The following is a 72,089-nucleotide window of genomic DNA, read 5'->3' as shown; positions in this document are numbered from 1 at the left end:
CTTTTACAGGAAAAAATAAAGGAGTCATTCTACCACAAAATATGTCGACCAATTACCAAATAAAGAATGAAGAGAGCACCATAAATTAGGCAATGACCACTCATCAACCTGTGATATAACCACTTCTAACTATTATTTTTCTGTTTTATCACTTTATCTATGTCTCAAGGTTTTTTATTTATATCTCAGCAAAATTTTATATTGCATCCCCGTCATGTTTTGTTCTTATGGTTATTTGAGTTGCCTATGTCCCTTGTGTGTATTGTGTTTCTAACCATCCTATCTAACTCATCAACACATAAACTATCTCTTACAAGATAGGGTCACAACAGTATAGGTCATGCACTACAATGCAAAGCCATGTGGTTTAAACAATGGGTTACCTTGGAAGAGCGAATATTAGTATCTCCTAGTCTTAAAGAGTTGATTATTCTTTATGTATTGATGGATCTGTCTCTTGCCCCAAATTTGTACCTCCCTTCCTTTTTTGTTAATAATTTGTGTGGCACACTCAATGATTTGGGGTCTTCGAGCCCTAAGAGATGGCTAGCAACTTTTGCTCAAGATCACCTGGCACATTGTTACAAAACGTTATTTGATTCCCTCATAAGGATACTCCATTCTCATGTCTAGAGGGATTTGGGATAGTGGAATGGGAAGGAAGAGGATGATAGAGGGATGGAGGATGAGAGAGGATGAGGGCAAGAGTAGGAGAGGGTGACAGTATGATGAAGTTGGGATAAGGAGGGTGATGAGGTTGGATGGGGGGTGAGGTATAGGAAAATGGTGTGTGTGACTAAGTGGGGAAGAAGGGTGGTGAAGTGAAGAGGGATGGGGAAGTAGTGAAGGAGAGGAGGAGAATAAAGATAGTGAGAATGGTGGTAGAGTGGAGTATATGTGTCCCCCCCTTAAAGGCTCAAGGATATCCTTTTATAGGCATTTGGCTAAATTATATTATTTGTGAAAACCAATTAATCAAGTGTAATATTAATTGATTAGATCCCCAAATTAGATTATGCACACAGTGATATAAGGCAGTGCACATAGTCTCCCTTTATAATGCATTTTGTTGTCTTGTGTGCATAAGTTTTCATAGTCAAACATCCTAGAGAAAATAATTTTAATGGAACATGTGAGGTTTTACAATATGTAATGGGTAGTTTTACAAGGGTTTGAGTAGAGGATGTTCATATGTTCCATCCTCCAAAAGGAGAGGAGGCTTGCTTTGGAGAGAGATTCATGGAGAAAAAGGCTTTGAATAATAATTGAGAAGAGTCTCAAATCTCCACTATTATATATGCAGCCTTTGTTATTTGTGTATGAATCCCTTAGTACACAAATGTATTGTTACCTTTTCTTCCTTTGGTGGCCTAAGGCTTTTTCTATGCATGCACCATTTATGAAGCTCCAAATATTAAAAAGGAGTATTGTACTTAATTAATAAAAGGCTAGGAAAAGTGAGATGCATGAAATGAGAAAAATATAAGGGAGAAGAAAAAAAAAATCGGATGTATGCACCACATGGGAGAGTTATTGGAGTATTTTCTTAAATTACTCAAAGACATCTGTGTCCAAGCTTGGCTCCACCTACTCCTTTCATTTTCAAAGATCTTGGCTTCAAGTGACTGGCATTTTTGAATTTTTGATAGAAGATATTCTCACGTTCCCTTGTCCTCATGTTGACTTTCTTGTATGCTTGGCATCATTTCCTTAAATGTGAGGAGACTCTTATGCACCACTCCAAGGTTTTTTTAATATCATGTGGCTCACCTTTGAATCCATCCAGCCCCAATGCTAGAATTATTGTAGATAAATATTCCCAAAGAGGATTACTTCTAGAAGAGAATTTCCTAAGAAAAAAGTGGATCTCTCTTATTTGGTAGAAATGTGCAAGCCTTTATAAACATTGTTCCTTATATAAGGCTTAAACTATGCACCCAAAAGCTTTGTATACCTTGTGTGATTCTAAGAGGAGATTCACATAAAAAACTAAAAGGTTGCGAAATGCACCCATCACTTGGTGCGATGCTCAGTTTGCTTGAGTCCTAGGTACTCCGGTTGCTCATGGATCCTCTCATTGGTCTCTCTCTAATCTAACTAATATTACTTCTATGGGGGTGGGAGCAAATAGAATTTTGTGTTCTTATAGCAAGTGTACAGTCACCTACTTTGCCTTTTTCTTTTGGATCCTTTTATTTTCCTTTTGATTGGCTTTTAGGTCAACGTAACATCTTCAAGAATGTGTGGTGGTGTTCATGAGAAGCTATGCGAGGTGCTTTTTCTATGAGTTGGATAGCCAATTGAATATTTTCAAGACTTGCTAGGCCATGATGATAGTGATCATGGTAATGGCGCTATTCTTAAGTTGAGAGTGGGGAAGTTTATTTGCCTTGAGGGAAAGGTACATTGCTTCACATGCAAGGCAAGTTATTTTCTTCATTTGACATTAGAGAGATGTTTTGTTTTATGCCATCAAGCACTTATGTGAGTTCACACACTCTCTTCCATGAGTCAAGGAGCATGGTCAAGGGATACTCAAAGATGCACTCAGGGTATGTGGGTGTGCATCACCCAAGGTGATTAAGTTGGTTTATAACTTGAGTTCAAGGAGTTTTCATAGCAAAATTTCACCTTCGTTGAGTTGGAGATGCTAGTGGCATTATGACCCTCAATTGGTTAGGATGGCTATTCCTAGCATCTTATGTTGATGTGGCCCAATTTAGGCTTGATATGGACTTAGGCATAAGGGTGAATTCAAACCAAGACAAGAGGACAATGTTAAGCGCACTTTGATAGGCTTCACACTTTGACATATTGCTCGGCTTGAGGTATTGGAACCTTGTACTCTTTGGAGAAGAGTGACACTGTAATATTGTCTCAAGGAGATACCTCTAATACATGGTCAACTTGATGGTGTTGATGAAGGTGATGAATTCAAGAATGCTCCCAAGATGGTAATGGTAATGTGCTCAACCTTGATCTCATCACAACCTCCTCTCCATATATTCCTCCCATTACATGCACTACCATAACCTCAAGATGTGACCAAATGTAGCATGATACCAAAATGGGGGTCCTCATCACTACAAGGCTCAAGGAAGGTCCAATGTATGATTCAAGATGCGAGAGCTCTCTCAATGTGGGTGGAACAACTAGATGTCCAAGCAATTACTATAGCAACTATGATGTGGTCCCCTCCAAACACAATATTAGTAAGTTTGGGAATCTCCCAATTCCCATTTTTTGAATACTAAAAAGGTGGCACACAGATAACATGCCCATAAGTTTCTCAAAACCATATGATATGACCTATCGTTGGAAAGCGCTTGAAAAATGGAATCTATTGAGCTATAGAGCGCTCGATTTGGAGTTATAGTGTTCAAGTTATGACAAATCCAAAGATTTGACCACATGTCCCAAACTTATGGGAAATTCCCATATTCCCCAATATGGTGTTTCCATGTCTAGTTGTCTTGATTGCACCTGCCATGGCCGTAAGCCACCCCTTTCAACATTGAACTAGCTTCCAGCTAATGACTCGGTGATTTTTAACATAAAGGAGTAAACAACCAAGTCATTAGTGTCTCAATCCACCCAAGTGTTTAAAATAGAATCCAAAGTACTAGATTAGGTCTAGACAACCACAGCCAATGTGATGACAGTGTCCCAAACTAGCTTATTGATGTCCCGAAAGGATCCCATGTGGGTATACAATTGTATAATTGACCTCAAGAGATAAAATACGACTCACTTAGATAATTGTAGATAACGTGTTGAAATGGAAGTGCATATAAATTCCCTTTATGAGTTCAACTCACAACTCCTCAAACAATGTTCATTCGATACCCATAAAAAGCTAGTTAGCACCCACTGAGGTATCGTTTTTTCCTATTGTATTTTCTTAGTTGAGACCTTAAAATTTTAGAGAATTTTATGTTTTATACTTACTTTGGTTTTAATTTTTATTACCAAATCAAATCCTTCATAACAATAGTAGTCATGGCAATCACCTCCTTTATCTAGTCACACATTGTTTGTTAACTAGTTGGAATACAACTTAGCTCAAAACCATGCTTATGTCATAAAATCAAGGATTCAGAAAATTTACTTTAAATTCTCAAAAAATTGCAACAATCAACATTTTCGTGCTCAAACAAAACAAATCTCTCATATAATAGCCCACTAGCATTATCGATGACTAGCTAGTCATAGTCACACTACTTCCCATGATTTCTTCCAACCAAGATATTGAAATTTGAGAATTTTTTTGTGATTTTTTTATCATGAAAAATGATTATTCAAACACAATGATTTAGAACTCATGCATGACAAAGCTTCCAATACATAGCCTTTAAACACTATTCTTGACTTGCTAGTCATTGACAAGTCAATTCCCATGAATCGCTTTTCCCCCAATTATCAAAATTTCAAAAATCCATCAACTTATCAAAAAAATATAAGTGAAATTATATCATACCATAAGTAATTAATAATCCAATCACATTTTCTCAATTATACCCTCTTATCGATGATGATACATGCCCTTCATGCACGCATCTCACAACTCCACTTAAAATCATGATTTTCATTGTACAACCAGCCCTTGAATGTTGAAATTGGACCCATTTTTTATGCAAAAAATATTAGTGAACAAGATTTAAACATCCAAACACATGTAGGCCCTTTAGGCTATCCACACTTTACCACAACTAACTATTTGCCACCCAATGCTATGACATGGTTGTGATTTTTCATGAAGAGCAAGATGAAAATCATACAATAATAAAAAAAGACCTTTCAATTGGTGCTATAGTGCAAAATTGTTACCTAACCGACAAGTCATGAAAAAAAAAATTGTGATTTTTTTAATTTTTTAATGATTCAAACAATAATAATAATTTCTAAACTAGTCAATTTCATCCACGAATCTACTCTTTCCAAGGAAAATAAAGCACACTTTTACAAATCGATTTTCTTCCTATCCATCTTCCTAAGCTAAGATGTGTGAGGTTTTTGCATCAAGCTAGTCATTGCAAGAAAGTCCATCTCACTCACACTCCACATATTCCACCCACAATCTATGGTTGAAGACTTGACCAAAGACATTCTATCATGTTCTAGCAATGGAACCCAAATGTAGGCCATTTTGCCTAAGTGCCTGACCTAGATGGAAATATGCATTCAATTGTGTGATGTCTTTAGTCGAGATTCTCACAACCTCTCATATTGCGACAACTCCTTTCATGATTTTCACTCCCTATGAATCTCATAGAGGCTACTTTTCTTACAAGTTCCAAAGAGCATAGATAGCTATCAAGTAGCACATAGAACAAGAAAAATCTCATTGGTTCTTGTAGTCTAGGATGTTGATGAGTCTCCCATGCTCTCCACCAATCCCACCATGCTTGCTATCGTCGGGCTTCTCGGATCTCAAATCCATGAGTTCCGTGAAAAAAAAGGTTGTTGTGCCCGAACCTCCAATCCATGTAGCTACACACACACACACACTCTCTCTCTCTCTCTCTCTCTCTCTCTCTCTCTCTCTCTCTCTCTCTCTCTCTCTGAGGACCCACCTTTTCTATGCGAGAGGCAACAGACACTAGACTAACTCGCGGATACACAACACTAGGTTGTTTAGAGAGGATGTGCTCACAGGTGCAATTCCAAGAACCCCGCACCAAGTTATGGCTCTTCGATACATTGGTCACATCCACACTAACTTATGGAGTACAGATATGGGGGCCCAGTCTTGACCACTGTAGCAAATCAAGGCGCAGTTATGACGGATGGAGGTCGATGGAGAAACCCCTATTGTTCATGATATCCAGGATGATCAGATGCAAGGCCTCAGTGCCACATGAGATCATTAGAGCCGAGCTAGCAGCTACACCAATTGTGGTAGAAGCTCTCACCCGATCGATCGCATACATACATAGCCTATGGGACTTACCCAGACACAGATATGAACGGTTGGCCCTTGAGTCCTCCAGGCAACTTGCCAGAGAGGGCGATACTTCATGTTGATATGCACAGATGTTGGCCCGGTTTGAATTGCATGGCTTTAGCATGGACAAGTTACCCCCCTTCCAGTACTCCCTTGATCCACCATCTCTTGATCTGAGCAGGTTAGAGATTCACAAGATCATCAGGATGGATCTTACCCAGTTGGATATCAGGCGGACATTATTGATGCCAGGGTAGGAGCTAGGGACAAAGATGGCTTTCTACCACGAGCCTTTCCTTCACACTATTGACGATGGATTTATTGTTTGCTTGAGATACATGCACACCCACCTTTCCCATGGGATCAGATGTACTATTGGCCAGTTGCGCACCTCCTCACATTAGCTAGAGATTGAGATTGGGCAGATATAGATCCATCCCACCAGAGGAGCTCATATGCTAGATATGCCAATTAGAGCCAAAGATAGAGGAGCATTATATATGTCGATGCCCAGCGTATTATGAGGTCCATGGTCGTTTCCACTGTCTCTTTAGAGACGGATTTGGACCACTATCCAAAGTCATGGATTTTATTGATCAACGATGCCTTGGCCTCTTTCTTCTTGAGATATGATGGCTTCGTGACATGCGCCTCAGGAGTACAGCTACTCCAAGACACTGAGGCCCTTCGCAAAGGCAACTCACAATCTTCTTTGCAAAGGAGACTCAAAAGACTTCAATACAATTACAGCCACAATCCACACAAGAGCCTCTCCCACCGCCACAGTCCACACACAGACAAGGAGTATTGATTGATTGAGCCATTCAACTTAGCCAGTCCCGACGTCCTAGGCCTCGACACAGACACCGACAACACCTTCATAGGTGCATACAAGGGATTATTGCTTGGGCTAGAGCTAGGCCCTCCATACCCACATGAGATTGTACCATTTGGAGCTCATTGTTACTAGATAGAGCTCTATGTTTACACATAGCCATAGTTAGTTTCCTTTCTTATTTTGCTTTGTGCTACATATTTTGCCTAGACAATTGTACCATCATACACATGATTGTAACTCATGGTCTCATAGGTCAATTTGGCCTTTTGTAGACGTTAATATATCATTTCATTTCATCATCATCATCATCATCTCTCTCTCTCTCTCTCTCTCTCTCTCTCTCTCTCTCTCTCTCTCTCTCTCTCTCTCTCTCTCTCTCTCTCTCTCTCTCTCTCTCTCTCTCTCTCTCTCTCTCTCTCTCTCTCTCTCTCTCTCTCTCTCTCTCTCTCTCTCTCTCTCTCTCTCTCTCTTCTTCTCCCTATCAACCATTCTCAGGTCTTGTTCCCATTACAATAGTCTCTACCTATCTATTTGACAAACTAGAATCAAGCACAAATGCGAAGATGGGATGGACTTATCTTGCATCTAAGATGAGGATCACAAAGAAGAGAGTAAGCTATTGCACTCACACATAGAACCTCTCTCCCAAGCTTGCATCCTACACACAAATACAAGAAATTCTTAGGAACAAAGCAACAAAGAGTGTGACAAGAGCCCAAAGAAGAAGAGTCTTTTTCCTTTTGCATACTTTGGAATGCCTTCCACTAAGGTCTTTCCCACTTAAATATGGGGTCCTTTTTTATTTACATCTACCAAGTCAAGAAATATAACAAAATTCAAAAAATATATTAATCTAAAAATTCAACTTACAATGCAAATGGGATCAAACACATGTGCAATTTCTTTCATAATATCTAATGAGGGAATTCAAATCAATCCAAAGAAAATAGTGACAATAAAAGCTTTTCATGAACCCAAAAATCTTAATCAAGTGTATCAATTTTAAGATATAATGGTTTTTCAAATTAGTATTTATCTAGATTGCCATATGTAACAATTCCATTAAGAAAGGTACTAAAGAGGAACAAACTGAATGGACTTCCACATTGTCAAAAAGCATTTGAGAACTTAAAAAGTGTAGTCTTTAAGGAAATTTCACTAAACTATTCTACTTTTGGAGAATCTTGCCTCTTGTGAAAAAACATCCCAATATATCATAGGTTTATCATGCTATACGTATACCCCTTAAGGCTGCTTGATGCTCTTCATATTCTTCCTCCAATTTTTCTCAATAGTGTCCTCTTCCATGGCTATTCGTACCCATACTTTGAGAGTTATGTAAGAGCATGTGTCCAAATCAAAGGATGATCCGATTTCTAGCTTGCATTCTCATCAAAGATTACATCTCTCGATACCAAAGACTCCTTTGTTGTGGAATCATAAAGCTTGTAAGCTTTACTTGCATCACTACATCCAACAAACACACATTTTGTAGTCTTTTTTCACGTTTCTTCCTTTTTTAATCAAGAATATGAGCAAAAGCTAAGCATCCAAATACTTTGCAATGAGATACTTGAGGCTTGAATCCATAGAAGGCTTCATATGGTGTAATACCTCTTAGTAATTCAGTAGATAAGCATTTCATTAAGTAGTAAGCAATACTGATTGCTTTATCCCAAAAATTGGCAAGTTGTTTGTCTTTGAGCACGCACATAGCTACCTCAAATAGGGTCCTATTCTCTTCCTCTCTACAACACCATTTTAACTACACTTAGAATTAGGAAGCGAGAGGCAAGCAGGATGCAAAATTAGATAGTGAGAATGGGCAAAGACCTGTAAAAAATTTTGGTGCTAAGCAAAGAAGCACAAGTAAGAGGAAAAAATCCACATGACACAATAACCAAAGGTAGCACAGGAGCTAAGTATAACAAAAAATAGTAGGGATTCTGGGAGCACATAACATTGAAAATTTTATAAAGTCGAGTGGTTAAATTTTTTTAAAGACTTTTAAATTATTTTTCGAGCATGTTAAAATTGTAAAATTCTTTCGTGTGTAGTTAAAGTGTGCGAGGGGAGTGAGTCACCAAAAATTAAAGATGGTCATATGGGTAACTAGAGACTCGTGAAACATGTATGAGTGAATTTGGAGCCACAGTCACTGCTCATAAGTCATGCCCTACCCACTAACAATGCATTTATTAATTGTTAGACTTGGGGCAGTTGAAAGTCCAAAAGTCATTATTTTAAATCATATAATCTTCTTAATGTGTGGAAGGTTGTTTTTATTGATTTTTCTCACCAATAGGTATCTATACCTTAAAGCTAAATCTAGGGATATGAAGTAATTAGATTTTCATGATCTATTTACTAATCGATACATCATATTGAGTTATTTTATTTGGTGGACAATAGTGAACACAAAATTCAACTGTGGTTCAACTACCCAAGGATGTTGAGACAATTCTAGTATATTTTACTTTTATTAAGTATATATTATGAGATTTTTATGAATGGTTTAACAAACTTCCTTAAATTGAGTTGTAGCACATGAGTTTTATGAAATATTTACTTTTTTAAATATATTTGTGTATAATTTTTTAAACTTGGTCTATTTAATGTTATCTTAATATGATTTTTTTTCCAAGAATTTACTTTTATTGGAATCAAATTCATATAGTAATGGCATGGTAGACTTGCATTGTTGGTAGCCAAGTGACATGGCAAGGCTAACCAAGCAGACTGTGCATTATATTTTGGATGGAACATTATGTGCATGCTAATGAAGGATAGGGAACTAGTTTACATGAGGGGAATATGATGTGGCCATTTTGTGTATTGCCTCTCATGAGAGGGTAGCCATTTTCTATTTTACTAGTTGGATTTGTTGATAGGGCACATTTGGTCATAGTCAAGAATGCAATGTCAAGGAGGGTAATGTGCAAGAGTACGAAGTAGATTGGTCAACTCTAAGGATACATTATATGCTTAGTCCTATGCTTATTCTCCTTGCAATACTATCCCTTTTGCAAAATAAAACATCATGGAGACTGCTAGATTGAAGATAGAGGTTCCAAACTGGAAAAATGTTGCTACAAAATATTGTTACATAATGAAAGGCCTTCTAGGCTTAAATACATACAAACATGTGCTTATGAATGTTGTTGTGCAATGGAATGTCAAGGGAGCTTCTTCTCAAATGAAAGAAGATAAGATTTTATTTATACTCCTAGATTTCTATGTTAACATCTTACTATCATGTTTGAATTTTAGGATGATACCACACAAAAGTACCACATGTTGGCTTCCAAAAAGCTACTTTAGTCAAGGGCAACAAATCATTGTGCACTTCTAAGGTATAGAGATATATTCCCTCAATACTTTAACACAAAATACTAGAATGCCAAATTGAATAGATGGGATGTGTTGAATGGTGTTTTGATTTGGTGAGTTTGCGTATGATATTCACATTGATTCTTCATAAATGGCATTGAAGCATTTCTCTACGAGAGAATAAATAAATAAACCGTGATTATTTGCATATTTGATACTAGAAGCAACTCAACTCATGATGCATTTGCAACTATTTGTAGACTTTCTTATTGGTAGGAGACAATCTACATTCATATACAAAACATTCTAAAGACTTTCAAAATGGCAAGTTGAAGTTGAGAAACTAAGGCTATTTCAAGCAAAGAAATTTTGCATGGCTTACCAAAATCAAGTAGATAGATCTTTGAATGATCTAAAAGAGCAACAATGACTTCCGTGAATTTGATTTCTGGAATTGCCAAAGAGATGCAAAAATGACTAGCCAAAGCTAAATACAAACCATGGCTATTCATTAAAATCCTTCTTTAAAGCTCGCATTTAGCAAAGCAAAGCCATATAATTTATGGAACAGGAATGGCAAACGTCCAATTCATTGAGAACAATCATCAACTATAGTGTCTCGAATTTGTCATGTTTCATGATGCTTGTTGCCCTATGCCATCACTCTCAATTAATGATCAATGCACAAAAAACATGCTACAAAAGGTTTCCCTTTTGTATCTTCACCTAAGTATGGAATCTTAATTTTCTATGCAAGAGCTTAAAACAACAATGTCTACATCGAGCAAAGAAAACTCTCGAAGTTGGAACCAACTTAGTTGAATAATTTCTTGCTTACTACAATAAGCCAAAAGACCCAATGATTACACATACTTTGAAAGAAAATCTTTCAAAAGAACGAGGGTTACTCCATGCCCAAACAAGGAGTTTCCTGGTTGACAGTTGCATCATGTATACCATTCACCAAAGGTACTTATTTTACATAGTATAATTTGAAATTGCCAATGCTTATATTGAAATTAGATTATGCTAACATACAAATCAAACCATGCTCATCATGAAACTATGTTGTCAAGTTTACTGCAAATTCGATATTTAAATATAAAGCATGACACGAACCTTTCTTTTTCATTGCCACATTTATCACTTTTCTTGAACACTCATTCTAGGTCTTGGTCACTTTCCTTCATTGGTAAAATTCACCTTGAAGAAATCCTCTCAAGCCACCTCCTTCTCAAAGACCTTCCTCCAAACTAGAACTGCTTTTCAATTGTTTTCTACAACTACATTTATCTCACCTTAAGATTGCGGTAGTGTGTCAAGTGAAATGACTAGGCAATATCAAAGCTATGGCAACTAGGTTTATGCAAATGCTCAATGGACACATGTTCAATATCATGTAACAAGTCCATTCGAGTGAAGAGTCATGACAAAGACACAAGCTTTGTGAGCTTATTGCAAAGAGTCACATGATGCAAAATTTGGGCTTACGTGTCTAGGTAAGAATTAAAACCTTTTTACTTTACAAAAAGTTTAGTTATAAAAATGACAAATACATGCAATTTAATTCAAAAATCCTTTCAAAACTGAGTCAAACCCTTTTTGCATCTAATGCTGAAAGTGTTTTTTGTGAACACTAGGCCAGATGGGAGAAGAAAGTACAGTTGCTATTTTGTGTTCCGCAATTGTACTTGTTAGTATGACAGTAGTATGGGGAGTTGGAAGGGCTGATTTTGATCCTGAAAATAACTTTTACAACATGCACCTAAATCAAGCTATTTGACCTCTTCCAAGGAAAATGAAGACATGTATATAACAAGTATGGCCTCTTCCAAGGAAAATGAAGACGTGTATAGCATGAGAAGGATGTAAGACCTGTAAAACATGAGAAGGATAACATCTCCAGTCGTTTGGATGTGGGATAATGGATTGAATGCCCCCAGTACTTATCGTACTAAATGTAAGACTTTTTTCTTTCTCCAGTGCTTGCTTGTGCAAGCATTTACATGCAACTAGCTCAGACACTACAAAGAGGACAAGTCGAGTACTATCCATGTACAGAAGCAGGTGGATGACGCACCACCATCGTCAGCTAAGGACAAGCACATGGGCATGAATCATGATTTGCCTTTTAGGAGTTGGGAGAGTTGTACAGAGAAAATTATCCGCAGGGTTTGAACTATGCAAATGGAAACTGAAAAATTTCCCCTCAACAATTGTATTTTATTTGGTCAGAGCCACAGAGACAACAGAATATACACAACTGCAGCAACAGGCTTTCCAGATTTAGTTCTGCAAAAGGTAGTGATACAAAACTCTCTCTCCTTTCCATTGAATTGGTCTGGGTTTCGTTGTGCATGGGTCTACTGGGTTGCAGGGGCTGTTGGGGATGCTGGTTTACTTGGCTCCATCCAGCTTGTGGGAGCCACAGGTTTACTTTGCTTGAATGGCAGCCAGCTCGAAGAACCTTGTCCTTGTCCTTCAACAAACTTCTTAAAGTTTTCTTCAAGTACTTGCAGCCTCCGTGAGAGTTCCTGAACACACAAGCATATCAAACAAATGTCCACACACAAATACATAGAGCGTCCCATGCAAACGCCTTCAAAATATCAAATAACAATGCTAACCAAAGGGTAGAAAAAACACTGGTCTTACACTTCCAACTAATATACATCAACATACTTCTATTGAGAACTTGCAGCCAGCTGACCAATACACATACATTTGATAAAAAGCTCGTCAATTATTATTTGACCTAAGGGTGATCATTATGGAAGTTGGACATGAAATTGTTGTGGGCTAGAAAAAACTAGTTCACAATCGTGAAGAATGTGTTCGTTGGACACTAACAAACCAATACGAGGTCCTGCCTTTAACCAGTCCTCTTCTAGAAATAGTTAAGTCAAGTCTTAATAAGCAAGAAAACCACCTCAACCTCTTGCTTGCGGGCCTCTTCTTTTCTTGCTTCTGACCTAGCACTTCTTTGTACTTCAAAGATCACAGCACCAACCCCCACCTGTTACCACAACTCAAGCAAGTTCAAAAGCAGGAATTTCAAACTGAGCTAGGCTACTTTCCCTCCTAACACACTGATGTGCATCTTCCACATTACAAAAAGGAAAAAGAAGAAGAGCAAACATTTCACAGATGTGTTTAAAACAATAGTTTCAGGCAAAAATAGGTTCTCCCTCCCAGACCCCCCAAACCCCTCTCTTTCAGCCCCTTCTGTAACAAAATACGTGTTGAAAACATTAGTTCATATAGTTAATACATGATATTGGATTGATGAAATGCAAACTTGAACAAGGATTGAAAGTACTGAAAGTAGATCCCATGATGTCCAAGAACATATTGGACAAAACGATGGACCTAGTTTGGTATTCATCGCAAAGGCTGGCCACCAAAGTCATTAACAGATCCTTTATATGTTCTATATTATGGATAAATAGGCTTCAACGGGACCAAATACTCACTAAGTGAATGTCTCACCAGTACATGCACTGTATGCAGTAATTTTTTTGAGATATCAATGTGAAGGCCTTCCTGCAATTGCGATAGTCCAGCACCAAAGTCTGAATAGCTCTCTTACATAGCTTGATGGTGTGAGTAGATAGCTCTCTTAAACAGAGTCTTGAGGCCTCTATGTCTCTAGGACTGGGGCTGAGGCATGGTGTGAGTCACAAAGTCTGGAATTGATGGAGAGGCTCGAGATGACTGCACTGTCCTGCCTGATAAAGGTAGCAACACCTGCAGAAGGACGATGCTCTATGGAGGGAGTGAATTGTGAAACCTGGTCCTCCAGGCAGGGGGGATGACGAAGAAGACACAGGGTGAAGATGGACAGTAGTGAAAGGAGCGAAACCTGATCCTACAAAGCTTTAGGTGATGACAAAGATGCTTCCAGGTGCAGCAGATCAGAAAACAGAAATCTGCAGCAGCTCCAGATGAGCTGGGAAGCACCCTCTGATGTTGGGTGGCAGCCAGCAGGATGGTCAGCTACAAAAATCCAGATCTCAGCTGGTGTTGGAGACCTAGAGCTTGGGCAGCTGCATAAGTATGTCAATAAGAGGCTGCAGAGTGGACAGCAGCCCTTTGTGGATAAGGTGACAGCTGAAAACAGGATATGAATGACTGCAGCAACCAGGCAACAGCCTGTAGGTATTCAGCTGATGAAAAACACCACAGATCAGGTGATGAAGACTACAGCAGCTGATGATGAGAACCTCCAGACACAAAACACAGATAGGCAGGAGGTCAACAAAGGCAGGCACCTGTTGCAAAAGTCAATCTGAGAGGGTGACAACTCCAGGATGCTCCAAATGGGTAGCAGCAGCCCTGTTGCATAGTTGCACAAAACAGCCTTTTGAGGCTCCAAAGCAAAACAGAAATGTTTCTTGTTGCACAAAACACATTTTTGGGACAGGGATTTACCTGTTTTGGCTGGGTGCATTATCATTTCCTAGAATTCACCTCTCCTTCTTCATATTGAGACTACCTACTACCTCTCCACTCTGTGTTTCTGTGAGAGTGTGCAACAGAATAGGAACACAAACACGGAGAAAAGGAGAAGAGAGCCAGCATGAATGAAAGAGAAATCTGAAAAGAATGCTGAATACAATGATGGACTGATCAATCCCTGGTCAACGAGGGCACTGAATCAGGCTGGAAAATGATGACAGCACCGGAGATGGTCACAGAGACCATGATCGTTACAGAGATGGAGTGTGCACTGTGCAGCCAGCAGCCCCTGCCAGAGACAAAGACGAACACTGTAGTCTGAGTGCATGCCAACCTGCAAAAGGAAGATGATGACCAGCCAACTGAGAGTGTGGCTATATAGCTAAGAAACTCAAAATCTGGCCGACCTGCAATAATGGCCCAAAAATGTGTAGTTGGCCAGTCAAAATCTGGCCAGCCAGCCTGTCTATAGGACGAAAATGCTGGTGTCAGCATGATAACATGCCGACCTGCTCTGAATGCACACAAACTGACTGCTAGCCACTGCAAAGCCTGACAACTGGCTGCATGCACAATATGAACAGACCAAAACCAACAGAAAAAGAAATGCACACAAAGTGCTCTAGAGACTAGAACAATTTGATCTCCAATAACCTTGTCAGACTCTAACAAGGCTCACAACCAGGAGATCGTAGACTAACAAAATGTGGTAGTCTAACACCCCCTCTCAGATCCTGGGAGAGCTTGAAGACCCAACAACTTCATATAATGAAGCCTAGAAGCCTATGGAAGAGGCTTCGTGAAGAGATCTGCCATGGGACAATAGGCCACTGCTAACTCAGAACCCACGATCCACTCCCGGACAAAGTGGTATTGAACCTCAATGTGCTTCATGCAAGCATGAAACACGAGGTTCCCTCCTAGAGCTAAGGCACTCCAAGCATGAAACACAAGGTTCCCTCCTAGAGCTAAGGCACTCTGATTATTCACGTGCAGCTATGTGGCCCTTGTCTATTGAAAGCCAATCTCCACCAACAAGCGACAAAGCCAAACTACCTCATGAATTGTAGAACATAGTGCACAATACTCAGCCTCTATAGAAGATAAGGTGACATTAGATTGCTTTTTGCTACTCCATGAGATCTCTTTCAAGAAGGTAGACTTCACATCCATTTGAAAAACAAGCCAATGGTGATGGGCTGCAAGAGCCAGAATAGCCCGAATAGTAGACATATGGGCTTTAGGTATGAAAGTCTATATAATCCAAACCTGCACACTATGCAAAACCCTTGGCAACAAGCCAAGCTTTATGCTTATCCAAGGAGCCATCAACTAGATACTTGGCCCTAAAGACCCACTTCATGCCAATTACCTACCGCTTTTGTAGATGCAAAACCAACTCCCAAGTCTAATTAAGCTCAATCACATCAGGCTCCTCCTGCATAGCATGGTGCCAAAGATCCTGTGCAAGAGCCTCCTCAACTATGGTAGGCTCGTAATCCTAAAGAATCCATGATATAAGAGTGCAATTCACACAAAGTATACTATCCCATTGGGCCTCTATCCTAATAGCTCTACATGGGCTTGAAGAAAGCTATCCCAACCACTTGTGGGTGTCAATGACAAGTAAAAAGGGTGAAAAGGTATGGAGGTGTAATGGTAAGGTGGTAAAGGAACCATTGATGGAAACAGCTCAAGATCCGCTTGTTGAGAAACCCTTCACCCGCACTTTTTGTGTTTCTGCATTTTGCGTTTAGGGTTTGCAGTCCCAAAAAGGGGCGCCACCCTAGACTAATTGTACCTATTTATAGGCCACTCTCTCATTCATTCCTCATGGCTGATCCTTTAGTCTGTCACTCCCACTCTCTCTTTGTCGGTCCTCTGACACTCTCTCTCTCCCATCATCTCTCTCTCTCCTATCCTACCACCACCTCCACACTCTCTTGGTGCCAGCCTTCATCTCCAGTTGGCTACGTTCATGGTGGCAACATGCTCCTCTTTAGCTGGCATCCATCCTCCATTGTTGGCAACAACATCTTTTGTGCTTCTACACCTTGCGTTTGGAGTCCACACTCTCTTGGCATCAGCATCCATCCTATCTAGCGTCATCCTCCACCCTTCTGGCAGCTCCACCTTCTTGCGTTTGGCTACTAGGGATATTCCTTATCATCTGACATCTCTCTCCAATAGGTGTCAACCTTCATCAGAGGCAGTTGCACCTTGCATTTGGTTCCTGGCTGCTTCCCACCCGTCTGACGTCACTCCAACAGTTGGTATCACCTCATCAGGCTTGCATTTGCAAACGGGGCTTCATCAGCTGTCTACCTACTCGTAGGTACCACTCTTCATCCGTGTGTTTGCAAATTCAAAGGCTCCTCACCCTTCGATGGCAATCTTCTTGCTCCACGCAATACTTCATCTTGCGTTTGCAGATTAAGAGGCTTCTTCGACAGTCTTCCTACACTCTAAGGCTTCATTTGTGCTATGGCACCCTTGTATCAAATTCACTTCATTAGCATGATTCATCTTTCATCATCTTTTGTGTTACCTTTCTCTCTTAGTGTTTGCCGAACACACTTTGTGTTTTCCCTCACAAACCCTACTGTCTCTCTAGTCACTTAGTCATTTTGACATGGTATCACAGCCGGAGGTACTTAGAGAGCCACAAAGATTCTCCTCATCAGAGAAGACAAAGACCGATGGCGGGTTCGGCATCAACATTTGATTTCTCTATCATTTTCGCTGCACATTGGGAGATATCCTTTTTCTCCCTCCCACCCTCCCTTCTCCAATTTGCCACACCGGTACCATGGCATCTCCACCAACAAATTGCCCTTCTATTGGGTCCTACTACTACGGCACAAACGGTTATCCCACCAAAGATTGTCAATATCCACCTTTACTCCCCGCCCCTCCAGAGTATATGCGTCTTCCACCAAGAACTCCTTGTGCCACCTCTCCTTTTTGAGCCACAAAGCTCATTCTACATCAACTATCAGAGTATTATGCTCAAGGCAATAAGCCACAACCGACGCACACCAAGTCCTTTCGAGCACACGGAGGCTCTAAGACCTTACGAGGTGATCAGCCCTCCTGGAGACCACCCCACTGCGCGAAGGTTTCCCCCACCCACTTCCGAGTACAGTGGCTCCTACGCCCCACATCTCCTCCACGATCCACTCTCCTAAGAGCCCGCAATTGTTTCCCATCCTTGGCTCATCCTGACCCTCCTTTTTCTCCACCCTCTTTCTCTCAGGTTCAAGAGGCCGCTTCTGGGTGCTTTCCGGCTTCTTCCGAACCCCAAATACCTTCTTCGGCACGATCGGTAATACTTCCTTCATCATTAGATGCTTCGCAGTCCATGAGCCATGAGTGGTTGGATTCCCTCTCTCTCAAAATGGAATTCATAGGGGGATTTTCTTACTTCGCCCTCAGAGGGGGCTTCCAGTTCTTCTTTTGCTTCAGAGGGGGCTCCTACTTCTACTCCTTCCGATTCATAGAGGGACCCTATATGCAATGAATTTCTTCACACACCCCCACCTTTCACTTTCAAGGAGTGGCTCTCCTTTGAATAGTCATTTCCTCTACTCGTACCCAGGATCTAGAGAAACTACCTAGATCGGGGCCCTTAGGTCTTCAGCAACAACTTGCTGGCTAGGCCCTCGTATTCCTTCCAGCATGGAGTCATAGAGCTAGTGGCTTCTCTGCCGAGTTTGAGTCTTAGGTTCTACAACTCATCCAGTCTCCTGACTATCTTCAAAGGTCTCCTTTCAAGTGGTATTCTCAAATTCCAAGGTGGATCTTCTTTGTCCCTTGGTCAACATGGAGCCTACTCCCGAGATTGAGTACTGGCATATCCTTATGGTTTTTGGCACCACACAAAGTCCGACATTCCTCCTATGCATTGCATAATTTCATCATCTTTGTACTAGGGCGCTTAGGCAAGTGCATAATTTTCCCACGAATGACACTATCGAAATAGCACCTATTGCATGAGCATTCTTCAACATGTAGCATTGCATCTCCACCTCGCTCTTCTCTTGTTTCCCTTTTTGGGCTTGAGAGGGGATGTTGAGAAACCCTTCACCCGTAGTTTGCGTTTTTACGTTTCTGTGTTTTGCATTTAGGGTTTGCAGCCCCAAAAAGGGGCACCACCCTAGACTGACTATGCCTATTTATAGACCACTCTCTCATTCATTCCTCACGCTAATTCATACAGTCCATCACCTCTTCTCTCCAACCTCTCCACTATCCTCACACCCCTTTAGGAGCACATTGCAGTGGTTCGTGACTGGCTTCATCGCCTTCTTTGTACTACGACACCTTTGTTCCCTTGTATCACATTTACTCCATGATTCGAATCTTCATCATTCCATTCATCAAAGTTTCTTCTCTTCTCAGTGTTTACCGAGCTCACTCTGTGTTCCTCCCCACAAACCCTACTATCTCGCTAGTACGTCGTCTTTTGGCACCACTCCGGTTGCTTTGCACAATGAGATGCAAAGAGTAATGCTACATGAAAATGCATATAGAGCAAGATGCCACTTGGACAATGTCCCTCGTAGGGAAATTATTCACTTGCCCAAGCACCCTTTTACAAAGATGATGATCGTGCAATGCAAAGGGGAGGTACAACCGAGAAAGGAGACCAATGTCGAAGACAAATACCAAACCTTGTAAAATACCAATGAAGGATAGGAACCCCCCTTTCAATCATGGATATCGATGCCAAAGAAGGAAGAGAAGCCTGATGTTAGTTTTCATATGGTACCAAGAACCATTATGAATCTTATGATGAAGATAGACCTCACGACCCTTAGTCGGAATAGCCAAAGGAGAATCCGCACCTGGTATGTGGAGCATGCCCATACTCGATCTCGGGAGAGGGCTCTAATGCTAACCAAGTGGCATAGACAAGCCTAAATCTCAACCTCAAGAGATAGTGCCAATGCTAGTCGAGCATCGCTAGGATAGAAGTCCATCATGCAAATAGATCAAATGAATGAAAAAGGAAAACCTTACCTCCCCACTTGAAAGAACAAGGAAAAATCAGCTACCAAGGCAAAAGAGGTATGCTCTTACTCCATCTTAGGAGATGGCTCCAATGCTAACCAAGTGTCGTAGCCATGCTTGAAACTCGACCTTGAGAGATGGCTCCTACATCAGTCAAGAATACGAAGGCACAACCACCAAAGTAGCAATCCACTTGACATGAAAAATAAACAAACTAGTAGTAGTGTAGAAACGATGGTTAAATGATAAAGAAACACCTCAACTAAATGAAAAGAAAGCCAAATGCCAAGATAAGAAAACACACCCAAGACCCAATCTTGGGACAGAAGACACTATCTCTATCTCCATATTGATAAAGGTAATACTCACCAAGGCAAGAACTGAAAACCAAACCTCCAAACCGGGAAGGACTTACGATGTTAGTCATAAACTAAAATACAAAACATAGCATAAAAAGACAATAAAGAAATTGGCATACCAGATGTTTCATATTGAAATGCTTAAGATGTGAGGTAAGATGCAATTGAAGTAAATTAAAGAAGGAAGTGTGTAGCAAAAGACTTGAAAAAGAATAGCTAGGCCTAAAGGAAACTAGCTTAAGGTTCCTAAGGAAGATCTAGGACTCCTAAGAGACTAGCCTAAGGGAAGCTAATGACCAAGAAAATCAAAGATGTTATGAGGCACTAACTAACGGCAAGATCTAAGATCCACTGCACCAACCACCAACCACAGATGAACATGAATACTACAATATGGAAAGTGTGTACTACCTCCCCAAGGAAGACCCCTCAATGGCACTACCATTGTTGGAAGAGGCTGAGGCTGGATTAGAAATGGGCATTAGATTCAACTTTGATATGGGTAGAAGACCCTATTCTATGGATGAGGTGATTTTGGGTGTGGGTCTAAGACCCTTGGCCTTGGAACAACAATTGTCATGTTTTTTGGCAAAATGTATAGAACCTATTTCTTTTGGACAAAGTGCCAAGACGGTCTTGTGAGTGTCTGAGACTAACTATCGGTAGCAAAACAAGGTTTGTGTTTAGAGTCAATCGAGTAAGGCGAGGACAGGGTCTAAATCTAGAGGTAATTCCTTTTCGCTCCCTGTTCCTTTGGAGGAGGAGGTGACTCATTAGCACAAGATAGAGAATTGTGTGTTTCAGCAACCGAGGGTTGTACACTGTGTAAAAGGAGGATTCCCCACACAAGAAGACCAAAGGATAGAGTGATGCATTTGTAAGTGGGCATACATCACAGTGTTAAAAGGGTGGTATTCCCACTAATGATGTACCAAGGTGCATAGTGGTATATCTCTAAGTTCTAGTGATGACGTAAAACTAATGTACACTAAGATTGGATAACCTAGTGTAGGTCTAAAGAAAGGGTCTAGATTGAAAAATGAGAAATATAAATGTGAAGTTCATGAAAGTGAAAGGAAAGGGCAAAAAATGTAAACATGAATGGGAAGCACCAAACTCATACTCAAATGAAACAGAGGATGAAGGATTAAATTGTGAAACATCTCTAAACATTAAAAAAAATTCAAATTCATTCCAATACCAATTTGGGTCTCCATGGTAACTTATGGTCACTTCCTAAATAATTAAATAAGCAATATAGACAAAATCACACTAACACTAAAATGGATTATATGAACCTACCATTGGGCTTGATTGTGAATATTTTGAACTTTTGGATATTTCCCACACGGATAGTATTATGTCCCTAGACATCCGAATGGGCACTAGTAGCATTGGTCATTTAGGGCAGTCAAGTCCTATTGATAGAACTCAAGGCCCTATTGTACACATTCATTGTGTGATCACTACTCTTGGACTCTTGGCCCGTTGACTCACGCTTCCATACGCTGGGATGGTTTGGACTAGTGGTATGGGACGCCAACTCTTGGGATGTAGTCATGGCCGAGAGTGCTGCTAGCTTCCAAGTTCGAGGATGAACTCGCTTCGCTCTACAACTGGGAGGTGAATCTGACATCCAATCCCTTTTATGGTGATTTTGGCTTGTGTCATGTCTCGTGTGCAGGTTGGATCCTCAAGGGACTTTATCACGTAGTCTATCCTTAAGTGAGATCTGATCAATCTCGTCAACAGAGTGCTCCAACTAAGATGTACGTTATGAAGGAGTATGAGATAAAGAAAGAGTTGGGCTATTGTGAATGATCCCTAAAAGAAAGAGTAGTAGATGCAGCAAGATTTCTCTAAATCAAGACCATAATGATTCAATAGAGCCTCCATTGAAATAGTAGCCTGAGAAAGAATCCGAGGATTCAAAGATGGAGTCATTTGAGCCATCGTAAATCGGTTATATGTTATTACAACTTTATGGAAGATTTCAGTGTGTTTGCACTTGCTACCAGGTAAATCAATTACTTTGTATTGCAATTCAATGCTGCCTAGACAAGGCTCACACTACAAGGAGGCTTGCAACTGTTTGTTGCTACAATTGATGCAGCAAGCCAAGACCACCAAAGTGTCCCGATATGTGAGCTCACACTAGGAGTCACCTAGAAGTCAATCCCAACTCCACGATTTCAAAACCTACCAAACTTCAATCAATGTGTCAAGAAAGTCCCTCTTTGAAACCTATGCACATATATACATGTATAGATGAGGCTCACATACCCCACCTCACTACCCTCTCACACTCCCTCTCTAGTTCTAGAGAGTCGTGAGGGATGACCGCATCACCTATATTAGAAAGCAGAAGGAGGGGCTAGCAAGCCCTTCCCTCAATCCAAAAAAGATGACCCATTATGCATCTTGATTGAAGGGTCTAAGTTAGAGTCGAAGGAGAAGGATGACTCAGAGGAGGAGTCCATATCTTGCTTCTTCTTCTTCTCCTGCTTCCTCCTCGAAGCCACTAACTTTTTGCAATCCTTGCGCAAATGTTCTTTCTTACTACAACGATAACACCAAGCCTCGGTCACCCCCTCTCTCAAGCTGCAAATGCCGCATTACAACCACCATACTAAGATAAAAGCCTCCCTTGTAACTGCAAAGATGCCTTATGCTTAAGTAGCATCAAGGACATATGCATAAAGTTCACTAGTATCGATGATGTTTGTCCTCATCGAAATCAGCTAGAAGAGAAGTGGGACGTTGAGGATGCTCAATAGCTCCAAAAACAACGTACCACAATCGCTTCTGCACAAAACAGACTTTCATAACAGCACTCCACGTTAAGTAATCAAGGATGTGAAGTTTGTCATTAGTAGAACAACAGGAGGAGCCATTTGGAGAGGATAGGAAGATAAAGAATAGAGAGAGAGTATAGCCAAGCACAACACAGACTGTACAAAAGTGCGAGTTCAAACACAATGCAGGAGGCAATGACTACTCAGACCTCCCCCAAACAAACCTAACCTAAACTTGGGACTTCATGCCTTGATTGCCGGTCCCCAACAAACAAAGAAAACCCTCACCCGCACATATATCATTAATTGCTTAAGGGAAAAAACTCGAAAAGGGGACATTGAAAGACCTGTTTTAGATGGGAGTTCTAGTGACCTTGTTCTGCTGACCTGCTAGGCGGCCATTCTAACAGTTCCTGTTAGTTGTGAGGCAGTTAGAGAAGCCTATTAAAAAAATGATGAAAAGAGACAAAACCCTAAAGATCTGAAAGACAATATATGAATATACGGAGGTGTGTAAAAAGGGGGTTTAACCCCTGTAAAAATAAAATCAGATTAGATACGGGGAAATCAATCAAAATCAGCAAGATCAGCTGAAAAACACTGTCATCTGGCCTACAAGAGATGAGAAAACTGAAGACACAAGTGTAAATTGTCAAAACACAGACTGCCATAGCATTAAATGTAGTAAACCCATGTTTTGCTTATGAAACTCAGAATTGGGGGTAGTAGACAAGCCGATTGACAGCAGATTGATGCCGCCCGAGCTTTAAAAATGTAGAAAACAGACATAGAGTATCAGCAATCAGCAATAGACAGCACCGAGAATGCAAATCCTAAAATCTAATAATGTGTCAAAAGTGGATGCAGCAATGAACGCATAGAAGAATGCTGAAATAGACTGTTGAACACAAGACATAGGAGAAAGAGAAGAGAAAACACAAAAACACTACAAAGAAGAACCCAGAGATATGCTCAGGAAATGGAATCCATATACCAAACACGAAATAGTTGCGTACAACAGTGAGTCATTGGCTACATGGGCACTGGCATTGGCTCCCTCTCTCCAACAAGGTCAACACAAGAATCTGCAAGTGATGAATGAATAGACTATGGAGGAGGGAGCCTAAATATAAAGGCCAAAAATATGCCTTGAAAATGATTAGGTTGGCCAGCAATAAATGCAAAAAACACCATAATCATGACACATTAAAAAATGCCTAAAAAACACTAGAATGTCAAGTCCACTAATGCACATGCCCAGACTCACTCATGAGCTGACTATACTGCTAACATGGTGTAGATAATGTCATAGTAGTAGAGGAGGGAGTGAAATCTAGTTTTCCAAGCAGCTGGATGTCTTTGATGAATCCAGGCAGTAAAACTGCTGGTATGATGACTGTCTGGGCAGCTCCAGCAAACAGCACGGGAAAACACAGGTATGCCGATGAGAAAGTACAGTCTTAGAAGATTGCCTAATGTGGACAGCAGCTGCATGACCTCCAAACAATGAAAATGTGGCTACAACAGGGCTGGTGAATGCAGAAACAGAAGGTCAAAGGCTGAGATGTGATGGCAACAGCTGGTACAACCTCCAAGATGGCTGGTAACTGCCAGTAGAGGCTGGGCAAAGACTGAGCAAAGGCCAGGCAGACCCCAGACATGCTCTGGATGACCTCCAAGAGTCTTTGCAGCACATGGAGTGGGCCGGCTGGCCCTGAAAAAGTCAAGTATGTTTGGGTAAAATTTCTCCAATTTTCCAAATGCGTGAACTTTGCATGACCAAGCATATGAGTGTGATAAAATTATGCTGGTGGAATATTGGCGGAGTATCTGGAAGACATCAAACGTTCTAACTTCTGTAAGAACATTTGCTATAGTAATAGAAACCTAAGGATTCCCCACAGAAACCACATGGGCTGGCTCTATGGACTTCATAAACCTCAGCATCAAACTTCAACCTACTAGAAAAGGTTGGATTCAATCTATGTATTACAAGATAGACACACACATCATCATGGACTTCATCACCGATCTACCAATTATTAGGAAAAGTTGGAATTTGATCTTCATGGTAGGGCACAGACACACCAAGTCAGCCCATTTTATGCCCACCAAGACCTTATTCACAGCCTCAAATAGTGCTGAGCAGTTTACAAAAGTGTATCTTCAGAATCCATGGGTATTGGTTTCCAAAGTTCAACAGAATGATCCAATCTCTACAATAATTCTTCTACATTCTTCAGAAATGATCTTGATATGATCTTTCAGCACACAAACTGCAATAAATATAGAATAAGAAACCAGTCTGCCATCGCCAAATGTGATTTGTCATAGTTCTCATATCTCCTGAGGTCTTGCACGTGCTCATGCATGTGTAACATGCTTCTATAATTCTATGAAACTTGAGACGCTTTGTAAACCCAAGACAAACAAGAAACTTGGAAGGCAGCACAGATTGCATATAATTCAGGAGAACAGAATTTGAGTTTCAAAGAATGTTGAAGAACCCTAGAGCATAGTAGTAAATATTACATGTGATGATACTCAATGCAGATCACATCTTTTTGTATTTTTACACTTATTTAGAAATGCAGTGTTTGGTAATAATTATTTTGGGATTAACCTTTGGATACTTGAGTTCTCAAAACCTATTGATGTCTACTGCCTTTTAAGCAATAAACAGAAAACTCTCCACACAATGTAGATGGTACAAATAGAAAGGTTGGGTTTTTTTTTTTTTTTTTTTTTTTGGGGGTTGGGGGGGGGGGGGGGGGGGGGGGGGGGTGCGGCCGCGGAAGGTTAAGGGATTCTCAAACAAACTGTTTGACATAATCCTCCATACCGAAAATATAACGAGTTCTCCAAGAAGATCTGAAGCTGCTTGAACTGCCTTCTCTGGATCTAAAGGTCGAATCTCTACATCTGTGGCATGACCATATAAGCGCCTTTGTATATTTATAGAAAATTTGTGGTGTTTCTGCGACAAAAACAATCTCAATCTCAATCTTGATTGATCACCCTCCCTCCCTTCCTTATATCAAGCAGCACACATGAAAGAGCAGGCTCTCACAAACAGAGCAGAATGTGATCAGACCAATACTTGCTGTCTTTTCACCATCACCAAACATTTAAAAAAGTACTTATTACACACAACAGTAGTTTTACTTAAAAAAGTAGGCTTCTGCATCAGCTGTGTCAGAAGGTAGTGTGCATATATTGCTGATCTCGCAGTTTAATTACAGCAGTTGCAAATTTATAACATCGACAAAACCATAAACGTAAGTGGAAAACTAAACCAACATAGAGGCAAAGTCGCCTAGAGGCATTCGTCAACCTGAGACTAGTCACATGAATGAACCAGTGTATAACTCCCTTCACCTTGCAGGTGTACTAATCAAAGCCAGATCATAGAAACAAGCATGCTCCAAGCATGGCATTACATAATCCCCTTGATACCTGCATATCTTCTGTTCTTAGTTCTTAGTCCCAAATCAACAAAGGGCAGTGATAAAGGCTGCAAACTGAGAGATTTAGTACAAAACTATTGTTTATGATGGTAAAGAAAGGGCAACAATAGTAGGGTATCCCAACAATGCAGACACACAATTGAAAACTCCAGCATCCAAAGAGCACAAAGACCAATCTATCCAATAGCACAAACACTTGACTACCAGCATAAAACAGTCCACACACTAGTGGACAAGGTCCAAACAAAAAATCCAAGGGCTGCACAAGTTTCTAATGCACAAGCACAAAATATCAGATTGCTGAAGTGAGAGTACATTGTCCCCACATGCTTAGATATATCAACAACTCAGACATGAATCACAAGAGCTAGAGAGTAATTGTCCAATAGCATAGACACTTGAAAACCTCCACATAAGAATCCATACACAAGCAAACAAGTACAGGTAGCAAGCATAAGGGCTGCAAATTTCCCACACAATCACAAGGTCAGAATCAGGAGATGAGAGAACAATGTAAGGAAGACGAGAACAACAAGCTAACTTCAATATACAGCACCTCTTCCCCAGACCCACCTCCAAGCCATAAGTGTTGAAGAATGAGGAAATCCAGAAAAGGCAAAAACAAACTGGCGTTTCTGCTTTTTATTAAGTGAGGTTCATGAATGCTTTAACAGTTAAAACTAAAGTTTAGAAAACATTCTCTCTCAAGAAACTAAAATCTACCTCAGCTAAGAGCCGTAGTCAGAAACACACAAAATGACACAATCAAAACTAACCATACAACCTAATTGTCTGGAAAAACCCTTATCCTCCTCTCTATACTCACAACATCCCCCTCAAAAAGTCTATCCCATCTGCCCCTTGAAGGGAGTGTGCGCAGCAGGAGTGCAGCCTGTGCAAGAGTAGAGAGTGCAGAGAGAGAGCAAAAACGTGAGTAGGGTGTGTACCAATGTGGTACAAACAAAGAATAAAAGAATGTATTTATACTTAGGGTATGGTACACTTACACCTGTAAGGGTGCATTTACGTGTACATGTAAATATATACACAAGAAGTGTAATGAAGGGCCTTTACACCCAACAACCTCCCACTTAAAGGTCCAAAGTAAACCTTCAACCAACTCCCACTACTCGAATGCAATGCTCATGTTGAGCCTTTGCAAGACTCTTAGTGAGAACATCTACAAGGTTATCCTGTGTTTTGATCTTAGTCAGTGTGACTAGAGCATCATCCAGAACCTGTCTGATAAAGTGGTACCACACATCAATATGTTTGATATGTGCATGAAGCATAGCATTTTTAGCCAAGCATATAGCACTTTGGCTATCACATCCAAGTACAAGTGTTTTGGTGGGCAGCCTGAAATCCTTGACCAAATAGCCAAGCCAAATAACTTCTTTTGAAACATCAATGGCTGAAATATATTTAACCTCAATGGTAGAGAGTGCTACTGTCTTTTGCAATCTAGAACACCATAAAACTGCCCCACCAGTCAATGTGAAAATGTATCTGCTAGTAGACTTGCGGGTATCCAAGTCACCTACCATGTCTGCATCACAATATCCCTAGAGATCTAATGTACCCTTTCCATAGCATATACATCTTCTTTTTGTGCCCTTAAGGTACCAGATGATGCATTTCACTGCCTCCCAATGCGCTTTACCAAGGTTTGACATAAACCTGATCACAACTCCTACTGCATGAGCAATATCAGGTCTAGTGGCAACCATAGCATACATGAGTAACCCACAAGCTAAAGCATAGGAAACACCCTTCATAGTACTAGTTGCCTTATCATCTTTTGGGAAATCTTCTTTGCTAAGCTTGGTGTACGTTGGTAACGGTGTAAAGAAAGACCCTAACACAAAAACACAAATAACAATCGTACGACAAAGCACAGGCTGATAAAAGAACATAGTTAGAGTTAGGGTGACTCAAAGACAATGAACATCGTGAATAAATGAAATGATATGACTACTGAATATACAATGCTCATGCAGTAAACACACTATGCAGTGAATGAATACTGAACCTCGAACTCGTGTATCTCAAAGATCAAAGCAAGAGTATTGAGTTGGAGAGTGTGTTGTACTCCGAACGAATCCCGAATCGCAGCAAGGCAGCGGGTGGATGTCAAACATTAACAAATGCAGCCAAGAAAGGCTAGATCTGATGCAAACGACGGGTGAGGAGAGAGAAATACTAAAAACGCAGACTACAGGAGAGAGAAAATAGCAAACGCAAGCAATGGAGAGAGAAAATCTACGACAGGCCGAGGAGAGAGAAAATTTGATGCGACAAGCAGAGAAGAGAGAAAAATAGCAACAACAGCAGGGAGGAGAGAAAAAACTAAGCAAGCGATAGTTGGAGAGTGATCAACAACAGTAGTTCTGCTGTAAACAGCTGCAAACTACGGATGGAAGGTTGGAAACAAGCACCAAACTATAGATAACAACAAGGGACAGCTAAGACTGCGATATCCTTGTAAAGAAAATACCCTAACACAAAAGCATAAATAAAAACCATACGACAAAGCATAGACTGATAAAAGAACACTGTTAGGGTTAGGGTTAGGGTAACTCAGAGACAATGAACATAGTGAACAAATGAAATGATATGACTGCTAATAATACGATGCTCATCCAACAAACACACTATGCAGTGAATGAATATTGTACCTCGAACTCCTGTATCTCTAGGATCAGGGCAAGGGTAATGAGCTGGAGAGTGTGTCGTACTCCGAACAAATCCCGAATCACAGCAAGGCAGCTTCCGAATGTCGAACACCAGCAAACGCAGCTGTGAGAAGCTGGATCTGATGCAGATAGCAATGAGAAGAGAGAAATACTAAAAACGCATGCAAGATAGCCTACAGGAGAGAGAAAGACTAAAAACGTAGCTATGAGGAGAGAGAACTGCAGACAACAACTGACAGGTGAGAGAAAGACTGCAGCGACTACAACAGAAGAAAGAAAACTACAGACGACAGCTGACAAGTGAGAGAAAGACTGCAGCGACTGCAGCAAGAGAGAGAAAACTGTCAGAGCGGCAGCTCGAGACTGCAAACGCAACAGTTTGCTGACGTGGCAAGCTGTACGACAACAGTGCAGATAATCAACAGTCAGTCGCCATGCAGAAACAGCAGCAATCAACGTGTGGAGAGCTGGAAAAAGGCACCAAACTGTAGGGAACAGTGATGGACAGCAAGGGCTGAGATGCCCTCCGCGAACGAGGTGTGGACAACAAGCTAATAACACCTAAAACCTTCAAAACCGAGATTCGGGAAAGAGTGGAGGGCTGGCTGCCAATTTACAGAAAATTAGGGTTCTAGATCCTCTCCCACTTAACTCTCTCGATCCGCTTCCCGTTTAAGGGTTTTGGCTAAAATAAGCCTGAAATAAGCATGTTTTGGGGTTGTTTAAGTGGCTAAGAGTAATGCTTAGCACAACAGTCCTCCATGAAAGGGGTGTGGGTAGCAAGCTGAAAACACCTAAAACCTGCAAAAACGAGATTTGTCATCACTGAATGGAGGGCAACATACTTATTTATAGAAAGTTTGGGCTCTCCCAAGTGGGTTTGTACTTATGGGACACAAACACTCTCTAGGAACGCATTTTTTTTAAATAAACAAGGTTACTTTATTAATTAAGCATGTTTTGGAACTGTTTAAGTGAAGCTAATGCATTTTTAGCTCAACAAACGATACACCAAGAGGCTTAGCATCAACCATAGAAAACTTGTCAAATACTTTGCTAATGTATTTTTCTTGTGAGAGAAATAAGAGCTACTGCTCTCTATCTCTCGTTACTTACATGCCCAAATGTGTTCAACTACACTTAAATCCTTCATGGAGAAGGCTGAATTCAGCTGTTTTTTCAATGTATTAACCTCACTCTTATGCTTACCAGCAATAAGCATATCATCCACATAAAGCACAAGAATAATAAGGCTTCTATCATTAGCCTTCTTTGTACATAAGCAGTGATCTACATTGCTTCTCTTGAACCAATGTGAGAGCATGAAGGCATCAAATTTCTTATACCACTATCTAGGAGCTTGCTTTAGACCATACAAGCTTCTCTTAAGCCTACACACCAAATGCTCCTTTCCTAGCATAATAAAGCCTTCTAGCTGCTTCATGTGCACATCTTCTTCTAAATCACCATGCACGAATGCAGTTCTAACATCCATCTGATGAAGGTCTAGATCCATAGATGCTACAATGGCAAACAATACGCAAAGAGTGGTCATCTTGACAACAAGTGAAAACACTTTCTGAGAGTCAATCCCCTCTTTCTGTGTATAACCCTTAGCCACATGCCTAGCTTTGTATTTGGGTTTACCATCTACACACTTCATTTTATAGACCCATTTGTTAGGAATGGCTTTCCTATCTTTGGGCAATGGGACCAAATCCCAAGTATCATTCTAATACAAAGAATCCATTTCTTCCTGCATAGCTAGCTCCCACTTTTCTTTACACAAGATTGTGTCTCTTTGTATGTGAGAGGCTCACCCTCATCTGTGAGTAAAATGCACTCCAAAGAGGGATCAAACCTCTGTGCAGGTCTTCTGACACGTGTAGACCTTCTCACCCAATGATCTGTATTCTCGGGCAATGGGTCTACAACCAAAGGAATGTCAATAACCTAATTATTTGGCTATTGAATTACATTTTCAGGCTACTATAATTCATTTTCAAGCTATTGTAATTTTCAGCGTGCTAATTATGCGGCCCAAGCTGATTTTCAACATCCCTTTGCTGCCCATTTTCATCTAGCTCACATTGATCATCAAAACCAATATCAAACTGGGCTGAATTTTCAGTGTGGCTGATGGTTATTCAAGTGGCTGATCATGCTAAAATTTCACTTTCTTCTTGTCTAAGTCACTAGATGTGGCATTTTTCAACAGCTTTGATTCATTAAATACCACCTCTCAGTTGCATATTACATTTTCTATGCTTGGAATCCAAACTCTATAACCCATTTCACCTTCGTCTCCATAACCCATAAAGATACCTCTGATGGATTTCATGTCAAGTTTGGTTCTACTATCAACAAATACATGTACATAACATTCACAGCCAAAGACCCATAAGTGGTCATATGAAGCAAGTTTGTCAAACCAAACCTCTTCAAGGATGCCACTATCGAGCACACGACATGGAGATCAATTGCAAATATGCACCATGGTTTTAAGTGCCTCCCCCCAAAACGATTGCGGGAGATAAGCTATGGACAACATGCACCGAATCTTCTCACATAAAGTGCGATTCATTTGCTCAGCCACACCATTAGATGATGGATTATAAGGGGCAGTAAGCTCCTATTTAATCTCGTTTACATCACAGTTGAATTCTTTTGATACATACTCTTCTCCATTATTTGTTCTTATGCATTTTAGTTTTAAACCCTTTTGAGTACTAACCCACACATAAAGCCTTTTAAAAACGTCCAATGCCTCACTTTTCTGCTTAGACATGAAATAACGGAAACCACTATGAGTTTTCATTGGCATGTTACATACATCAAAATGGACTAAATTCAAAATAAATGCATTTCTAGAGACTTAATGAGAGTATGAACTCTTTACATGTTTTCCCAAAATACAGTCATCACAAAAGTCAAGCTTTGAATCTTTCAAATCAACTCTTCCAAGAAGAGAGTGCCTACAAGCCCTTTTGGCTCGTGCGTCCAAGACACTTGTGCCATGGCTCCATGTGTGACTACACATCTGCAACTACAACAAACTTTCCAGTAAGTGCCTTGCAATGTAGATAATACAAAAAAAAAATTCCTACCTCTAGTGACAATTCTACACCTTCCACATTCCACCACCGAAAGTAGTTGATGCCAAGTACATACCTAACATCATGAAGTATCAATTCCTAGTCGTTTTCAAGAGCCAAGTGTATAGTGCCAACTCCCTCTATGTCACATGCATAGTTATTCCCTGGGTAACCTTTCCCAAGGTGACCTGCTACATAAGAAGAGAAACAATCCAAAGACAAAGTTACATGAAACGAAGCACCATTGCCAACAATCCACGATTGTGACAAACATAGTTGCCATGTACAAAAGGTACGATACAGTATGATAAAATACGATACTAATTGGTACCTTATGATTTTATAAGGTACAATACGATATTAGTACGAAAAAATTTTAATATGCTTTTTTAAATAACAAAAACGATAAATCATTAAATGATAGATCATAGAATACATGCTTAAAGTGGAAATAGCCATTTCATTACAGAATAAGATGAATATATGAAGGTGACCATCGCAGTCGCATGGGCTACGGAAAACATGCGATACATGATACAACTACATCCTAGTATATCTGATACACAAAAAAAGAGAGAGCTATGTCATATGAATGATGAATCTATTATGAGGCATCAATATCATCATCATCATCATTATCATCAGAACCATCTGAGTGCTCATCAAGAGTTTGAAGATGACTCCTCGGCATCCGATGATGAGACAGACTCATACTCATCCTCACTGTTGAGGTTACCACCATCATCAAATGATGGCTCCCTAGGTGACGGCTGTGTAGGCAAGGGAGGGATATCATCATGAGGCACAAGATGTGAGCTGCTAGAGCCCCGCCTTACATATGTCTGCAAGCCACTCCAACCACCCCTCCTCAATGATGGAGGGCGTCAAATGACCATACCTCTACTACCACCTACTCGAACTCCTCGCCCACGAGCATGCTGACTGCGAGTATCACGAGTATCTATTGCTATAAGCTCTCTATAGAGCTCTGCAAAAATCATCTCCTCCTCGTCCACCTCCTTATGTACACTCGGAAGAGTGTCGCCTGTCAACTTGAATGTATCAACATTCACCTACACAATGCAGTGATGCACGTAAGATTGATCATGATTCATTGTAAATACTAAATGCTAAAGTCTAAATTGTAAAGTATAAAGTTTAAACTTCAAAGTTCAAGGTTTAAAAGTTTAAACAACAAATTTTAAATGTTATGGCTAAATGTTTAAAGTTTACCTACTTCGGACTACCCATGCTCATCATAGCCCTCATCATGCGTAAGTTAGTGCGGCAATAGACTAGCCGCTCTTACTGTCTAACTGTTGTGTGCTAAGCCGATTGCGAATCTTTGTGTGAATGAGAGAATAAGCACTCCAATTTCTCTCACATGCACCCGAAGAGAAATCCTGGGCAAGGCTTCCTGGTTAAGGGCTAAAAGATCTCCAGTGCGTATCCAAAGTTTTGCCACCAAAATAAAGGCTTCACAAGTTACTCTCTTCTCCAAGAAGTGGGAGAAGCCAAAGCCACATGCCCTCATACCCTCTCTGATCTGCATAGCATCCTAGCTCCTCTAGCACTGCATTGTGGTCATCAACAGGGACCACACGAGTCAAATAAGCAAGTTAGTCTGAACAGAACTCTCTATTAACCTGACCGCCAGTGACTTGTAGACTGGATGTACCAATGCGGCAAAACCATGGATGGGCTTATGCATCCACGTCCATCTCCTCTCTGCTATCTCTAAAATATGTGCACACTGTGTCTCTATGATCATTGTATAAGCACATGCCTCCACCAATGCCGCTCTAAAGAAGTGAACGAGAAGGCCCATGGTGGACCCCTTGCAATCACTCATACGTAACACCCTATAAAAGGGAGTCACGACAATGAGAACGGCATGGACTTTTTGCCAAAACTGCTCATTAAGGCACCAGCGCTGCATGGCTTTGACCTCCTCCATCTCATGCTCATCCCACTCATTTCATAGAGTGGACACCACTGTCTTGCGCAAGGCGGTGTCTTGCGCAAGGCAGACCGTACCTCATAAAGGCGCTCCAGCAATAACCACATGTAAGCAAAGCGAGTTAAAAAAGGCTTCTTCAACTCCAGTGTGCTATGCTCACGATACATCGCAAGCACCTTTACCTTTACCATGAAGAATGTAACAATTGATGTAGCTTTGCGGACCACCCTCTTCACCCACTTGAGCTTTCCAATGTCCTCCGTGAGCAAGTCCAAACAATGACTTGCACACGAAGTCCACACAATGGTAGGGAACTCGACCTCAAAGCAAACGGCCCATACGTCGACAATTCGATGCATTGTCGGTAACAACTTGTACTACATTTGAGGGGCCCACCTACAACCATAATTTACAAATTACAAGTTATGTATAAATCAAATTTCAATTATGAATCATGATATTATCATAATGAAAGAAAGTAAAACAAATTTAAAACGCAAATTGCAATGTATACCTCAATGATAGCTTATCGAATGTGGCGATAGATGAATGCACCCATCGTTTTTCTCCCCCTCTTGCCAGTATTTACAGCCCGCAAAAAGTAAGTGCCGAGTAGACATGAGACAAGTATGTTGATGATACCCCGTTTCTTACGATCACTCCATCTGTCGGTGAGAATGGAGCAACCATATTTTATCCATGCGGCCCAAATAGGATCAAGGGCTCTATCAATCCTCTCCTCTTCATCAATCTTTCTCGTCCTCATGTCGTTGTATGTGACACCGGTCCATCCTTCACATGGACCCACATTGGCAATGGCTTTTACCATCTTCTTCCATTGCTCTTGCTTTAGGACATTGATTGCAAGATTGCACTCAATCACCATGCGTGCAATTTCAATGTCTGCAAGTCGTTGCCTTTCTCTAAGAAAGGCAACCGATCCACACACATGACAGGGAGCTTCAGAGAGAGACGATTGTCTCTCCGGCATCGCATGATGCCTCCATTCTTTGTCTTTTACCGAAGCCGGATGTGGATGTGAAGCCCCCACCACCAATGGTAGAGGCCTCTTCCGCATCGGTTGAAGATACGCCCACATTGGATGCTTCCTCGTTAGTAGGCATAGGAGTTCGTGCCGATAAGCCACTTCCTCCTCTTGTGGATCCCCCTCTCTGTCAGAGTGCAGCGGAGCGGAAGCGTAGGACTGAGAGAGAGAGAAGGGAGAGAAGGAGACAGTGGACAATGAAGATCTGCTGTATAAAGAATACTGAATACAAAGATATACACGGGCGCAGTGCGCTGGACAGCGTGTCTCCACCTCGACGATGCGACCTGCTGTCCACCTCGAAGTCTGCTGCAGTCTGCACTGTCTGCTGTCTGAAATCTGTGAACAGAGACAGAAATCTGCACGGCACCGGTCTGTAATCTGCGACAGAGAAGAGTGTCGACAGACTGCTGGAAACGTCGGATATTTATAGCCGAAAACTGCCACGAACTGGGGCGCCAGAAAATAGGACGCAGCCTGAATAAGTCGGCTGCATTAAATGCAGCCGACTGGGCTGCAGGCAGTCGGACTGCCACATGGCAGTCCGACTGTGCAGCTGCCTGCCCTCCAGTCAGGCTATGATCTCTAACACCCCCTCTCAGAGCCTGGACAGGGCAGAAGCCTGAGGGATCTGGAATGTTGCCGAAGAAGAGCCTGAGGAAGCGCCTTCGTAAACAAATCCGCAAGATTGTCCTCCGTCTTGCAATACTCCACAGTGATGGTCTCATCCAGAAGCTTTTCTCGGATGAAGTGGTACTGGATCTCAATGTGCTTCGTCCGAGCATGAAAAACAGGGTTCCTTGCCAAGGCAATGCAACTCTCATTGTCACATCGCAGCAATGTAGGACGAGTCTCGGGGCACCCAAGCTCCTCCAACAATCTCCGAAGCCACACAACCTCGCATGTGGTGGAAGACGCGGCCCGATACTCCGCCTCAGTAGACGAAAGGGCTACCGTGGGCTGCTTCTTGCTACTCCATGAAATAACACCTGCACCCAAAGTAAAGCAGTAACCTGTTGTAGACCGCCTGTAGTCCACGTCACCGGCCCAATCCGAGTCGCTCCAACCTGCAAGTACAAGATCTGACCCATCTGTCCCTGCGGGGTAATGAATCCCCAAATCAGACGTCCCCCTCAAATACCGAAGTATCCTCTGAGCAGCCTGCCAATGCACCGTCTTAGGTTCACTCATGAACCCTGCCAAGAGCCCAACAGCAAAACATAGATCAACCCTGGTGTTGAGAAGCCAAATCAAGGACCCTATCAACTGTCGATAGCGGGACGCATCCGCCAAAGGAGAAGCTGAATGGGAAGTGGCCTTCCAGTTCGGATCCATAGGAGTAGAGAGGGCCCGACAATCTTCCATCTCAAAAGACACCAAGAGCTCCTGTACATATCTCTGTTGAGAGAGAAAGATCCTCCTCTGAGACTGATAAATCTCATGGCCTAAAAAGAAATGGAGTAGCCCCAAATCCGTCATCTCGAACGTCCGATGTAAAGCTGACTTTGTCTCCTGGACCTGCTGTGCATCATCACCTGTGACAATCAAATCATCAACATATAATACAAACAGCACACAACCATCCTCGGAAGTGTGAACATACAACTGCGGATCGGCCTTGGACCGCCGATATCCCAACTGAGACTGGAGGAACGAATCAATCTTCTCGTTCCAAGCTCGCGGGGCCTGCTTGAGGCCATACAGGGCCTTCTTCAACCTGTAGACTTTCCCATCTGAAAAACCAAAGCCAGGAGGCTGCTCAACGTAGATCTCCTCCTTCAAATCACCATTCAGGAAGGCCGACTTCACATCCAACTGATAAACAGGCCATCTCCTATGGCCAGCCAAAGTAAGAACAGCTCTAATGGTTGCCATACGAGCTGTGGGGGCAAAGGTGTCATGACAGTCAATCCCTGGGCGCTGGGCAAAACCCTTAGCAACAAGGCGAGCCTTGTGCTTATCCAAAGTACCATCACTGAGATATTTCGTCTTGAAGACCCACTTGACCCCAATCACCTTCTTCTTCGGGGGGCGTGGCACAAGTGACCAAGTGCCATTCCTCTCAATAGCCTCCAACTCAGCTTCCATAGCTTTCTTCCATGGGGCGGACTGTAAAGCCTCCTTCACGAAGGTGAGCTCTCGATCCTGCATAACACGGGACATCAAACAATAATTGGAGCACACAAGCTCCGAAGAATGCGCCTGGTGCCTCCGTGATCGCCGCGGACCATCCTGCGGTCCCCACTCCTCACGAACCCCTTCGATCCCTGAATCACGGAGTGTGTCACGGGCCCAGCGAGGAGGAGGCCGAACCTCCCCTCGTCGTTCTCCATCAGCAGAAGACTCTGGAATGTCCACCGGGGGTAACTCCTCAGAAGGGTCCGGTGGAACAGTAGACTCTGTGTCAGAAACAGAATCATAATCAAAAGGCACGGGCTCCAGTGGAACTGTAGAAGGAGCCCAACTCTCCCCTGGATCTCCAAGAACGGGATGCTCCTCACCCGTTGAAGAAGCCGGAACCTCCACAAACCGCACATCACGGCTAGTGTACACATCCCGCTTGACGGGATCATACAGACGGTAGCCTTGGGACTGGGAGCTGTAGCCAACAAATACTTGTTTTCGGGAAGCCGCTTCAAATTTATCACGGTGAGCCTTGGGAATGTGAACATAGGCATCACACCCAAAGACTCGCAAGTAAGAAACATCTGGCTTCGTCCCAAAATAAGCCTCAAATGGAGTCATCCCTTCCACAGCCGAAGTAGGGGATCGATTAAGAATGTGGACTGCAGTAGCCACAGCCTCGGCCCACAGAACCTGAGGGGTCTGTCGGTGCTCCATCATGGTGCGCGCCATCTCGATCACACTGCGGTTCTTCCGTTCTAGAATACCATTTTCTTGAGGAGTATTGGTATTGGCAAACTCCTGGTGAATTCCTCTATCTGCACAAAACCGAACAAATTCATTAGACACAAATTCACCTCCCTTGTCGGATCGCAAGGTCTTCAACTTCCGGCCTGATCGGTTCTCCTCAAAGAGAAGCCAATCCTTGAAGTGCGAGAAAGCTTCTGACTTTAGTGCCAAAAAATAGGCCCATGTCATCCTGCTATAGTCATCCACGATCAGCATGAAGTACGAGCTCCCACGCAGGGACTCATTCCTCATAGGGCCACATAGATCCGTAGATACTAGCTCCATCGGTGAAGTAGACCGCCGCGAAGCTGTGTGGGGAATGGCATCCCTATACTGCTTCCCCCGTATGCAGGAGACACATGGCTGCTGGCTCACCACTATATCCGGCAACCCTCGAACAAGCTGTCCACGTGACGCCCTCCAAAGGTAGTCATAGTTCAGGTGACCAAACCGAGCATGCCATAACTCAGACTGTGACTGTGAGGTAAGAAGAAGAGTAGAGAGGGCAGTGGAAGACTTCAGTTTGTAAATGCCGTTCTCCTCATATCCGGATGAGAGAACCTTCCTCGATCCACGATCAAGGACTCGCACAGTAGAACTGTCAAACTCCACCAAAAGACCAAGGGAGCAAATCTTATGGACTGAAAGGAGATGGTACCCTAATCTTGGTACATGCAAAACCTCTGAGGTATGGGTGCCACCTCGTCCATCCGGAATAAGCTGCATCTTACCCCGACCTACAATAGAAACTGAAGAGCTGTCCCCAATGAGAACCTGCCCACGCGAAGGTCGCAGCTGGGCAACACCATCTGATGAAGGAGTCATGTGCCGTGAGGCACCACTATCAACAATCCACTCTCGAGCTTGGGGAGCCGTCATCGCAGCATCAGAAGCATTCGATGAAGCGTCCTCAATGACAACTAAATGTAGAAATGCAGCTGATGAGGGTGCAGCCACCGCTCCAGAATCCTTGGTATCCTTCTTCTTGGTGTCCTTCGTGTCTTTGTCAGGGCAATCCTTCTTCCAATGGCCAGTCTTTCCACAAATATGACATGTGGAGTCTTTGTCCTTGTCCTTCTCCTTGTCCTTCTTGGACTTGTTATCCCCCTTCTTCTTCTTTTGGTCCTTCCCCTTCTTCTAAGAGGCTTGACCTGTCAACGCCTCCGTCTTGGAAGCATTCTGTCCCTTTAACTGTTCCTCTTGGTCCAAGACCATAGGAACCAACTCTTCCCAGTGAAGAGTAGACTCTCGCCCCGAAGCAATAAGGGCAGAGTAAAATGTACCGAATCGTGGCGGCAACTGGGACAATAGTGTGATCGCCATGTCTTCGGAGGAAATCGGCTTCCCCGCATTCTGAACCTGCATCTGTAGCTGCCTTAGCTTGTTAATGTGTTCCCTTAGCGAAGAAGACTTATTTACGGACAAGGTCCGCATCTGTACCTCCAAAGAAACCCTCTTCATCAGGGTCATCCGATTGTACATTTGATCAAGCTCCAGCCATATCTCACGAGCCACCGTCAAGTGCTCGATGTGAGCGATCACGGCTGTAGTGCATGATAGAAAGAGAAAGGATCGAATCCTGGCATTCAGTTTGTCCCAATGAGACTAGGCCCTGGCCAACTCCGCACGAGCATCGGAAGAGAGTTTGGACTCATCTCTTACCGAAGGCCGGTCAATATCCTCCTGTACCAACTCTGCCAGATCATAGGACTCCAGGATGGCCAACATCATAACGCGCCAAATGCGGTAGTTGTCGCCGTCGAGCTTCTGATCTGTAGGAAGAGCCGGTAAGACAGGCACCTTCCGGTCCATAATCGCCTGGAACTCCAAGTCCATCTCTGTAGACATCTTCACCTGCAATGCCTTCTCAAACGCAAAAGCAGCCCCCTCTAACTGGGAAAACTCAGCCTGCTAAGGCTCTTCCGCGTCCCGAAGCTTCTTCACCCGCCGGAGGCGATGAAAAAGTAAAACCTGCACTTTTAGGTTGAAAACTCAAACTTCCTCCGCGTCAGACAGCAGTAAACAGCAGCAAATCCACCACCTGTACTCCTTTCCTATGCGCCCACACTCGTTTCAGCCTTGTTCCAAGGCGCAGCCCTCCTGTCTGCCCTTAAACGCAAAAAAGCGCAAATTTGTGTCGCGATGGAAACTCCTCTTCAGATTGATTCTGCGCCCAGTCAGCCCTCAAACACTGCTTTGATACCATGTCAGAGTGCAGCGGTGCGGAAGCGTAGGACTGAGAGAGAGAGAACGCAGAGAGAGAAGGGAGAGAAAGAGACAGTGGACAATGAAGATCTGCTGTATAAAGAATACTGAATACAAAGATATACACGGGCGCAGTGCGCTGGACTGCGTGTCTCCACCTCGACGATGCGACCTGCTGTCCACCTCGAAGTCTGCTGCAGTCTGCACTGTCTGCTGTCTGAAATCTGTGAACAGAGACAGAAATCTGCACGGCACCGGTCTGTAATCTGCAACAGAGAAGAGTGTCGACAGACTGTTGGAAACGTCGGGTATTTATAGCCGAAAACTGCCACGAACTGGGGCGCCAGAAAATAGGACACAGCCTGAATAAGTCGGCTGCATTAAATGCAGCCGACTGAGCTGCAGGCAGTCGGGCAGTCCGACTGCGCAGTCCGACTGTGCAGCTGCCTGCCCTCCAGTCAGGCTATGATCTCTAACACTCTCATCTTGGCGAGAATCTCCTCCGCAATGTTTTAAGGGATCTCCTTGCATGGAGCAACTCGCCCCCCTGTCTTGGAAAGATGTTGGAGAAGCCGAGTTGCACTACTTATATAGTGCTTCCCGCAATACTTGCATGTCCAATGGTGGGAGTTGGACTTCTTTGTATCCCTCTCCACATGGATCGCATGCAAATTGAAGGCCTCGTGCTTCTCACGAGTCATGGTGCCAATATTGAATAAAAAGGCTTGAGAGAGAGAGAGAGAGAGAGAGAAATACTTGAGTCTCAACTCTCGACTCTTGAAACTTGAGTCTTGAAAGTTGAAAGGGAGGGAGACTCGAGAGGCCCGAGGGTTGGGGTAAAGTTGTGGGGTAAAGTTGAAAGAGCAAGAGAGAGAGAGAGGAAATGGGAGATGAGAATGGCAAATGCTTTGATAGGGTGTGGCATAGAGGGGAAGGGAGATGAGATTTGAGAATGACAAATGCTTCAATAGAGTGCGTGAAAGAGGAAGATGAGAATGGTAACAGTCAAAGTCTAAAGAGAGAAGGAATCCAAAGAGAGGGCTGCAAGCTGGAGCCTGGAAGAAATCCAAAGGGGAGCACCTTTTAAGTTTTGCATGGCTGGAATTTGGAAAAGGGGGGTGGGGTGAGGTATCCAAGGCTTCCCACCCCCCCAAAAAGCGCAACAGTGCAAGAAAAGCGCAAAACGCGGGACGCAGGGGCGCAAAAAACGCGGAACGAGGACGCGAAGGCCAGGTGGTTGAAAGAGACCAATTTTAACGTACGAAATCATACCGTACCGACCGTTCCGTACCACGTACGGAGGCAATTATGGTGATAAACCATCATGAGCAGACAATAAGGCATCTATCACATCCTTTTTAGTGATATATGTGTTCTATTGTCACAACATGTGGCTCTAAAGATGCCACCAACAAATTTGCAATATCTTCATTTTCTTCTATCTCTTCAATGACAACCCTAGATACCACATTTGCCTTCTCTGTTTCTTTAGGGGTAGAGTTACTATCTTTCTCATTATTTTTGCCTTTTGCATTTATCTTTTGCGTTCTTGTTTTCTTTTAAAATACTTGCAATCAAGCTTTTTAAGCCCTTTGCATCCACACTGGTAGCAAGTGACATCTGGCTGATTTTCCTTGCTTTTGCTACAATTTTTGTATTTATTTGCAACATTTGACTTCTTTCAATCCTTCCTCTTACATGCTCCAACATCAATTGGGCCATCTCAAGCATGGTTTGATTGGCACACTCCACCACACCGTTTTCAAATGGTGTGTTCAAATGGGAATATTCCACCCAAATGCCTTAATCCCTGCAAAACTCACAAAAAAGGTTAGAACAAAGCTTGCCACACAATCCACAATAAATCAATAAATATAATTCCATAACACCACTAGCACTATGAATAGTCACTAATACACTTGGAAAGCCTTCATTATGCTCTAGCATAGCCACACCGCGAACTTTGAGAAGGTTTGCTTCTCCACACCTTCCACTTGTAGAAGCAAGAGCATGCCTCGCTCTTGTACTCCACGAAATAGGGCCACACATAACAAAAGCCGTCAATAATCACCATAAGATATTGGACCTTCCCAAGGGTGGCCATGTCTATAAGTCTGCAAAGGTCATTGTGAACCAACTCAAGCAGTGTAAAAGCCCTCCAAGTAGTAACATGTGGATGAGACTATCTATGTTGGTTGCTCCTCAAGCAGCTAGGCATAGAAGTCCCTTAATCATCTTCCCTCTCAAAGCCCATCAAATAGTATCAAGATTCAAATGCCCAAAACGAGCATGCCAAAGTAGTCTAGGCTCATGTAAAGATCGTGCAACAAGGGCTATAAGTGTGTAGCGTCCACTCTCTTGTATACATGTCTAAAGAGCAGCTCCTAAAGATGCATACTCCAATATAACTACACCCTAGGTAAAGATGACTCAGGTACCTAGTTGTGTAAGGCCGTAAACAGATAGAAGGTTAAAGCCCAAATTTGGTACATAGAGGACTTTGGCCAAAGAAGAATGCCGATTGGGCAGCAAAGGAATGGTCCCCACTCCACGCATGGGGACTAAATAATTGTCACCAATGGTGACGGATCCTCCTCTAGATCACATATCCTAAAGCAATCCTTTTGGTAAGTCATGTGGAAAGAGATCCCACCATCTACGAGCCAAGGCTTATCCTCAAAAGAGGAAGCAAGAGTTATATCCTCCACCTCAAACAAGTGTATGAAGACAAACTCAGTGGTAGCGGATGTAACCTTCGAATCCTTGGACCCCTCCTTAGGCTTCATATGGGGGTACTTCTATCAAACAATTCTCCTCAAGATGAGTGCCCTTCCCACAATTTGGACACTTGGGCTACTCATCCTTGAAATCATTCTCTTATCCTCCTATTTCTTAGCCTATGGCTTTCCCTTCTTCTTGCCCCCAGTACCTATAGTAAAAGCCTTTGTGGTGCCAGATCCACTAGTCCCCACCTCTTTGAGACACTCATCATGCTCCAAGACAAGCGATGAAAGCTCCTACCAAAGAAGAGTATCTCGGGTCCCCCGAGTCAAAAGGCTAATATAAAAGACATTGAAATTTTGAAATACTTTAATCTTGCTAATAGCATTTGATTGGTTATTAATCAAATGTGCAAGGTTGTTTGGCACATGTAATACGCATGGCAGTTATTTCATAGTAGCAAGCCAAAGACCCAAAGGATGCAATGGGGTGTCAAGGGCAAAAGTTGTGATAAGTTATGGCCAACTAGGTTTTCATGGTCAGTTGGTGTCAGTTTTGATCCCAAGGAGTTGTTTGGCCAATAAGTGTCAATGGTGACACTTGGAACTAGCATTAATTAATTAATTATTACTAGTCTAAGGGTCAACAGAGATTGAGGACTACTCCAAGTTGCAAATGGCCTAGCCAAATTAGCTATAAATGGGCAAGTTTAATATTTTGAGCAAGGTCAAAAGGGTTGAAATTAATTTTCACAATTACTTAATTCTAAAAGTTTCTTAAATGGCGGAATAATGCTAGAAAATGGGATTACAAGGCTACTACTTAGCAAAAATGCCCATACAATTTGAGAAAACGTTTTTGGGGGCTAGAGAGAGGGGTTCAGTTCATTCAAACTACAAGAGAGAGAAACGAGATGCTATTAGTCTGATCTGCAGCCATTAGAGGACCGTCCAAGACAGTCAGGAGTAGGAGAAGACAAATTGGTAGCAAGCAACAACAATTCTAGCTCTCCTAGGAGCTGACGACAACAAATTGGGGCTGGCGACTGCAGTTTTGAGACTCTTGAGCAATTGGCAACGGCATTAATTGCCGCATGGTACAAGCAACAATCAGATTTCAGACTTTCCTGCATGAAAATTGAAATTTTCTCTCTCTTCTAGCATTTTCTCACCTTCTCCACCCAGCTTGTACTCAACCATTCTCAGCATTTCTCAGCCATTTGGAGCAGATCTCAGTAAGATTTAGTGGACAACATGAGGATTTATGCTACAAACCCTAAATGTTTGCAAAAAATAGGGTTTGACAGTCACTTGGGACTTGGGCCATCAATATAAGGCACCTGAAATTTATGAATTGTCAGGGGTTTCAAATGCCCAACTATCCATTGTAAATTTGGAGCAGCATTTGACCAGTTGGGGTCCAATTAGAGTAAGTCCTAGGTGAAATTCAAGGGGAAACTGGCCCAATTGATATGCCGATTGTTGGACCAACAAGGGGCTTTAATTAGCCTTAGAGATCAAGAAATCTTAGCTTAATATATCCATTGGCAATTGAAATCAAAGAAATACTGAAAGAGACACCAGTTTTGGGGCCAACAAGGTGTCCAATGTCCAAGATTGATATGGCAAATTGTGCATTTTAATTTATGTTTATTTGCTAATTGTTGTAATTAAGTGCTTGATCAAGGAATTACTAACCTATCCAAGAAGAAATGTTGGTTTCATGGTTCCATTGCAGAGATATCACTCAATCCTTTGATTCGGTGGGCCCAAGACAATTGATTGCAAGCCAAAGCTTTGTGCTAGTGCTGATTTTTACTCTCAACTGAGAAATTACAACATTAGGTCTTCATACAATGAGATGGAATCAAGTAGTGATGCTGCCTCTCAGTATGGACACTCACATGGGGAAGAAGAAATGCAATGCTTAATCTTGAACAAGGCTCAAACCATGGACAGCAAACTGAAGATGTTGCTGTTGGGCAAGATATAGGGCCTTCAAGGCATAAAGAGGCTGATCACCACCAAAGTGAAGAGGAATTTGATGATCAATTCAAGACACAGATGAAGACAACAGCAAATCTCTTTGTTGAATTGGCAAAGGATCCTCACTTCACCCGATTTTTAAATGCTCCAAGGAAGGACAGCAAGGGTAAGAAGAAGAAGTCATCTTCCACACCTTCGGGACAACAAGGTGCACCAAAGGTAATGCCAATGCCTTCACTTGAAACGCCCAAAGAGGCCAATGAAGCAAAATAGTCGGTACCTACGGGGCAAGAAATGCAAATGCAAGGCCATCATAGAAGTGCCAATCCAATAGATTTTGGATAGCGGGGCATGCATGCTATGATGGGGCAGTCAAGATACTTTGGTAATAGGACAATTTTTCATGCTACGGTTGGATAGGGACCGCATATGGGAATGTATGGCACAAATCCCTATGGTCTGCAACAACCAATGCTCGGTGTGCAAGGCCCAATGTATTCAAGTATGGTTGGAAATGTGCAAAACCCTATGTATGGCAGCATTGTCTTGATGCCTAGGGCACAAAGTAGCATGTTTGGTAATGCATCTACACCCCAAATGTTTATGGGGCTCAAGGAATGAGTGTTGGTCATTGCGAATGCTCCGTTTGGTATTGGTTTTGAAGTAAATTCAGCAAATGCACCCTTTTTGCAACAACCAGTGTATGACGACTTGACACCCAAAGGGGCAACAAAAGATTTTGTTGAGGGTGGAAATGTAAGAGAGTGACATCTCCCGAACAAGCAAGATGCCACATGGCAAGCAATTGCAGACGCCACATGGCTGGCAATCGGCCAATCGCAAGTGCCACGGGGTAGGCAATCGGACTGCACCAGTTGGCCAACAGTCAGCTGCACTAATTGCAGCCGACCTGCATTATTTGGGGCATTTTTTCCAGTGACGGTGAATCCCCAGAAGCTTCAGCAAATGGAGAGCGACGAGGTGAGATTTGGCCTCCTCCTCGTTGGGCTCATGACACTCTTCATGATGCCAAGATTGAGGAGGTCCCTAAGGAGTGGCAACCGCAGGATGGCCCGCGACGTCCTTTAAGGAGGCTTTACAGCATGATCATTGGCAAAAAGCGATGGAGCAGGAGCTAGAGTCGATTGAGAGGAATGGCACTTGGTATCTCATGCCAAAGCCTCCTCATAAAACGATCATTGGAGTCAAATGGGTCTTCAAGTCCAAGTACCGTAGTAGCTTGGATGGCCACTATTCGCATAGTTCTTGCCTTGGCTAGCCACAGGAGATGGCTAGTTTATTAGTTGGATGTGAAGTTTGCCTTCTTAAATGAAGAGTTGAAGAAGGAGATCTATGTTGAGCAACCTCCAGGCTTCAGTTCTTCTAATGGTAAGGTATACAAGTTGCGGAAGGCTCTCTATGGCCTTAAGCAAGCTCCCCGTGCGTGAAATGAGAAGATTGACTCATTCCTCCAGGAGAAATTAGGGTATCGGCGTTCCAAAGCCAACCCCTAGTTGTATGTCCACACCTTAGGTGGAGGTCGTGTGTTGTTTATCCTTTACGTGGACGACTTGATTGTGATAGGTGACCATACTCAAATGGTCGAGCAAACGAAGATAGCACTTCATGAGAAGTTTGAGATGATGCACATGGGACTTCTTCGCTTCTTTCTAAGTCATGAGATCTATCAGACTCCAAGGGGGATCATATTTCACAGCAGCGGTATGTACAAGAACTCTTGGCTAAAAGGTAGCTGCCATCAAGTAGTCCATTCTTTGATGCAAGATAGAGCACCATCAACGTGGGTACAATTCAAGCAAATGTTTGAATCGAGTTGCTTGACAATACCTTTGAAGTCTTCTCTTGTCTCTTCTCATGTAAGAAAGAGCAAACCATCATTTTCTAAACTAATAGATCTCCCAGATGCATTGCTTCCTATCACTTCTTATCACCCTGTACCCCTTCATGAGCAAGTGGAAAAATATGTTTGTGGGCTGCCTAAATAACTTCCTTAGATCGAGCAACACAAGCACAAGATTTGAAGTCCTCTTTTCCTTCAATTTTTCAAACGCTGAAATTTCCACTACCGTTCATCTAAATAGCCAATCCTTCTACGAAGCATGCAATGAAGATGCCATACTTTCTTTAGTAAGAACATAAACCCAAGAAGCTACAGATCTCAGGCACATTTTTCAAAGGTGGCCATGATCGAAATGCCTTAACCCTTGCAGGGTCCATGCGAATACCATCAACCAATACAATATGCCACAAAAAGTGGATTTCATGCAAAAAGAATTTACTTTCCGTATCATTGATAACCAGTCTATGCTTACGGAGTTCATTGAACACAATGTCCAAGTGCTTTATATACTCTACATCATTCTTTGAGTAGACAATCATGTCATTGTTTAATGTAATGCATGTGATAATAACATTGGGACCGTTCTTATTCAAGATGGCTAAGTTATGGCTTATGAGAACCGAAATCTCCACAATGCAAAGAAGAGCTTCCAAGTCTATGAGAAAGAGCTCTTGGCTGTAATTCATGCATTGTCTAGGTAAAAACATTATTTGTTGGGGTTTGATTTTACAATTCAAACTTTAAGGTACTTTTTTACACAAACAAAGTTGTTAGAGAAGTATATGAGATGGGTAAATTTTCTCTCTATTTCATTTTCAGATTGTACATATTGATGGTGTCACGAGAACGTGAAAATTTGATGCTTTGCTTATGTTTAATTGACATTTGATTAAAGGATTAATCAAATGTTGTAAACGCCCCGAACAACGTAGTATGCTTAACAATTATGATATTCGCTTGTTTTCGAGATTTAATATAAAAGAGAATGAGTACTTAAAGCTGAAAATGAAAATTACTCACAAAATTACAGCCATGAAAATGTAAAAGTAATGGAGACAAGATTGAGGGTTGAAGATGCCAAACCCCCCCTCCCTCCCTTCCCCCCCCCCCCTCCCCGAAGGAATGTATTTCAACTCAACCCAAGTCTCTTAGGGAAGAGCTCAGTTACAATCAACCTGGGAGTGAGGAGAAGTAATTCTCACTCTCACAAGATCATGCAAAGATGTACAAACACACATGCATTATCTATTATGCAATGATAAGAACTGATTTCTTTACACTATGAGAGAAAAAAGAGGGGAAATCAGACTTTCTTCATCGTTGATCAGCAGTACATGGATAGGGCTTGCTTCTTGTTGCTAAAATGGAAGAAAGAGCTCGAGAAGAAGGTGCTGTAATGAATTTACAGACTTGTTGTCCTATAAAACAACAATGATAGAAGAGGGAATATGGAGGAATTTGATAATGGAGAAGTGGGGGATGATGATGGGGCCAGTTTCTGGCTATCTCTGGGTGTTGTACATGAGTTTACAGCAAAGAAAAATAATGCTGAATGAAGAAAAACGAGCTCTTATTTATAGGAGAGGGAAGAGCTAGTACAAAAGGGGAAAGCGGAGTAGCACAAGACAAGTGTCCAGCCACATGTCATGAGATGTAACAAGTGGTGGGACACTTGGAAACTTGTGTGGCAAGTGTCTTGACACTTGTCTCTTCTCTATGGCCTTCCTTTTTGGGCTGAATACTGTCAAGAATAGAAACAACCAAATTTAGTAAGCACAATCAGAGTACAAAATTTACTATTTTTAGAATGACATCCCTATTTTTTAGGACTAGCATTTTTAGGCTAATTCAAGGCTCCTAAAATTTAGGGACCTCCTAAAATTTAGGAACCCCCCCAATATGGGTGTCATATAAAAGCTTTTTCCATGTACATCGCAAAAACGGTATCAGAATCTTCATGTGACTTTCCTATGCAAAGAAATGTGCATTTCATGCTTTCAACCCACACATGCACATTGTACAAGCATTTCATGATCATACCATCTTGTTGATTGTAACTGTCTGTTCTGGCGGATCTAGCCCACACTTCAAGACATCAATCCTTTCTGTGTGCAAGTCTAACCCTGATATGCGTGAGTTCTGGTCACATGTGCCCAATCGGGCCATATAGGTGGAAGTGTGAACTATCTTTTCTCTAACCCACCACGTGGGTCCACCATAACCTGTGACCACTCATCAGTGGCCAACTCCAATGCACATTTCTTTATATCTAATTAGTACAAAGGAAACAAATTTAATAAATCATTATATAGATAAATTAATGAAAAAGTATACAAATTCTGTTTCTATAGAGTTGTGACAAATGTGCAATTAAAAGATGCACATGTGTTGCACATGTGAAATGCAAGCTACTTTTTCACAAGTTGAAGGTCGAAGGACCCTGTGAAAAATATGGATGTCAAAGGCAAAAGTTGTAACAAGTTACACTTGTTAGATTCTAGGTGAAATTTGGTGTCAGTTTTAAGTGTCAGTGGTGATACTAGGGACTAGGCATTAATTAATGGATTAATACTTGTCCAAGGGTCAATTAATACATGGAATCACTTTGGGTTGCAAATGGCCTAGCCAATTAATTTTTGGATGAACAAGGTCAATTTTCTAGACATGGATTAAGAGCTGAATTAATTTTCAAGATTAATTAATTTTGAAAAATAATTAAATGGCTAAAAATTATTGAAAATGGATTAAGAAAGCTGCCACTTGGTAAAACTTTCCCATGCAAGTGGGGGAAAGATTAAATAGGGCTAAAGGGAGAGGGAAATCTCGTTTTTTCATTTTGGAGCTATTGGGAAGAGGTGTTGGACTGTTGCTGCCAGCTTTTGGGGCCATCTCCCAGTCATTGGAGACCATTTTGGTGATGGAGATTGCATATTCTTGACCTTGGGAAGTTGGCAATTGCTACTGATGCACTTTCTCCTGAAGATCACAGTCTCTGATGCTCCTATTGTTGTTGGTGCATCCTTTTGGGGCTGGTACAACAGCGCAGCAACTGCTTTTGATCAGTTCTTTACGACAAATCTCAAAATTTTCTCTCTTTATAGCATTCTCTCATCTCCTTCAGCCTATCCTCAGCCATTCTCAGCAAATCTCACCCATTTGGAGGCGACTTCAGCCATTTTTGGTGGGCCGATCTGTAATTTCTACAATAAACCCTAATTTACAGCAGAAATTAGGATTTAGCAGCCACCTTGGGATCTGTGCCAGAGATTGAAGACTCAAGGGACTGAAATCAACAACTGATAATTGACGATTATCAAGGGATTTCAAAAGCCAACCCATCCCAATTTGATTTGGGGCAGCATTTGGCTAGCCAAGGGTCAAATTGGAGAAGAAGTCCTAGGTGAATCAAGGGGCAAATGACCCAAAAGGCTTGCTAGTCATTTATGACAGCAAGAGCAATTGGTTAGCAGGAGGAGATTGAAGAATCTCGAGTTGTACTCCTTCCAATTCAATGAAAGCTAAAGAAATACCGCAAGGGGCGCCAATTTTGGGGCCAACAGGGTGTCTATTGTCCAAGAATGTTATGGTAAAGTGTGTATTTCATTTTATGTGCATTTATTTATTGCTGTAATTAACTCTTAAATCAGGTTATCACCACCCATTCCAAGAAGGAAGGCTGGTTTCATATAGTAAAAATAATGTTGTGATGATACACTATCGCGTAAGCCACAAATTTCAACCATGGTTTATCACATTGAGTTGGATGCCATGAAAGAGCAATATGCTACTAATTCAAACTTTGCTAATGTTTATGATTAGCTTTGCAATGGCCAAAGGCATGAGCACTTTGTCCTTAGAGATGGATTTCTGATGATGCATGGATGACTGTGTGTCACAAAGTAGTTGAAACCTAGAGTTACCACTAAAAGTCATGCTCCTCTGTATGCAAGACATAGAGGTATTGATACCACAGTTAAGGCAATGGAGCATTTCTTTCATTGGCCAGCTTTGAGACATGATGTGAAGCAGTTTGTCAAGACATGCATCGTATGTCAGAAGGTAAAGCATGATAGGCAAAAGATGTCGGGCTTATTGCAGCCCTTGCCTATTCCAGATAGGCCTTGGCAAAGCATTGCAATGGATTTTATTTTTGAGCTTCCTAGGACACCTACAAGGAATGATGGGATATGGACTATCAGTTTAGCAAACATGCTCGTTTCATTTCAGTGAGGAATAAAATAAAGGCTAATCATATTGCACGATTGTTTTTGCAACATATCTTTAAGTATCATGGTGTGCTAGAGTTGATCATCAGTGATCGAGACCCTCAGATGACCAATTTATTTTCAAAGAAGCGAGTTGTTTGAGAATATGGGTACCACACTAAAATTCTCATCATCCTTCCATCCGCAAACATATGGTCAATCTGAGGAAGCAAATTTCACAATGTTGAATCTTTTGAGATGCTAACTTTTAGACCACAAAACACAGTGAGAGCACTATTTGCCATTAGTTGAGTTTGCATATAACCATACAATGCATAGTTCTACTGGCAAAGCTTCATTCGAGGTGGCTGAGGATGGTAAGAAGATACCACCTATCTTGCAAACTAAGGACAAAATCTTTGAGACTGATCGATATGTGGAAAACTTGGATGCAACCTATGCAAAGATAAAGTATACACTACAAAGATCACAAGAAAAGCAAAAGAAGATAGTTGATCGCCATAGATGTGCTTTACAAGGATCCCAAGTATTGCCTAATGCTCAAGGGGGGGGGGAGGGATAACACCTCCACACCTCAAGTTGTGGATAGGTCTCATATGTAGTGGATCTCAAATGTATTTTGCATGCATCCAAGGTTTTGTGGTGACAATACGACTACCATGAGGTCACTACTCAATGTACTAGTCACTGTGAGATGTTTGCAAATGAGTATAGTTGTTACCACAGCTCCTCTGAGACTATACTTTTGCATCAGCCTTGGATCAATTCATGATCAATTGGACATGAGTTTTTGCCTGGGCTTTGAGATCAAATTCTGATCTATTTTAGCTCAAGTTTTTATCAATTTGAGAGCCGTTTATGGTCACTTTTGGGATCGGTTTTGCATCGATTTGCTTATCAGCTTTTGTAATCAATTTATGATCATTTTGAGGTCACATTTACAGCAATTTGCAATCAATTCTCAGATCAACAAGTGTTCAAATTATGCTCAGTTTTCAATGGTTTACAACTAGTTCCATGGATACCAGCATGTTAGTAAATCCCATTGATAGTTTCAGCCATGGTTTATGCTGAGAATATGCTTTACTATGGTTATGAAGTCAGAACAATTGAGAAACATGAGTTATGGATGCATCCAATGGGTTTCTAGCAACAACTCTAGACTATTTCTCAATATTATCTATGTTTATGCAAGCCAAAAATTCTCAGCAAGTTTTGGGGCATGTGGCATGGTTTAACAATAGTATCCAATGTTGTGACTGTGACGCCTTATGGAAACTCCAATGCATTATACTTTTCCTTTCACACAATGCAGTGCAATTGAGGACGATTACAAGGATTTCAAGGAGGAGGTCTATCACGAGGAAGTGAAATTTCGAGATGCTTTAATCTTGTTGATAACATTTGATTCCCCATGGGATTTTGTATACATTCCGGAAACTAGCCAAGCAAATAAGTGAACTTTTGTTAGCAAAGTATTATGGCTAGGCATTTTCAATGTGTAGCATTTTATGCTATTGTGGCATTTATTGCTGCCAATCGACCAGTATTAAATGCTGGCCGACCTGACATATTTTAAAGCATTATTCATACCTATTTATTCTGGGCTCCTCCTCCTCAGTTAGTTCAATTCACCACCTAGAGATCTCGTGGAGAGAGGAGCCACTGCCGGTGCCGGTGCCCACGCAGCCAGTGACTCACTATTGTATGCGACAGTATCGTGTCTGATATATGGATTCCATTCGAAGCGTACATCTGAGTTCTCATCTCGATTGTGTTCTTTCATTCCCTTCTCTTTTGTCTTGTGTTTCAACAGTTTATTACAACTTATGTTTACGCTTCCATTACTGCACCACTTCTAACATGGTATAAGATTTCAGGATTTGTGCTCCTGTTGTGTTTTCTTGGTGATTTCAAGATTGTTCACCCTTGCTGATTCTATGACTACTGCTCCATACAGGTGACATATTTTACTTGCGTTTTCTGCAGATTTGCCATTGCTTGCTGTCTACAACCCCTCTGCTGCCTGCGTTTTCAGTTTTCAAGCTGCTGCGACAATTTTTCAGCCTATTTGTGGCAGTACTCAACCTGTGTTTTGGTATTCCTGACTCCTTCCTAGCTGGGTGATTGTACCTTCAAGCCGTTTTTTCTGTTTTTGGCAGTTTTTGACTGATTTTTTGATTTTTTGCAGCAGCTTTTGTCTTCTTTTGGTCAGATTTTGGGTTATATTGTATGTGGACTCTTGGTTTTTGCAGTCTGTGCTCTTGTTTTGGCTGTGTTCCCTCTCCAAATACCTTCTTTTATCTACTTCTCTTCTAAATCCTCTACAGATGACTCCCCCATGCACATCCACTGATGACAAGCTCCATGGACCTGATTATTACACATGGAGTGCAGTGATGAAGGCCTAGTTTATCCAAAAGCGGTTATGGTACATGGTTGACGGAGCTATTGCACATCCTGAACAACCTTCTCCTGTTCCATCTGATTTTGATGAAGACAACCATGAGGAATCAATGCTTACATGGGATTCGAATGATGCCCATACTTATTTGGCCTTACTTCGGTGTATTTCCAAAGAAGTCCTACCGGCGGTCACCTCCTACAGGACAGCTTCAAACATACGGTTGAAGTTACACTTGATCTACCAGGCTCCTTCCACCATGAGGGCCGTTACTCTCTATGGCCAGCTCCAGCAACTGAAGTTTGAAACCAAAGATATGATCCAATCATTCCTACTTTGAGTTACCCAAATCCAAGACCAACTTCGCACTATGCAATCTGCCCTCTCAGAGACACATCTTGTTGGTACAGTACTCTACAAGCTTCCTCAAGAGTTTGATGGAGTGGCGAATGCTTTACGGGCACAGACATCTACGACTCCTCTAAGTTTTCTTCATATGTCCTCAATGTTTCTTGGGCATGAGGTGACTTTGCGACTACAGGGGCGGCTTCTGTCACATTATGGAGGTTCAAGTGAGGCTCTTGCAGCTTCAGAGAGGGGTTCGAAAATGAAGAAGTCGAAGACCCAATGTTACCACTATGACAAGAAGGGCCATTTACGAAAGGACTACAAAGAGTTAATAGCTTCCAAGAAAAAAAATGAGCAGAAGACGAAGCGGGATGCAAACCCCTCCGACGAGTTATCATTTGTCTCACATTCCGACTCAAATCCTCCAACCAAGGCGAAGTCCAAGGTGTGGAAGGGATCCTCTTCTTCGGATCGTGGGAAGGGCTTAGTGGCCCCTTCCATAGCTACTTTCTAAAGTGGGTGATGAGGTCATTCCTCACAACTCTCCAACGCCAAAGAGGGAGTGTGAGAGGGTGGTGAGATGGGGCAGCCATGCCTCATTTGTATTTCTATACAATTGCACAAGATCCAGAGAGGGAGTCTGGCAAGTACAAATCCTTAAGCTAGGATTGACATCCAGGTTACAATGGGCTAGTTCTTTGACAAAGAGCGGGTGGCTTTTGTCTAGAGCTCACATGAGGGGACACTTAGGCGATCTAGCCAAAGGCGGGGAATTCATGGTCATTTATGCGTTGCAGCATTGGTAACAAGATGGTCACATGTGCTACATCAATGGCATTGTTGACAAGCATTGAGAGCTGCTACAATCTTCTCTATCTTCAGGAGCTGGTACTATCGACATCAACATCACGTTCTCCCCGAGCCACCTTAGTGGTGGCTTGATCACCACTCCTTGGGTATCCATGGTTCTACTTGGTGGTCCTATGTTGTATGGTTTCTGATTCATTCTCATTGTACCATTGCATTGTATCAAATCGCCCATGATTTGAGAGAGAGTGTTAGCAGAGTATGTCAGCTCATGTGTGAGTCTGAGCATGTATTATGCCTTAGCATTTTAGGCATTTTTAGTGTGTAGCATTTTTTGCTATTGTGGCATTTATTGCTGCCAATCGACTAGCATTAAATGCTGGTCGATGTAACCCAATCGGCCCCAAAATTGACGCTCCTTTCAGTATTTCTTTAGCTTTATTGAAGAAGAAGTTGATTTTTAATGGGCATCTGCTGATAACCTTCGCAATCCAAACTCCCCTTGCTGTCCAAAGTGACCAACCAGTCTTCAATCTGATTTGCCCCTTGATTCGAGCACTTAATTGGCCTTTACCCACTTCATAGGCAATGGAAATGCCCCAAATTCAATGGCTGGCTAGTCCTCCACCTGAATTTAGCTTCAGCCCTGAAAAATCCAAGACTTGGAGCTTCCAATTTCCGGCATGCTTTCTGACACTGTTGCTAAACCCTAATTTTTGCTGTAAATTAGGGTTTACAACAAAGAAATTTGCAATTTCTTAGTCTCCAAGGGTCTAAATGTTGAGATCTTCAAAGCAAGGCTATGAAATGGCTGGGAGATGAGAGAGAAAGCTGTAGAGAGAGAAAATTCAGAGTTTTGTCATGAAGAATGACTGAAAATCAGTCAAATGCAACTGCTGCCCTGCCACAACAGCTTGTAGATGCAAAGAACTGAAGAAAATCAGTCATTTACTACTATTGCCATGTCTCAACAGCCCATAGATGCTGTCATCTGCTGTTGATTGGTCTTCTCCTGCCCTTGGCTGCATCAGAAGGTCCTCCAATGGCTGCAAATCAGACCAGCAACATCTCCTCCCTCTCTCTTGCAGACTAAATACACTGAAAATGCCTCTCTCCAGCCTCTAAAGACGTTTTTCAATCTTGCATGGCCATTTTTGACAAGTGACAGCCTTCTCAAATGGTTTTTCTAGCATTAGCCATAGTTAAATATTAGTTTTCAGTCTTTAAATACTAAAAATTAATCTAATAATTATTTCATTGCCCTGAAAAATAATTTAACTCGCCAATAATTAAATTGGCTAGGCAACTTTTATTCTCAAGCGTCTCTACGTCATCTTTGACCATCAGATTGGCATTAGGTACCATTAAACGCCCCTTCTCTAGTGTCACCAACTGACACGTATGGCCAAATGAATGACCTAGCCAACAACTGGCACCAAATACCACCAAGTACCTATGCAACATAGCTTATAGCAACTTTTGTCTTTGACATCCCGAGATTTCCTTGGGTCCCAAGCTCGTAAATTTACGATAACCCCAGTTACACCTCACATATGTAACATTTACTTAGCCATGTCATTAAAAATTAATCCACAAGTTGAATGAGGTGTCAAAAATACATGTCCTCATGACAGCCGACCTAACATATTTTATGGCATTATTTATGCCTATTTTCAGTTGGTGTCGGTTTTGACCCCAAGACAATTGTTTGGCCAATAAGTGTTAATGGCGACACTAGGGGATAGCATTGCCACTCCAGGTTGCAAATGGTCTGGCCAATTTAATTATGGATGGGCATATTTAATTTTGGGCAAGGTTCAAAGGACTGAAAATTAATTTAATGGCTAGGTGATGCTGGAAAATGGGTTTAGAAGGTTGCCACTTGGTAAAAATAAACGTTTTTGGGGGATCGAGAGAGGGATTCAATTCATTCAACTTACAAGAGAGAGAAAGGAGACGTTGGTCTGATCTACAACCATTGGAGGACCATTTGAGTCTGCCAGGAGTATAGGAAGACCAATTGGGACCAGGCGATAGTAGTTCTAGCCCTCCCAAGAATTGGCGAGGGAAAATTGGGACTAGCAACTACATTTCTAGGACTCCTAAGCAACTGGCAACAACATTAATTGCTGCCCAGTACAAGTAGCACTCTGATTTTAGACTTTTCTGTGTAAAAATCGAAAATTTCTCTCTTCTACCATTCTCTCACCTTCTTCAACCTACGCTCAGTCATTTGGAGCATATCCCAGTCAGATTTGGTGGACAACATGAGGATTTCTACTATAAACCCTAAATTTCAGTAAAAATTAGGGTTTGACAGACACCTTAGAACATGTACCATCAATATAAGGCATCATATACTTGTTAGCAATCACGTTTGTCATGCCTTGTCATCTCCTGCCTGGGAGCCTCAGTCTGAGTCAAACGAGGACTTTAGGAGCTCTAACTTGTCTATCACTTGTTTTGACGGAGGAGGTAGCTCATTTTAGAGCACTCAGTTTATTGCATTTCAGTGCATTTTCTCCTCCAGTCAGGATTTTATGTGCATTTCCCGAGGCAGTTTCTCCATTCTTCAGCCTGCCTCACCTGCCGAACATTGTCCACCCTTTCCGAGATTTTTTTGAGCATTCCTGGCATTTTTACCAGCATTAAATGCTGATCGGATCAGCATTAAATGCTGGTCGGAAAACATATTTATGGCCTCAAATTTCAGGTCGGCCAATTTTTGGGTTTTTTGGCTATTTATAGCCATTTCCCACTTGGCAGTCAGTTGTATTATCATCTTCCCTCCTTTGGCAGGTGCACACTCCGACTCCGTCATCTTCCTCCGTCTTCGGTGCTGCCGTCATCTTCAGCCTGATCTGGTGCCTTCACTGACGCTTCGGGCTGCGTGCAAGGACTGATCAGTCCATTTCAGTGTATTCAGCATTCATATCAGTTGGTGCAGATTTTCTTCCTTCATTTTCTGCTTTCTCTCTCTCTCCCTCTGTGTTCGTGTTTCTTCTTCCATTGCGCACTCTCACATGGTATCATCACCTAATTGAGAGCACAGAGGAGAGCTTCCATTGCAGAGGAGGACACCATCAAGTGCAGCCTTTCTTCCCTCCTTTCCAGCCCTTGGCGGTGCTGTCCAGGCTGAAACGCAGCCTTCCATACCTGTGTTTTGTTGTTTTGCAACATCAAGAGGAGTACGCGACAGTTTTCTAGGTGTTTGCAGCCTGCGTTTGCATCAAACGAAGCCAACAAGAGGTGGTCAACATCAGCAGAGGAGAAGGCGTCATCATCTGGAGGATAGGCGACAGTTTTTCTCTCCAGGCGGCAGCATTTTCTCTCTCCTCTTGCAGGCGACAGCATCTTCTGGGTCTTTTCTGACATAGGCGGCTCCATCTTGACTGTCTGTTGGTTGCACATTGTTTAGTGATTGCAGATATATACGAAGATGTCTTATCACTAGTTCTTTGCTGATTCAGAGGATGTCTCTATTCCTTCCTCTGAGAGACGGAGAGACTTTCGTGCTAGTTCACGCGACGACCGGAGGTCACCTAGCCCATTTGACCAAGATCCCTCTATTCCCCGTTCTCTCCATGTTTCACAGAAGGCTCATTCTGTTGGCCTTCATATGCCTTCCATGGCACCCTCTATACAGGTGCCTGTACTCCCTTCTTTGCCCAAAGAAGAAGACCGGCTTGATGGTTCCAACTACTCGCTTTGGTCATGTAAGGTGGAGTGTATCCTTGATACCTTTGATCTTTGGGAGTTTGTTACCCACCCTATTTCCCGTCCAGTGGAGGATCCCACCGTTGGATTATCGATGGATCGTGCAGCCTTATGGAATTGGCTCAACTCACGAGCTCGATCTTTCCTCTTTGTGAGCTTACAGGATTCTGTCCTAGTGCATGTGCGCAGGTTGCGGAAAGCAGCAAAAGTGTGGACAAAGCTTGCTTCTTTGTACCATCAGAAGACTTTTGCCCATCGGATTACTCTCGAGAAGAAATTACAGATGCTCGTTGTTGATGATTCTTCTTCCATGAAGGATCATATCAATAGGTTGGAGGACATGACGGATGAGCTTGCGTCCCTTGACAGGATGATCTCTTCAGAGAATATGGCCATGATTCTTTTGACTCAGCTGCCATCTCCCCGTTTTGATGTCTTCTACACCAGCCTTCTTACATCGAGGACCCGTGAGAAGCTTCTATGGGAGGAGCTTGCCCCGTGTTGGGAATAAAGGGCCATCGTGCCTTTTATATGTGCACGGGTGTGAACGCACCCTTAGCACACTTGTACTTTCATATATATCTATCTAAAAACCTAAAGTGGTACACACTCCAATTGTACCCAAGAACATCTTGCATCTCTCGCTCTCACTCGCTGCTGTTGCTCACGTGTTTTGCTCTTTACCTGACATTTCATCGCCGGACATTGCATCTCCGCAGCGCATCACTCACTTCAAACTGGTATCAGAGCTTCGGCTAAGGTGTTCGCGCTTCTCGCAGTCCGTGCAGAGCTTCGGTTAAGGTATTCGTGCTTCTCGCAGTCCACAGGTCACGTTTTTCAGCCACGCGACATTTCCCAGGTTGCGCGCAAGTCAGTCAGTCATTTTCTGGTCAGCTCGTCACTGTTCTTGGACAGTGTGCAGTCAGGCGTGCAGTTCCAGGCAGCGTGCAGGTCAAGCGCAGGTCAGAAGTGACGTGTTTTGCACAAGCGCTGGTCACGCAGGTCACGCCAGGTCAGTTCGTGACTTTCCAGGCCATGTGCAGCTGGCGGCAGGTCAAAACGCAGCAGTCGTCACGTTACGGGACAGTTTTCGTCGAATTTCTCTTGCAAAATTTTTTAATTTTCAAAGGTTTACTGCAAGCTGCCCCCTTTGCCCACTAACGGGAGTTCGCGCGTGTAAGCACAGTTCTGTGTTTTGGGCAGATTTGAGCCACAAATTTGGGGATTTGTCCGGATTTGACACGAGCAAGACACACAGTGAGATTCTGTCTCAGAAATTGCAGGAATTTGTGACATTTTGCCTCCGAAATTTGGGGCTTTTCATGTACATGTTAAAATTGGGCTAAAATTGACCCAATTTCTTGACATTGATGCACATTGGACCCCGTGCAATTTGGGGCTTTTGCTGTTTGAGCAAAATTTGTGCGCAAATTGGTCATTTTATGTACATGCGGGTTTAATTTCATGCAATTTGGACGCCCGACACTTGAAAATTTTGGGGGTTTTGCTGAAATTGCTTCATTTTGGCAAAATTGGTCTACTCTATGCATGTCAGAGACAGTGCAGATGTATGGTTGATGTTTTGAGCACAAAACTTTGGGGCTTTTGACCGTGCGGGTCAAATTTTATGCCCGTGGGTGCATGTACAGCAGAAATTGCAGCTAAAATTTGGGACTTCTCATGTAATGTGATGTATTTGTCCTTGGAACAGCTGTCATCAGTTGTGGAGTGCTGTAGCACAACATTTGGTGCTTCTGAAAATTGATTTGCAGATCTGAAATTTCTGCGTTTTAACTGGTACTTATTGCTGGTTGGTACGTGTTTTTACCTTGGTCACTAGTTTGACAGTTTGGGCCTGCATTTGCTGAATTTGTGGTCATATTTTGGACTGAAAATCATGGCTGGCAGCAGCGATAGCAGCCATCTTATGCACATCAAGAAACTTGAGGGTGCACATAATTTTGCAATGTGGCAAAAGCAATGCTACAATATCCTGTTGCAGAAGAAGCAGGCTAAGCCGATCAAGGCCAAAGGGGTAAAGCCCGCAGATGTGGAACAAGATGACTGGGATGAGTTGAACGAGCTTGCACGCTCGACCATTGAGCTATCTGTCTCTGATGCTCTGCTGTTTAACATAGAGGGTTTGGACACTGCCTATGCCATTTGGACTAGACTGGAGGAATTGTATGCTCAGAAGAGTGCAGCTAGTAAGGTGTATTGGCTAAAAAAGCTTATGGATTTGCGGATGAAAGAAGGAACTGCTATGTCAAATCATCTGAGTGAATTCAACTCAATTTTCAGCCAGCTGGTTGCTTTGAAGTTTGTCATTGATGACGAGTTTAAAGCTACCTTTCTGCTTTGCACTCTACCAGAGAGTTGGGATACATTCAGGACTGCCTTGAGTAACTCGAATGCTATGCTTATGTATTCTGACGTGGAAAGCTCTTTGCTTATGGAAGAGATGAATAGGCAAAATAATGCATCAAGTAAGTCGTCTAGTGCCTTGCATACCAGGGGGCAGATCACAGCAGAAGGGAAAATCTGATGGCAAGGGTCGCAGCATGTCTCGCGGCAAGAATGTGGAATGCCACCACTGTGGCAAGAAAGGTCACTTCAAACGTGACTGTTACAAGTGGAAGAAAGAGAAAGGGAAAGGCAAGAAGACAGAGGACAGCAAGGAAGAGAAGAAAGAGAGCCAGCCCAAGAAGAGCAGCGTCAAGATCGAAGAGGTGAATGTAGTCACTCAGGACAGTGACAGTGGGAACGATGTACTCTTCGTGTCTTCATGTTTTGATGCCCATGCATTGGTTGCCGATTCGGCTGATGACATGCATACCTGGATTTTAGATTCGGGTGCCTCCTTTCATGTCACCCCTTACAGAGATTGGTTTTCCGATTATACAGGCGGTCGACATGGTGTTGTCCATCTCGAGGACAACTCAGCATGTGATATTGCAGGCATTGGCAGTGTGCAGCTTCAGTTTCAGCATGGTTCTGTCTTTACTCTTCAGAATGTTCGTCATGTACCTGAGCTCAAGAAGAGCTTAATCAGTACTGGGCAGCTAGATGATGATGGTTATCATACCACATTTGGCGATGGAAAATGGAAGATCAGTACAGGATCTAGAGTCATTGCCAGGGGTTCAAAGAGTAATACTCTGTATCCTCTTCATGTATCTAGTGTGCGTGACCATGTTGTCGCAGTAACCGAGCAGCCAAGTGTTTCTTTGTGGCATGGCCGGTTAGGACACATGAGTCAAACAGGAATGAAAGTTCTTTCTCGTTTGGGTTACTTGCCTTAGTCTCCGTTATGCTGATTTTGAGCATTGTGATCATTGTGTCTATGGTAAGCATGCGCAGACATCTCATAAGAAATCTCTTTCTTTGAAATCTTCACCTCTAGAGTTAGTACATTCAAATGTATGTCAGATGCCAGGATTGTCTTTGGGGGGGAAGAAGTACTTTGTCACCTTTGTCGATGATGCTACACGGAAGGTATGGGTTTACCCCATTCGTAGCAAGGATGAAGTACTTGACAAGTTTAAAAACTTCTTGGCATTGATTGAAAATCAGACTGATAAGACACTTAAGTGTCTTCGCTCTGACAATGGTGGGGAATATGTGTCCAAGGCCTTTCAGGCATTTTGTGACAGCAAAGGGATAAAAAGGGAGCTCACTGCCCCTCATAATCCACCCCAGAATGGAGTTGCAGAGCGTATGAACAGGACTATACAGGATAAAGTCCGTACTATGCTGTCTCATGCTGCATTACCCCATAGTTTTTGGGCAGAGGCTGTTATGACAGCCGTTCACTTGATCAATCGGTCACCAAACAGATCTTTGGGGGGGGGAGTCCCTCAGGAAGCGTGGTCGGGCAAGCCACCTTCTTATGCTCATCTACGAGTGTTTGGCTGCGAGGCTTTTGTGTACATTCGTAAGGAAGACCGCAGCAAACTTGAGCCAAAGTCCTGTAAATGCATATTCCTAGGATATGGTGACGAGGGTGAAATGGGGTATAGATTGTGGGATCCCGTGAAAAGGAAAACAGTGCGCAGCAATGATGTTATCTTCCGGGAAGGTCGCATGCATAAACAGCCCGAAAAGATTGAGGAGGTTCGTAGGGTTGTATTCCGGGAAGAAGTACCTTTTGGACAGTAAAATGTGCCCGCTGTACAGCAGCAAATACCTGCTGTAAATGAACCTGCGAATGCAGAAAATGATGCTGGAAATGATCAGCCAGCCATTGCCCATAATGATGAGCCACTAAATGTGCAGGAACAGCCAGGACAGCAAGCTGTTAATGTTGATTTGCAGGCTGAAATGCCAGGACAGCAAGCTGTAAATGATAATATGCAGGCTGAACAGCCAACAAACAATGATCATTGGGTTAGGAGATCGTCTAGGGCTACTAGACAGCCCGACAGATTCGTTCCTGGTGCAAATAATGTGGCTGATTATGTCATGATCACTGACTGTGGTGAGCCGTCATGCTTCAAGGAAGCAATGGACAGACAGGACAGCAAGAAATGGTATAAAGCCATGCTGTCAGAGATGGAATCTCTTGAGAAAAACGGCACTTGGGACTTGGTGCAGTTGCCTAAAGGGCAGAAAACGCTTCCATGCAAATGGGTTTATAAGATGAAGGTCACTTCTGGTTCCTCGCCAAAGTACAAAGCCAGATTGGTTGCTAAGGGGTACAAGCAGGAACATGGAGTTGATTTTGATGAGATCTTCTCTCCTGTAGTCAAAATGACTACATTGAGAACCATTTTGGGCTTGGTTGCAGCTGAAGATATGGAGCTCATACAGATGGATGTAAAGACTGCATTTTTACATGGTGATCTGCATGAAGACATATATATGCAGCAGCCTGAAGGGTTTGTGGCTAAAGGCAAAGAGAAGATGGTATGTAAGCTCAAACGGAGTTTGTATGGGCTGAAGCAAGCACCAAGAGAATGGTATCATAAATTTGATACATTTATGCAGTCTCAAGGTTTTCAAAGAAGTCAAGTGGATCACTGCTTGTACACCAAGAAGGCCGCAGATGGCAACCTAATTATCTTGGTTCTGTATGTTGATGACATGTTGATTGCTGGCAGGGATACTCATGCCTTGGATTCGTTGAAGCAAAGTCTTCATGGCAGCTTTGACATGAAGGATCTTGGTGATGCAAATCACATTCTTGGCATGCGAATACTCAGAGATAGGTCCAAAGGATTACTCTTTCTATCTCAACAGGAGTATGTCTCTAAGGTTTTGCAGCGTTTCAATATGGAGGGGGGGAAACCAATTGGTGTTCCATTGCCTCCATATGTGAAACTCAGTGCAGAGGACAGCCCTACATCTGATGATGAGAAGGCTGAAATGGCCAAGATTCCATATGCTTCAGCTGTTGGTAGCTTGATATATGCTATGGTTGCTACACGTCCTGACATTGCCTTTGCAGTAGGAGTGGTTAGCAGATATATGGCAAACCCTGGCAAAAAGCATTGGAAAGCAGTGAAAGGTATTATGAGATACCTCAAAGGCACAAGTGATTTGTGCATCTGCTTTGGAAAGCAGAAGGCATCTGTCGTTGGCTTTACGGATGCAGACTATGCTGGTCATGCGGACTGTAGAAAGTCCACTTCTGGGTATGTGTTTACCTTCACAGGAGAAGCAGTCTCTTGGATCTCCAGGCTACAGAAGTGTGTTGCATTGTCTACTACAGAGGCAGAGTATGTGGCTGCTACTGAGGCATGCAAGGAGGCTTTATGGCTTTCACGTCTGGTGGGAGATCTTGGCATTACAGAGTTACCCGTTCTTCATTGTGATAGTCAGAGTGCTATCATGCTAGCACGGAATCCCGTCTTTCATGCAAAGACGAAGCACATACAGGTGAAGTATCACTTCATCAGAGATGTACTTGACAGCAAGAGCATTGAGCTTGTCAAAGTGCATACAGATGATAATCCTGCAGATCTTCTCACGAAGGGTCTTCCAGCAGAGCGGTTTGCTCATTGCCGACAGATGATGGGAGTTGGATAGATATATGTATTTCAGCTTTGTACATACTTAGACTTAGCTGATTCTTTTCTCCTCTTAAGGCACATTGCCTTTAGGTGGGAGGTTGTTGGGAATAAAGGGCCATCGTGCCTTTTATATGTGCACGGGTGTGAACGCACCCTTAGCACACTTGTACTTTCATATATATCTATCTAAAAACCTAAAGTGATACACACTCCAATTGTACCCAAGAACATCTTGCATCTCTTGCTCTCACTCGCTGCTGTTGCTCACATGTTTTGCTCTTTACCTGACATTTCATCGCCGGACATTGCATCTCCGCAGCGCATCACTCACTTCACCCCGCTTGTTTTGGAGCATGATGAGCGTGCCAAAGAGGTAGCCAATGGATCCACCTCCATCAAAGCTTTTGTTGCAGGTTCGAGAGGGGGGCCACAAAAGAAAGAGAAGTCACAGGCTAAAAAACAGGAGAGTTCTTCAGGTCCCGACTCCGACTCGAAGAAGCCTAAATGCCCATACTGTGGGAAGGGGACACATCCAGAGGAGAAATGTTGGAAGAAGTACCCTCAACTTCGTCCAGGAGCGAAGGATGGAGCTAAAACATCTGAGCCTTCTACCTCTACTCCAGCGTAGCCCATGAGTTAATGTTCCTTCATATTGTTGACTTGGAGGAGCCTTCTTCAATGGTTGCCTCATCTTCTGAGAGGCCTTGGCTGGTTGATAGTGGAGCTTCTAGTCATATGACTCCCCGAGGTGATTTGTTGCAGGATCTATGCCCTTCTGCGGGTTCAATCACTGTTGGTGACATTGTTTTGGTGCCTATTTGTGGTGTTGGCACTTTGCCTTTATTTCCCGACCGCGCGTCGAGCTCCCTTTCCCAAGCTCTTTATGTTCCTGACTTGGCCTTTCCACTCCTCTCAATCTATGGCCTTACTAGGCTTGGTACAAGGATTGTCTTCACCGAGCACACCGTTTGTATTGAGGATTCTTCTACAAGGGCTGTTATTGCGACAGGTTGGCAAGAGAGCGGGCTTTATAGGCTCCATTCCCCTTCTCTTATGCAGGGACCTCCGAGGCAATTATCTATTGCTACACCCGTTTCCACTTGTACACCCTCTTTTCCACAGGTCCCTTCCCCTCCCCCACCCTCTCTTCCGGTGGTTCCCTCGTACCCCCATCCCTTTCAGAGGGGGACGATCTCGGCGATGCGGCTGTGGATTTCCTAGCCCCTACTGTTTTAGAGGAGGCTTCCCAAGATCGCGAGGAGTTTCTTCATCAGCAATCTTCATCGACGGACTTCATCGACCTTGGCATTCCTCTTGCCACCCCAAGATCCGTTTCTCCCTTGGCTTTCTGCCACATCTAGGATCTGAGAGGGGGTGTTAGCAGTCATGTTTATCATGCCTTGTCATCTCCTACCTGTGAGCCTCAGTCTGAGTCAAACGAGGACTTTAGGAGCTCTAACTTGTCTATAACTTGTTTTGACGGAGGAGGTAGCTCATTTTAGAGCACTCAATTTATTGCATTTCAGTGCATTTTCTCCTCCAGTCGGGATTTTATGTGCATTTCCCGAGACAGTTTCTTCATTCTTCAGCCTGCCTCACCTACCGGACATTGTCCACCCTTTCCGGGATTTTTCTGAGCATTCCTGGCATTTTTACCAGCATTAAATGCTACTTGGATTGGCATTAAATGCTGATCGGACATATTTATGGCCTCAAATTTCAGGTCAGCCAATTTTTGGGTTTTTTGGCTATTTATACTCATTTCCCACTTGGCAGTCAGTTGTATTATCATCTTCCCTCCTCCTTTGGCAGGTGCACACTCCGACTCCGTCATCTTCCTCCGTCTTCGGTGCTGCCGTCATCTTCAGCCTCATTTGGTGCCTTCACTGATGCTTTGGGCTGCGTGCAAGGACTGATCAGTCCATTTCAGTGTATTCAGCACTCATTTCAGTCGGTGCAGATTTTCTTCCTTCATTTTCTGCTCTCTCTCTCTCCCTCTGTGTTCGTGTTTCTTCTTCCGTTGCGCACTCTCACAACACTTGAAATTTGTGAATTATCAGGGACTTCAAATGCCCACCCATCCATTGTAAATTTGGGCCAGCCATTGCCCAATTGGGATCCAATTAGAGTATGTCTTGAGTGAAATTCAAGGGGCAAATGACCCAATTTTTTTGCTGATTGTTGGGCCGGCAAGGGGCTTTTGGATTAGCCATGGAGATCAAGAAATCTCAACTTAATATATCCATTGGCCATTGAAGTTAAAGAAATACCAAAATGGGCACCAGATTTGGGGCCCACAAGGTGTCCAATGTCCAAGATTATTGAGATAAATTGTGCATTTCGATTTATGTTTATTTAATGGTTGCTATCATTAAGTGCTTGATTAAGGAATTACCACCCTATCTGAGAATGAAGGGTGGTTTCATCCTACTTAGGAGATGGTAGCTAAGTCAATAGAATCATAGCCATATCCTCTAAAGATATCATCATCCCGAGGGACACAAGCTCATCCAACCTATTCTCCAGTTTGTTGATGTGATCTATAATGGAAGGAGAGTCATCAACACCAAGCATCCAAAGCTGCTTCTCCAAGAAGATCCTGTGGACAAACGTCTTCTGATGATAAAGAGACGCAATCTTCTTCCACACCTCCACTGCAATCTTCAATCTGCAAACATGAACCAATACAAAATCATGTAAACTCATAAAGAGGAAGGATCAAGCTAGAGAGTTAAGCCGATCCCAAAGGGCTACACGATCCATTGATGCCCCCCTGTGCCGAGTCTTCTACGGGCCAAGGACCAAGGAGAGAAATAAACTCCTGAAGGTATCGAGAATACACTCCACCTTACACGACCATAGAGAATAGTTGGAACCATCCAACTTGTCTTCTTTGGGCAAAGAAGGAAGCATGAGTACCTCTACAATAGGTGCCATGTAAGATATCTTCAAGCCGATAGACCACCTCTGATGAGAAACATGAAGGGAAGGAGAAGGAGAGAGGTGGTTCGAATGAGGAGTCTGCACAAGGGACTCAGACCTTCGATAATCTCGCCATCACTCAAAAGGATGATAAGAGACTTCATCCTCTTAGTTAGTAACGCCGAAAAATTGGTGTTGAGACATCTTCTAAACCTACAAACACCTTCCAACACCTATGTGTGCGATAGACAGCCATGTGCTAGTGAAAGACAGCTACAAGATCATCAAGAATCGATGTAGAGGGTCCATCTAGAAGGAAAATGTTGTCGCCTGAGTAAAGACTATTGCATCTTCAACAAAACGCTAAGAAAAACCCGATGTCTGATGGGTAGAGACAATTGCCTGATGAAGAATGCTGTGCTTTCAGCAAAGCGCAACCCAAAAGATGATCACCAATAGGAGGGAATGTTATTGGCAGCAAAATGCTGCAGTAAACACTATTTGGAAAGGTCACCTCTGCTACAAGAACTCTATGTCCTCTTGTTTGGCAATGATACCATGTGAGTGCATAACAAAAGAAGGAACTCGAACAAAGAGAAGGAAGATAGCAAGAAGATGAAGGAAGAACAAAACCTGCACTAACTGAAATAAATGCTACATACAAACAGATGCACTGATAAGTCCTTGCACACAGCCTGAGACGTCACTGAGGGCACCAAATTTGGCCTGAAATGATGAGGGCAGCAACAACACCGAAGATAGAGAAGTATGCCCACAATTAGAGGAGCAGCCTGCAAAAGATGATGGCCAAAGTGTGGAAGGGGGAAGCTATAAAAAGCTAGAAACCCCCAAAACTGTCCGGACAATGTGTAACTAACAGGAGATGAAAACCGACTAAGAAGCATAAGAATCAGGTCTAAAACAAGAGAAATGCATACTAAAATGCTAGAGTCCCCATGTCTCCATCAAACCTTGATAGGAGCTCACAACCAAGAGATGATAGACTAACAACACTAGAAGTGACAGGCTAATAGTACTACTGTAGTGGTAGCATCTAGTGAGCTAACTTTGGAGCTAGCACAAAAAAAAGCTATAAGAATCAGCTAGCTCATTGACTCTACCTCTATCTTTGTCCTACTCCTTAGAAGCTTCTCTATGTATATAGGCTTAGCTATGTAACTTTAGTGCTTAGTTGGAGACCTGGAAGGGTCAACCCACAATCACATGCTTACCCCCCTAATGGATGGATGCACGCTTTGATCCTCTATACATCTTGGTTAAATAGCCAATTAATATATGGCTATCAACTATTGAATAATTGGACCTACCCATGTGCTACACAATTCATGCAATATCTTGCCTATCCAAAGAGCTAGGAGTTCTCTTGACCCTTAAATTATGTGGTAAATGCTAACTACCCTTTCTCATTCTCAACTAGGATTATTAAATTGGATGTCTTGGCCCAAACTTTGGTCTCCTACCCAAATTTAATAATTAAAATCAAACTTTTGCACTAAGGTTCAAGAAGCCCCAATTATTTGCATATGTGATTTGCACTCGCACATTAAATAGTTAATTGATATATGGCTCTCAACTATTGAACCATTGGACCTACCCAAGTGCTACACAATTTATGCAATGTCTTGCCTATCCAAAGAGCTAGTAGTTGATTGCATATTAATCCTAAACTTGAAAAAACATATCCAAGTGAATGCATATTCACGACCAGCAATCATGATGTAGTGTTCAAATCCATTCTATTGCATACATGTGTCCTCCTTATAGCAATCCAAATATCATCCACTACCCACTAAAAACAATCCCAAATATTATCTACTTAAGCGTATGAGTGGGGAGAAATTGCAAAACCATCCTCATTCGACATCTGTGATAATATCCATAGCCAACAAGTTCAAGACACTCAAAATCCTACTGATCCTCCTAATCATTGTCTCACAAAAGCACTAATAAAGCCTTACCAACCAAATTTTTTGATTGAGTACTTCATGTATCACCCCAAAAAGTAACGTGTATAAAAGAAAACCACCCTTTAGGCACCAATACAAGGATATCCAGATAACAAATCGTACTCGATCCCTTTTATAGCAACAAAGTTAATTGAAAACTATATCCCCACAAATCTTGATTGGCAATCCTTCAATACGCCTTGTGGATGGATCTTAAATCCATCGGCAACAGTCAAGTTGAAGTGAACATGTTTGGTTGGAGGGTTCCCCCAAGCATGAAGTACATTCTGGTTAACTATGCTAACTCCAGCCCCAATGTCAATGATTCCTTTCCTGATAGAGTACCCAAGGCCTTCTATTGGAAGTACTTCATGATGTTTGGCTTCTAGAAGGTGTTTAATTCCTAAGGCTCCTAGGGTAGGTGTGGCTAGACAATTGGGTTGTAGATCACAATATAATGGAGCAAAGTTTGTGCCATCCATCTAACTTTTGAATGCGAGGCTTCCTTTCATTAGAATTCGGAGTGAAATTGAAACATTAGTGGATGCGAGGGTCAAGATTACATTGGACTCTATATTTTGATAATGAAATTTTGTGTTGTTCCACATTGTTGGAAAGTATAGTCCCTCGCCCCTGCGTTTGTTGGCCAAAGTAGAGCAGATCAGTATGGTGGAGTTACCAATATCTAGGAGGAGTTGAACAGGCATGGACTTATGTGATGAGTTAGAGAGGCTGGGAAGACCTAAATAAGCAAGCTGAACAAGGTTAGTGTGAGGTACCTTATGGCCATAGACTTTACATCCTTGTGAAATTGCAAGAGCCTGATTATAGTATCTTCTCATGGTCAAGGCAAATGTTCTCACACTCCTTGGCTTTACGTTCTATCATTTATCCTAGTGTGGCATAAGCTATGCCTCTCTGCTATCCTAAAGTCTAGCCATCCCCAAAACTCAAGTACGTGCATCAACTTCCTGTCAACCCCAGTAAATCCTCCAAGGTAAAACATACATAAGAAAGTAACTAGTGTCTTATGATAGCGAGAGTTTAGAAGGTCCGCTATGTACGCCTCCCTAGAGAAAGCCCTAAAGAAGTAGTATATGTAGCTCTTAAAGTATCTTGATATTGACAAGCGCAATAGACCCCATACTCCATCTAAGTCTGTGCCACGTAGGTGAATGCAGCAACTAAATCCAACCTATAAGTCAGGTTTTAGAAATGTCTTTAACGGATGGATTGAAAAGCCTGGTGCTAAGCACCGTGTGCATTAAGAATAACGTTCCTGTCGTTTCTGCAGGGCATATGTGATGTCCCAGGTTGATGGATACCAGACACATTAGAAGTTTGCAGCTGCTACAACAGGCAGCTCCTGGAAATGAAAAGGCGTACGACATTGATGCTGAAGGCAAAGAAATACAAGACAAAAAGTTACAGATACCTGGGCAATAGCCTCAATGAACTTCCGGAAGCGCTCATGGTGCGCGGCATGGGCCTTTACACGAGAAGCAAGTGGCTTGCTCAGGGTGCGGATGGCGAGCGCCCCAAGCTTTGCCAGGGGAAGAATCATCGTGCTGTTTCCTGAGGAAGGAAAATAAGATCGAATCAAAAGCAAACGCTCCTGTGAGTATCAAAATGCATCACTGTGCAGCAAATCTTCTTTGTTGGATCCCTGATAAAGGCCTTGGTTATCGGTCGTTGCATGCTAGCATGAGCATACTTCTGCTGCCTTGAAGCACAAGAAAAAATGCGCTAAAGAGTGGCGTGCAGGCTTCCGGCTTTGTCTCTGGCCGCCGAAATAGGCTGCCTCCGAAAGCACTGCTGGAATTGTCACTTGCCGGGGCCCCCCCACATCCAGCTCAATGGACCTAGCTCGTTAAACCCCGGACGACCCTCGTTAAATACCACCCCCTGTTTAGAGTGTGTGCATGCAATTTTTGAAATTGAGTACGGACATGAGCACAAAGCTTTTATAGATCAAAATTATACATTTTGCAAAAAAGTAAAGAATAATATGTTTATAATTTATTTAATTGGTTACAAATGCAAAAATTGCACCAGGCAAGAGAGACTCCCCATCCAAAAACGAGCAAAGAGTTCACCTATTTAGTAAGTAAACAACCTATCATGTCTTCTCTAATGTATAAAAGATCGCAGACACCCAACCCCTAAAAAAGTACTTTGATTAGTATATACTTGCAAAGTGGGCATCTGCCATTTGGTGTGTAACAGGCCTTTGAGGATTGATTACCTTAGACAAACTAAACAATGAAAAATCAATGGGGCATGAGACCACCATATGAAGCTCAAGATCATGCCTATAGTTTTTTACGACAAACATGTTGAGGCAAGGTACCCTCCAAAAGATGAGGCTAATCACCTCGGATAGATTGGATAGTAAAAAACAATGGGGGTGAGACCACCATGTGAAGCTCGGATTATGCCAATATTTTTTAATGACAAACACATTGAGACGGGGTAGCTTCCAAAAGATCAAGCATCATCGGAGCTATAAAAGCCCCTCTACATTCATGTCAATGGACTTGTGCTCAAGGATTGTGGACTTAGGTTGAACAAACAAGGCAATGCAAAAATAATAAGGCACGAGTGTCCTATTAAGCTCATAATTAGGCCCACACTTTTTGGGGACATACATATAGGGGCAGGAGATCTCTCTCACCCAAGCATGCATATGTGCCCACATCACAACAAGACACTAAGCTCACATTTTTCAACAACAAACACATTTGGATAAGGGATCTTCCTCACATGAGACATATATTCGTAGCCAATTCACAAATTGACAAAGGTTCATTTATAAAAAGAAAAACATTTGGTTGACAAGATTTGAAACCCACGCTCTTAAACTCTGACCAATGAGCCAACCACCTTTTGGTGAAGATATTATTCACAAACTATGTGCAAAGAATAGTTAGACAATTTCCACACTGCCCTAGTCATCCAAGACAACATGTAACCACCCTTAGGGTGGTGCCACACCTAGGGTC

General features: G+C 42.5%; 3 protein-coding genes across 5 annotated transcripts; all 3 read right to left on the bottom strand.

Annotated features, from left to right (window-relative positions):
• Window positions 1-12,058: 12,058 nt before the first annotated feature.
• Window positions 12,059-70,947, bottom strand: LOC148021139 (uncharacterized). 2 transcript variants are annotated; one of them, XM_087698983.1, is made up of 4 exons: window positions 70,523-70,947; window positions 25,580-25,714; window positions 13,048-13,128; window positions 12,059-12,646 (listed from the first exon to the last, which is right to left on the bottom strand). In XM_087698983.1, the coding sequence occupies exons 1-4, from the start codon at window positions 70,649-70,651 to the stop codon at window positions 12,476-12,478; spliced, it is 516 nt and encodes a 171-aa protein (XP_087555109.1). In that variant the 5' UTR covers window positions 70,652-70,947; the 3' UTR covers window positions 12,059-12,475. The 2 variants fall into 2 exon arrangements, with proteins under 2 accessions (XP_087555109.1, XP_087555108.1); XM_087698982.1 differs by having other exon boundaries at window positions 13,042-13,128; window positions 70,523-70,943.
• LOC148021141 (uncharacterized) lies at window positions 14,381-15,617 on the bottom strand. The gene is made up of 2 exons (XM_087698101.1): window positions 14,544-15,617; window positions 14,381-14,447 (listed from the first exon to the last, which is right to left on the bottom strand). The coding sequence occupies exon 1, from the start codon at window positions 15,063-15,065 to the stop codon at window positions 14,742-14,744; it is 324 nt and encodes a 107-aa protein (XP_087554227.1). The 5' UTR covers window positions 15,066-15,617; the 3' UTR covers window positions 14,381-14,447; window positions 14,544-14,741.
• On the bottom strand, window positions 32,757-34,780 carry LOC148021140 (uncharacterized). 2 transcript variants are annotated; one of them, XM_087698986.1, is made up of 3 exons: window positions 34,470-34,780; window positions 34,138-34,351; window positions 32,757-33,068 (listed from the first exon to the last, which is right to left on the bottom strand). In XM_087698986.1, exons 2-3 carry the CDS (start codon window positions 34,312-34,314, stop codon window positions 32,880-32,882), a joined length of 366 nt encoding a protein of 121 aa, XP_087555112.1. In that variant the 5' UTR covers window positions 34,315-34,351; window positions 34,470-34,780; the 3' UTR covers window positions 32,757-32,879. The 2 variants fall into 2 exon arrangements, with proteins under 2 accessions (XP_087555112.1, XP_087555111.1); XM_087698985.1 differs by having other exon boundaries at window positions 34,138-34,780.
• Window positions 70,948-72,089: the final 1,142 nt, after the last annotated feature.

The sequence above is a fragment of the Lygodium microphyllum genome, chromosome 18 (assembly GCF_053477565.2).
Source record: "Lygodium microphyllum isolate KBCC chromosome 18, Lygodium_microphyllum_v1.1.10, whole genome shotgun sequence".
Taxonomy (NCBI): Eukaryota; Viridiplantae; Streptophyta; class Polypodiopsida; order Schizaeales; family Lygodiaceae; genus Lygodium; species Lygodium microphyllum.
Note: the sequence above shows the minus strand (reverse complement) of the source record. Positions and strands in the feature narration are given on the sequence as shown.

Excerpts from the sequence above, each read along its gene's own strand:
- LOC148021141 (XM_087698101.1), bottom strand. The coding sequence starts at position 15,065 with ATGCTGACACCAGCATTTTCGTCCTATAGACAGGCTGGCTGGCCAGAT.
- LOC148021139 (XM_087698982.1), bottom strand. The coding sequence starts at position 70,651 with ATGATTCTTCCCCTGGCAAAGCTTGGGGCGCTCGCCATCCGCACCCTG. Across the intron at positions 25,715-70,522 it reads TCATTGAGGCTATTGCCCAG|AAACACCACAAATTTTCTAT; the intron begins GTATCTGTAACT and ends TTTTTGTCGCAG. Across the intron at positions 13,129-25,579 it reads GAGAACTCGTTATATTTTCG|GTGGGGGTTGGTGCTGTGAT; the intron begins GTATGGAGGATT and ends TTGTGGTAACAG.
- LOC148021140 (XM_087698985.1), bottom strand. The coding sequence starts at position 34,314 with ATGCATCGAATTGTCGACGTATGGGCCGTTTGCTTTGAGGTCGAGTTC. Across the intron at positions 33,069-34,137 it reads TTACATTCTTCATGGTAAAG|GTGAATGTTGATACATTCAA; the intron begins GTAAAGGTGCTT and ends TGCATTGTGTAG.